At 36.6% G+C, this 60,830-nt stretch overlaps 1 protein-coding gene across 1 annotated transcript; it reads right to left on the bottom strand.

The window, feature by feature from the left end:
- Nucleotides 1–10,366: 10,366 nt before the first annotated feature.
- opn4.L (opsin 4 L homeolog) lies at nt 10,367–37,425 on the bottom strand. The gene is made up of 11 exons (XM_041568912.1): nt 37,161–37,425; nt 32,103–32,245; nt 29,390–29,523; nt 25,848–26,051; nt 24,013–24,184; nt 22,529–22,690; nt 21,264–21,371; nt 15,697–15,886; nt 14,251–14,394; nt 13,664–13,732; nt 10,367–10,854 (listed from the first exon to the last, which is right to left on the bottom strand). The coding sequence occupies exons 1-11, from the start codon at nt 37,302–37,304 to the stop codon at nt 10,552–10,554; spliced, it is 1,773 nt and encodes a 590-aa protein (XP_041424846.1). The 5' UTR covers nt 37,305–37,425; the 3' UTR covers nt 10,367–10,551.
- Nucleotides 37,426–60,830: the final 23,405 nt, after the last annotated feature.

The following is a 60,830-nucleotide window of genomic DNA, read 5'->3' as shown; positions in this document are numbered from 1 at the left end:
GAGGCATATGGATGACCCCCTCCTGCCCCCTACTGTCCTGTAACTTACAAGTCAGATGCAAGTTCGGAAGCAGCAGGAGGCGCAGACTGCAATAGGCGCTCTATACTTAATGCCTGCCCAGTGGCAGCTGGTAAGGACAGGGCTCGTCTGCACCTCCTGACACTGTGCTCTGCTCCTGCCATCAGATTTTCAATTCTTCGAGAGGAGCAAAATACAGTGTTTTCCTGTGCACAAGGGCTTGTTAGATGAACTACAATCTAAAGGGGCACAGAAGGCAAAATCTTATTCAAAAAGTGTTAAACGTGTTTAAATTGAGCCATGTCATAGAAGGCACATAGTTTGTTACTGGTCTAGTCATCCATAGCAACCATGAGTTATGCAACTGCAATTACTGATACCTGGTGGGATGAAATGTGTCTGAATTTAGATGGCTATACACTGTTTAGGAGGGACAGAGGAATTAAAAAGGAGGTAAAAAATGTTCAAAGGACCAAGGCCGGCTGGAAATCTGTATAGTTTGGCATTTGAAAATTGTGCCCATGCCCAATTGAGTACTGTGGTGGTCTGCACCAATTCTCCTAATCCCAGCGTGGGTTACCATTCTGGAGAATACACAAAGAGCCTGTGACACTTATTCAACAAGTACTTGTACGTCATAGACTATGGATGCCATACATACTGATCCTGTGCCCCAGCATGACCAGAGTGCACATGGGGATGCATTTTTCAACTTTAAAGGGATACTGTCATGGGAAAACATGTTTTTTTTCAAAACAAATAGTGCTGCTTCAGCAGACTTCTGCACTGAAATAAATTTTTTAAAAGAGCAAACAGTTTTCTTTATATTTAATTTTGACATGCCACTCGCCTGCACATGCACTTAATGGGGGAATTAGCGTTTGGTAGGCAGGTAAGTAAAGGATTTTGAGCTTAGAGGGACACCAAGGCTTCGGACAAAACAGTTTTATTAAGCACTGGGCATTCCCAACAAAGGGCTACAGAAAATGTTCAGGGTACCTGCTAATCAGTGCTTTATTGTGAGTCCACTGGCACACTTGAAAAAGGGCCTTTTGCTGCCCGAAACATGTCGTGTGGACGCACAATAAAGACCTGATTAGCAGGTATTCTGCTGTTTGCCTTTGATTTCCATATCCCATGATTGAATTATTCAGGGGGTTTCCCTCCCTGTGGGCTCTCACCGTCAAGGGAAACTCTCACCCTCTGGAACTTCAGAGTATTCACTCAACCCTGCTGGCTTCCCCTCCTGAGGCTCAGGCTCACTAGCCTCTGCCAGTTCTTTCTCCCCTTCAGGGATTTAGGCTCACCAGCCTCTGCAAGACCCCTCCTGCCTGGCACTGTCTCTCCCAGCAGCACCCACTTCCCTCCATTCTAGGAGGTATCCAGAGAGCTCTGAGGTGTGGAAACACAGACATTTTACCTTTCATAGGTAGCTCCTCTCTCAGCTACCACTTGATAACCTGGCTGAGAGGCAAAATTAACCCTACCTGTGCTGAGTATCACTCTGCAACCCATAGCATGCAACTTAAATCTTTTTAGGGCACTTTCCTGCAAGACAGTGGTGTTTCCCAGACACCCTGTCACTATATATATATATATATATATATATATATATATATATATATATATATATATATATATATATATATATATATATATATATATATATATATATATAAAATAAAGCTATATATATATATAGTAGTTATATATTTAAAATAAACTACTCCTATGGGACTTGGCCATGCATTATCAGCTTACATGTCTGGTATATCAACAACATCATGGTATAATTTTTCTGGACATAGTGACTGTACATATCATTATATAATGATAATGATGATGATGATGTATACTCACAAGAATAGACTAGAGTAGACACAGAACCTCAGTTCATATTTCTCATTTCAAGGGAAAGTAAATCAAATCTGTTTATAATAGCAATTTATAATAATGATGTGAGTACCTTTATTAGGGCTCTTACTCACGCGCGTTTTTACCTGCGCTCCCCTGCGTTCCGTTTTTCAGCGTTCAGCCGCAAGGGAGCGCAGGAATAGACGCATTTCATTATTTCAAATGGGGCTGTACTCACACAGGCGCGTGTAGGCGCCGAACGCAGGAAAAATGCAGCATCTTGCGTCGCCGAAAAATGGAACGCAGGGGAGCGCAGGTAAAAGCGCGCGTGAGTAAGAGCCCTTAATGTTGTGTTGCTACCAGGGGAATTGACCAGAATATCACTGTATTTAAATATTTTGGGCTGCTAATTTAAGAAAACTGAATTTAGAATGTTTAGTAGATTAATGCAGGGCTGTTATGCAACTGTATACTTGAGTCCTCCTATAACTAGTGAAGAGGACACTTTGTAATTACCACTGGAGCCCAAATATAAGCCTGGGAGATAAGGTAGAGGGCACAGGAAATCCTGCCTAAAAATTACAGAAGCCTTTAAGTATGTGGCCCCTTTACATAGCCATTGTTTTTCGATGGGTTCAGTGTCCCACATCTACTGGAAAGAGTCAGAATATGAAGGTAAATAATTAAAAAACTAAATAAATAATGAAGACCAATTGAAATGTTGCTTAGAATTAGCCATTCATTACATACTAAACATTTAATTAAAAGTAAACCACTTCTTTAAGTGCAATGTCTTACATCCTGGTTGAACTGCAAAATAGCCTATTTTTACTATGTTTAGCTTTAGAGGGCCACAACATATTCAGGATTAAACAATACAAATCATTGATGCAATGGCAAGAATGACTGGCAATGAAACAAGGGAAAGTTAGAATCTACCAAGAAAGAAACTCCTTAATAGTTTTTCCCATTATATAAAATAATAATTTCAGTTGACCTGACAAGTGTAGCTGGGACTCCACAAAACAATAGGATAGTTGATCAAATAAAAATGGAAGCATATGGGCAGTTAAATGTGTGGCTAATATTCTACCAGATATAGAAAGCTACTAGCCCAGGCAATAGGTATCCCAAAAGACTGAATGGCAGCATTCAATTTTAGTTCTTATGGTTATTATGTATTACATTTTTTGTCCAATAACCAATAGAGATGTCTTCCCACTGTGCTTTATACATTAGTGTGTAAATCAGGGTGTTAGATATAAAAAGTTAACTATTTTATCAGGTCATGTTCTGTGAAAATACCATGAGATTTCATTATATTTGTTGTATGTTGCATGAAGGTAATTAGAGACAATCTGCGCCTCTGACATTCTTAATTATTTTTTAAACCAGTCAACCAAAAACATCTGTGAAGGATTTAATGCACTACTTACATTGGTATTCCCAGGTTTCATTTCCTTCCAAAACTACGGTTCTAAATATGGTATTCTGTACAGAATATACAACACTTTCACTCAGTAATAGAGCAAAAGTATTTGTTCATAGTGGACCAATACTGTGTATCATTAACATTCAGAATTACATTTTTACTGTCAACTACATACAGTTAACACAGCAAATCGGAAGAGTCTTGCTTTCCTACTGACCAGTTAATTTTGAGTATGACTCAAATGTGGTTCGATAAAAAACAACAAAGTTAATACTAGAGGAAAAATCTAAAAAACATTTTTTTTTCTTTTTGAAAATTGAATTGTTGTGGAAAAGATTTTACACATTTGTAAAGTTGCCCCATAGACTTCCACTTCTTTGAAGGTGTTATTTTATTCTTACCAACTTTACAAATATGTTTCCTGGTAGAATGTTAGGTCAATTTTCATAAATGAACAGAATGATTAAAGGAAAACTATACCCCCAAAATGAATACTTAAGCAACAGATAGTTTATATCAAATTGAATGACATATTAAAGAATCTTACCAAACTGGAATATATATTTACATAAATATTGCCCTTTTACATCTCTTGCCTTGAACCACCATTTCGTGACTCTATCTGTGCTGCCTCAGAGATAACCTGACCAGAAATACTACAACACTAACTGTAACAGGAAGAAGTGAGGAAGCAAAAGGCAGAACTCTGTCTGTTAATTGGCTCATGTGACCTTACATGTGGTTTGTATGTGTGCACAGTGAATCTTACGATCTCAGGGGGCGGCCCTTATTTTTTAAAATGGCAATTTTCTATTTATGATTACCCAATGGCACATACTACTAAAAAAGTATATTATTATGATAATGGTTCATTTACATGAAGCAGGGTTTTACACATGAGCTGTTTTACTCAGTATCTTTTAATAGAGACCTACATTGTTTGGGGGGTATAGTTTTCCTTTAACATAGTATTGTACAGCGCAGATATATAAATTTATTTATGCATTTGCACTGTTTATATTCGCAGCATAGTAGACCAGGATAAACCAGACTACAGTTCAGCAGCACCCTATGGAAAGCGATATATAGAACGCCATACACTGATCATTCAATCAGAATGGTAGACCATTGTAGGAGGAGATCCAATTTGAACAAAGCAGTCATCGACCTCCTTTCTCTTTAATAATAAAACATTACTTTGTACTTAAGCCTTATTGGAAGCAAACCCAACCTATTGGGTTTATTGATTAAATGATTTTCTAGTAGAATTACAGTATGGGGATCCAAATTACAGAAAGATTTGTTATTCGGAAAACACCTGAGCATTTTTGATAAGGATTTCCCATACCTGGATCTAAAAAGTGTTGTTGCACTACAGGTGAATATATGGGAGGTTGTTTTGATTGAGGTTGAGATAACCATGAAGTAGCTTCAGTGTAATACCTTATACAACTGAAATTATTTGACTAATTGGAGTCACTCCTTGTCATGTAAGGTAGAGTAAAAGGACAAAAACAAAATTATATCGTATTGCACTTCATTGAGGTAGTGCTGCGCAATAGTATAGATATAATGCACTATTATGTATTTAATTGTGTCAATCAGTGTGATAGGGCCTATTTAACAAAACCAAATGCCCATTTTCAGAGCAGAGTTAACATTTTTCCTTATATGAATACATTTCTGAGCTTTTATATGGTTATGCACAGCATGGCTCACCTTATCTATCATAGTGGCTAGACATATTTAAGACATTGTAAACTTTATTATAACCAGAGCTTACAATAATAAAACCCCTAGAAAATATTGAGGCTTTTGAAGATGAAGTATAAGCCATTTCAGCTGTTCTTGGAAAAGCCTTCCTCATTAAGCTAAGCCGGTTTTCAAACAGAAGGGCTTTTCCATTTGTATATTAAACTAGTTCTTTGTATTCTGCTCCTTTTCTTCATGCCACACAGCGAGTCAGTCATTTGCTTTGCCTGGAATTAATTGTTTTACTGGACATATGGGCACTTAGAGGATTTAAAAAGATGTATTTGCATTCAGAAACAGATAGCTATGACATGAGTGAGTATATTGATAGGTCTGTATTTGTCTGTGCATATTTAATCACTGGGGAGACATTTGGAGGGTCTGAACTTTATGAACTTCTGTCGTTTATCAACCCAAATTAACTATATAAGTATAGCAGATGTTGACATGGGGTGTAAAATAAGTCATAAAAACAGAGAGCGAAGTGGAGAAGGCATTATGCACATCATCTTAAGCATTTTATTTAAATAGGTAACTTTCAGAAATGTTTACAACTTTGAGTTGTTATTTTCTCAGTTCTGTGGGAAGTAATGAAATGCACTGCCATTACACTGCAGTGAATAAACTGCAGTGAATAAACTGCTCTTACACAAGGGCATTTGTGCGCAGGGGAGCGCAGGAGTAGACACACTGAATTATTGTCAATGAGGCTTTACTCATACAGACGCATGTAAGTGCCAAACGCAGCATAAGACACAGCATGTTGCATTTTACCTGCATCTGAATGGAAGAAAGCACAATGCAGGGGAGTGCACAAACAACCGCCTGTGTATAAGAGCCCTTAAAGTTTAAAATCAACCTGATTTTACATTAAAGAGACAGTATTGTATGAACATAACATTCCTGCTCTACTTATAAGTACAGGTATGGGACCTGTTATCCAGAATGCTCGGGACCTGGGGTTTTCCGGATAATGGATCTTTACTAATTTGGCTCTTCATACCTTAAATCTACTAGAAAATCATGTGAACATTAAATAAGCCCAATAGGCTGGTTTTGCTTCCAATTAGGATTAATTAGATCTTAGTTGGGATCAAGTACAAGCTACTGTTTTATTATTACAGAGAAAAAGGAAATCATTTTTAAAATTTTAGATTATATGGACAAAATAGAGTCTATGGAAGACAGCCTGTCTGTAATTTGGAGCATTCTGGATAACGGGTTTCCGAATAACGGATCCCATACCTGTACTTGCTACTATGCAGTTGAATGAGTGCTTGACAGGACCATTGTCCATACACGAACCCTAACTTGTAAGTAGATGGAAACTTCCACTGATAAGCTAGGCAAAACTAGAGAAAGAAAGTAACATGCTAAATAATTCTCTTATACCATAAATGAAAAATATGTCATTAGAAAAAAAAGCAAACTCCATAATAAGCAAATCCAACTCAAGACACTCCATGGTCATTTAATCCAATTTGACCCATTTTTATTTCCCAATTTACATTGGCCATTTTTATTAACGTGAGTCCTACACTGGCTACTGTCTAAATGTTGAAGAGCAAAAGCATTTGAAAACATTAAACCCCTACCAACAATGTGCATTATAAGTGTAGAACAAGTTTAATGAAAAAAATAAAAATAAACAACACAAGTCCTTTAAGAACAACAATATATAATAGGAATACTAATAATATTATGTGTTATTGTTATACACACATATATAAATGTTCCACATGATAATGATAATATTAATTATTATAAATGATTATTAACAAATTAATAATAATTGTTTTGAATTGCCTGAGAGCTTTAGATAATTGGTTCCCAACCTTTGGTCCGTGGCATAAATATACGTGTAGCAGAGTCACTGTTAAATGTAGATACTAGTTAAATATAAACAATGTCATGCAGTCTTTGGGGGGAATGTAATAAAAGTCACAAAGAGCAAACCAATTTGCACCAATAAGAATAAAAATCCACATCTCGCAATGTAATATTGTTCCTTAAACTGTTACTGCATTGCAAATTTTATTTGCACATTGCAAATTTTAATTGCGCACTCTCAAGAAGTGCTTAAAGGTGTTGGTGCAAGGCATAAAATTCCACTGTCGGAAGTGGTCGCTAAACAGTTTCCGGGTTCGCAAAAGCTATATTAAATTTGCGCAAAGCAAAATTTGTTTGCGCAAAGGCATAACTATTCTCATTGCGTATAGTTTTTCCATTACTGACTTTTATTACATTCCCCTGTTTATACCTTAAAGGAGAACTAAACCCCCTAATGTGAAACTACCACTACCCTCCCTGTAGTCCCTGAATCTCACGTATCCTTGCAGAGTAGCGCAGCAGAGCTCAAGAGCACCATCTTCTGCTTCTTTGGTTTTATTCGGATCCACTTCCTTCCCTTCTGCCATTTGCCAAATATCTCAGGTGGTCCCTTCCTTCCGCTGCGCTACTCTGCCCAGATGCATGAGATTCACAATTAGGGACATGTTTTTCACTAACAAACTAGGTGGGGAGGAAGCAGGGAGGGGGCACTATGGAGGGTAGTGGACACGGCTTTTCACATTAGTGGGGTTTAGGTCTCCTTTAATGTATAAAACTATGCATATATAGTTTTCATTTTTGTTTCTACTATTGTTTTAATTATGTCAGTGGTACTACTACATGGTTGCAAGTAAAACAAATATTTTTTTTTTATATTTTTGAGGTCTGATAAGGGGTCCCAAACACGCCAATGAACAACTGCAATCCCCTTCCTTACATTTTCATTTAGGAAGAGAGGAAAGTTATCGCTTCTTTAAAAATGCTTACATTTAGTTCAGTACAGAACAGAAAAACACAATGTGGGACATTCACTAAGAATCGTAGTTGCGCTGGCGTCCGCTTCGCCGCGCTTCGCCGCACTTCTCCTCGATTCGCCGCACTTCGCCAGGCGTATTTTCGCCAGAGCTCTGCAAATTCACTAAAATCCGAAGTTGCACTCAGGGGTAGCGTAAGGTTGCGAAGTTGCGCTAGCGTTGATTCGCTAAGCAAAGCGAAGTTAAGCTAGCGATGGTTAATTTGCATACATCGCCAAATTCAAATTTCAATGGAAGTATTCGTAGCAGCACTACACAAGCTTGGGAAACCTACAAAACATCAAATAACATTTTTATTTTGCCCTACACATGTGCCCACTGTATAGTTAAGTTACCATGAGTTAGGAAATGTAGGGGGGAAGGAGGGGAGCCCCGAAAAAAAAATTCGATCTTTTTCAGCCTATCACCCATAATAAAGAAAAAACGCCAGCGTTTTTTGGGACTTAGAAAAAATTGTAACTTTTTTTGAAGCAATCCCTATCTACTCTATTGCGCTTCGCCTGGTCTGAGGTAGCGAAGGAAGTCTGGCGTAAAAGGTAGCGTTCAGAACAATGCGTGCGCTGCGCAACTTCGCCAGGCGTAATGGTGCGAAGCAACACTAGCGAAGTTACACCAGCGTCCGTTAGTGAATTTGCGAAGTAACGAAAATGCCCAACGCTAGCGAATTCACGCTAGCGTTAGGCGCTTCGGCGCTTAGTGAATTTGTCCCAATGTGTTTAGGTTGTTTTGGCACTTTCAGAGGCCCATTTATTCAAGGTTGCATTTTAGTGGTATTAGAGCTTTTTAAACCACAATTAAAATAATTTTCTCTAAAACCACAAATGCCATGAAAGTTATTAAAAGATCCAGATATAAAAGGTATGAACAGAAATGTCCAGTATGATCAGCATAGCTGAGAAGTTTTGTATTATTGTATAAGTTTTGTGTGGTTTTTACACTGAGAGGCAGATTTATCAAGGGTCTTTAATTCGAAAAAGTTTGTAGAAGGTCCCCATAGCAATTCGGCAGGTTTAATTTGGCGAAGTATTGAAGTCAAAGTTTTTTTAAAGAGACAGTACTTCGATTATTGAATGGTTGAATATTCAAACTATTTTTACTTTGAATCGAATTCGAAGTAAATTCGAAGTCGTAGTATCCTATTCGATGGTCGAAGCATCCAAAAAATTACTTCGAATTTCGAACTTTTTAACTTTGAAAATTCCCTCGAATTCACTTCGACCCTTGATAAATCTGCCCCTTAATAAATCTCAAAATATCTGCGTTTTAGAGAAATAAAAAATACAATTCGTGAAAAAAAAGGGAATCTGAAAGTTAGTAAAACCTCTACATATTTTTATGTTATATGCAGTTAGGGTTAGTTACTGTAATAAGTAGCCCATCACAATGTTTAAGAGCCAAAAATATTGGAAGTCTTAGGGCCCACCAGAGAATCTGACAGTTTGGGCACACTCTCACAAATAGATGTGTCAAATTCTATAGGTTTTCATACAATATACATATAATCCTATTGTGCTTAACTGGAAGGCTTTTGGTAGGCCAAGCAGACCCTGGAAATACAGCAGTGATAAGCAAGTTTTTAGGGTTGCAACTTGCTCCCTCTGATGTTTCCTTGCAACATCATTTTATAGAAAAAAACACATCAGCACCAGAATATTGCAAAAGCTTTCTCAAGTGATGCACAATGCCAAAGAGTCATGGAAGATGCTTGAGGAAAACTGCTGTATAGCGCAAAACCCATGTTCCAAATTGTGGCAAGATTTAACCTGTAAAGCTTTTTTCAGTTCAGTTGTTTTCAGATTGTTAATGTGTTATGGGTTTTTTTGACTGTTTTTCCAAAACTGAAGTTTAAAGTTTAATGTTCTCATCTCCGGTGTTTCAGTCTGGCAGCTCGGTAATTCAGGTGCAGATTCTGAACTGTTACAATTTGCTACATTAGTTGATACATTTCTCAGCAGCAGCATATGTGGAATATTACCAACTATTGTATCAATTCTAAAAGCTGCCTTAAATGAAACTCAGGCATTATGCTCAGCATCAGAAGGGCCAAAGATAAGTAATTTATCAACTAATGTACTCATTTAGAGCAGTTGGCAGAGTCAGTGATCACCCCTCCCAGTGGTGCTTTAGAAAGACATAAGAAGGTGAAAAATTAAGCTTTAATTAAACTTAAATTATAGAAATAGGAATTAATTGAAAACAATTCTTTATTTCTGGTGAAAACAACTGAACTGAAAAGAAGTATAGGAAGGTGAACAACTCCTTTAAAACCTGCTGTTTTTTGGTTAGGTTCTTTTCCATAAGCCGTTTTGATGCATTTTATGAATATTTCTATAAATAAAGTCATATTTTTCAAGCACAATTTCCTGTGCATCTCTAAAACTCTCTGCACTCATTTATCTTTCACTATCCAGTCAAACACTTTATAAAATATCATAGTTATTGGTGCAAAGGTTACAGTATATAATCACATTGATTTTCCACTTGACAATACAATAGGCATTTTTAACATTTATGTAACAATAGCTTCAATGTGGAGTGCAATAGCAATCAGAACAACTGAGAACACAGTTAAAGGATAAGGCAATTAAAACAAAAAACAATATGGAATTAACTCCCTTTCGGTAGACTTTCTCAGGATGTATTCGCAGGTAATAATGCATTTGGAAAACCTCCTGTGCTGTTTTCTGTTTCGGAAGTGATAGTCACAATGGGCACATACTGCTTGACTCTCTCTATTTGCCTTTTGACTTCCTTCTCTCGGTCTTGATTGTTGCTGACTTTAATACCAGGCAAGGCTGAGTTGTGCCTCAGTGAGGCTGGGCTCCCTTGGTGATTGCTGTGCGTCACAACAATACTTGGAATGCGTGATGATGGGGATCGTCTTGTGAAAGAGTCACCCTTTCTTTGCCCCAGACCATTTAAATGTTTGTTTGCCTTTAGAGTACAAAAAAAGAAAAGATAACAGCTATAAACTGTTGATATATTTAACAAATTCTAATTCACAGCATCCTGATTCATTATATCTGGCATACAGAATTATCAACTTAATCATAGCAATTCAACAAATGAACCCACATTTTAGCTCTCTACTGACTACAATATAGATACCTACAATTGTAACACGCCACATATCCTATGTACTAAAAGCTGTAGGTACACCACAGATTTCTGAACCTACAATAACCATGGCCTACTTCAGATATGGCTGCCAACAGGACCGCAATTAGATAGCACGGGGCCCCATACAACAAAATTTTCGGGACCCCCTGGGCTCCGCCCACCATAGCCCCCATGCCCCACCCAGATGCTGCCCACATCACAGTTAAAAGACCACACAGACATCAGCGCAAAAAATACTAAACGCCCCCACACAAGTTAAACAAAGCCATTGATGGTCAGGGCACCCTTATAAGTTAAAGAAACCGTGGCGTCAGGGCCGCCCATAAAAGTTTGTTTAAAAAATTGGTGGTCAGGCCCCACCTACAAGTTAAAAAAAATAATTGGCGCCAGGGCCCCCCATAAAAGTTTTTTTAAAAAAACATTGGTGCCAGGTAGCCCATTACAAGTTGAAAAAAAAGATTGGGGGCCCCAGAGAATATTTTTTAAAAAAATATAGGTGTCAGGGCCCACGGCCTATGGAGGATTAAAATAATACATTGGTAGCTAGGGGTTTAAAAAAAAAACACACATTGGTGTTCAGTAGAACTGAACTTGTGGCTTCAGGACTTCAACTTCCGCTATTTTCGTGGCTTCAGGTCTTTTTGCCGATTCAGGACTTTAACTTTGGCTTTTTTCATGGCTTCGGGTCTTTTCGCCGATTCCAGACTTCAACTGGGGTTTGGGACTTTGGCGGCACGGCTTCGTGCTGTCAAGGGGGGCCTGGCTGTTTTGAAAATCGCTGCACAGTCGGGCCTCCCTTAAGGCCCGTGCCTGGTACAGGAGTACCCACTGTGCCCTGATGGTGGCCCTGGCTGCCAATAGAAACTCACTTTTTTAAAGGGTCCAATAAAACTGCAACTTATTTTGCCCCCTGTATCACACATAACAATAATAAAATATTGTTTTTTCAGAGCCCCAACAATGACAGTAACACCTGTACCGACGAATGTAAGTTTCTTTTCACAATATTTTTTTTCTCAACTACTTGCATTTGCTAAAAAAAAACCTTGATCACATTAAAGGGGTTGAATGAATACTATATTCTAAGACAATTTCAAATTGGTTTTAAATTTTTATTTGTCTTTTTTTGTGTTTTTTAGTTTTTAGTTTTTTATTCAATGACTCTCAAGATTTATTTTAGTACTCTGATTGCTAGGGTCCAAGGCAAATCATTAAAAAAAACTACAAAAAAGACCAATTAAAATGTTGTTTAGAATTGGCCCTTCTATAACATACTTAAAGTTAACTGAAAGGTTAACCACCCCTTTAATTTGAAGAAAAGTTAAATCGCTATTGTGAAAAATGTTTAACCAATTTGCCCCTATAGAGTACAGCAGATGTCATGGGTGATGTGGGGATATTGTGTGATGAGGGGGTCATTCTGTACCGATAGTTTTTTAAATGATGTCAGAATTCCTTTTAACTGGACCAAGTTAGGACAATACAGGACTCATACTACAAATAAGGCAAAGCAGAAAGCAGAGGGTGGAAACCCATATATTGGAATATATACATTTTTCAAAACTTTTTGTCAAAAGTTTATATTTGTGCTTGTTTTTCTTTATGTTTCATAATCCTTCAAAACTTGATGGTAGTCAAGATATATCCAACTAAATATTATTTAATTACTCTTGTATCTATAATTGAGGTATTTTTTTTACAAACAATACAGTGGATCACAGCAGAAGCACAGTGTTTTATTGGACATTTTTAATGAAACATCTGACATCATATCCTTTAAGCTCTTATTAATAGATAACAATTTAAAGGAAAACTATGCCCGCAAAATGAATACTTAAGCAACAGTTTATATCATACTAAGTGGCATATTGAATAATCTTATGAAACTAGAATATATGCTTGAGTAAATATTACCCTTTTACATCATTTCCCTTTTAGCCACCATTTTGTAATGGTCTGTGTGCTGCCTCAGAGATCACCAGACCAGAAATATTGCAGTGCTAACTGTAACAGGAAGAAGTTTAGGAGTAAGTGGCAGAACTTTGTCTAGTTTTTGGCTCATGTGATCTACATGTTGTTGTACACTGTTGTTTTTGCTCCCGTTCCATATTGCCTGATGAAGCAGGAAATGCCTGCGAAACGCATTGCAATACTGTTTTGTGAATAAACTATTATTGAAAATTACCACTTTCGTTGGTGTCTGCTTGGAGGAGGTAAGTTCATTACTACCTCCTCTGAATTACCCATTGGGTTTTTAAGTGCTTTTAGCTATTTTTATCCTTTTGGCGCCTCTGTTTTGTCTTACTACCAACGTGTTCCCTTGTTTGTTTGTGTGCACTGTAAAACACAGGATCCCAGGGAGTGGCCCTTAGTTCTTAAAATGGCAATTTACTATTTGGGATTACCAAATAGTACATACTACTAAAAAGTATTATTATGAAAATGGTTTATTTAGATGAAGCAGGGTTTTACATATGAGCTGTTTTATGCAATATATTTTTATAGCTACCTACATTGTGCTGTGGTATTGTTTTCCATTAAGACATTGGATTGAACTATATCGACATCATATGAATTTCATGATGCTAATTATGCAGTTCATTATGCAGTTGCATGTTCTTACCATAATGGGAGAACTTCGATCAACAGCCCCAAGTTCCACCAAGGAAATATCATCTGCATCCATTGATGTCTACAAGACAAAGAAAAAAAATGTGTATATATATATATATATATATATATATATATATATATATATATACAGGTATATATATATATATATATATATATATATATATATATATATATATATATATATATATAAAATGGCAGTCATTGAAAGTGGTATATATTGATGTTATAAATTGCACACAGGTTGCACAATATAGCTAAGGTATACTCTTTCCTACATGACAATAGACAGTACAAAAGGGAGAAAAATCGGGAAAAAAAACTTTGGGAAGGTACATTAAATCTAGAAGCAAATAAAATGATGTAAGCTTTACTAAACCGCAACAACCATTAAGAAATGATAAATAAAAGGATTGAAATGGGCTGCACCATGTACTTATACTGTATATATAAAATGGATGAGATAACTGCTGAGAGCCAACATTTACAATGCTATAGTTAGAGCCTGTATCTTGTGAGAGCATAACACATCTGTCAGTAATAAACACAACTGAATTCTTTTGCAAACTGCTGAATTACCTTCTCAAAAATTCCAGAATCATGACTTTTCAGCTTAGCTTTTAAATCATTATTCTCAGTGGTGTCTTTGCCCATTTCATAGGAAACCTGCCTACTGGCTGGTCTGGAGTTCACACTACTATCAGCTTCAGTATCAGTCCAGCCCTGTAATGAATATATCAGAGTGAGTCACTACTGGCAGCTGGACAACAATGGTTGCTTATGTGGAAAACGTTTACCTGACAGGGAAAACAGGGAACAGAAGATGCAGTGAAAAGGAATGGGCTGCAATTATTCACCTATGTTTTACTGACAACATATATAACTGCTAAAGGTAAGTTAAGCATTTTCTAAGTGAGATTTTAAAAACTTAAATAACTCACAATGTATAAATAAATGATTCTTACTATTATATTCATTTATTCACATCCATATTCACCATGATTCAAATACATTTCCTTTATTTCCCTCACATAGTTGAGAAATTATCATTCAGTCACTGGTTCTAGTGATCTCTCACCCACTCAATTCTGATCTTGCCCACTCCCACACCTTGTGTCTTATCCCCTTCCCTTTAGATTGTAAGCTCCTTTGCACAGGGCCTTCCTCACCTTTTGTATCAGTATTGGTTGTGATGTATGTAACTCCATATGTTCTATGTATGTAATTAATATTGATTTAGTTGTATAAATACATTTACTCTACAGCGCTGCGATATATGCTGGTGCTATATAAATAAATGTTAATAATAATAAAATAATAATAATATCTTTATGATGTTGGCTAAGATAACCACCATCATAAATGAGCAAACACATTGCTGCGGTAGCCATAATGACAATATTATATAAACAGGCCCCATTTGCTAGTGTCATTTAGCAATAACTAGCTGGTTTAACAGCCTATAAACAGAAATGCAAATGCATATTAAATAATTGTCATAATATGGATCACCATTCAAATGCCAAAGATTAATGCTGGTCCTTAATATCTATAGGGCTCATTTGCAATGCCCCAGGTAATTTGCATTTGTCCCCTGAGTGGGGCATTGTGCCCCCTGAGTGGGGCATTTCGTTTCAAATTCTTGATTTGTTCTGATGAATGACAATCATCAGTAAGGCCTAACGTAAGCAAAATTAAATTAGTGAACTTTAAAATTACTCATATTGCTCCATACACCCCATGAGTAATACCACCTGGAAGCACCTAAAGCATGTGCAATTAATTTCAACGTTTTTTAATCCCTATACACGCATGTACCAGTCTCATGTCTTTGGCTAAACTGTGCAAATGACACAGGCCACAAAGTTCTCTAGAAGCAGAGCTACCAAACTAATGAGGCCACAATATGTTTTACTGACAGTAGTAATTCCTGGATAAGTTCACTATTAGAATATTTCTTACCAAGAAAAACAAACTTCAGAAACGTTTAACACAAACTCATGTTTTTGTAAACTGTTTACTTACAGATTCACTGTCTGAGACACTTGGCAAACGATTTTTCAGCTTGGGGTGCCCACCCACATCAGAAGACTGGCTACAATGGCTGGTAACAGTGGAACGCCGAGAAGAAGGGTAACTGCTGAAGGATCTGGAGTCTCTGCGTTTTACTCTCAGCAATGATCCCAGGCAAGGAATATATTTTGCAATTGCCATCCTTAGAAAAAGACCACTTTTATTAAAGAATGGCATTGTGATTATTCAATAAAAAAGGTAATGATGAACATTTTAATTACAGTTATATAAATAGACAATGGTCTATAAGGTTAAAATGCTTATGGATTTTCACTGGAAGATCTTGATGTAAAGGCTAGTACACTAATATATCTTCTGATGTTGTAAATAGTAAACAAAAAATAGTAAAAATAGTTTAGTTATCAATGTGTAATGGTTAGCATTTGAATCTTTAGATACTAAGGAAATGCATAGTTAATGGAAATCAATGACTAGATAGATCTCTGAATTAATTAACAGAACTGCATCTTGGAAGACATTGTGTGTGGGGCTCTATAAGCTTCTTTATTATTGAGAAAGAAGAGACATATATGTAACAAGAGGTGCATTGCCCTATCCAATTCAAGGTGGACTATACATTGTTTCAAATCATATGACCTATTAAACTGTTGAATTCAACTGAAAAATAGTTTAACATTTAGGGTGTATTTTCTAAGACTTGAGTTTATCTCTGTTTTTATTAAAACAAAGTCAACTCCCATCCACGAACTGAATTAATTTATTAATAATTTAAGTCAGACCAAAATAATGTCGCAACAAAATCAAGCTTTCAATTCAAATCGTACAATTGACGCTCCAAAAACTCGACTTTATCAAATTGTTGTTGTGAAAACTCGACTTTATCGGATTATTGGATACAAAACTTAACTTTATTGGATTATCCAGTGCAGATCACAATGTCAAGAAACAACTTCAGGGACATCTGCCATTGACTTCTACATGATCTTGACAGGTTTGAGATGAAGTATTTTCAGATTCAGATTTTTAGCAGCTTTGGGGGTATGGTAAATCTCTAAAATATTCAAGTTTTAATTTGTGCTGGCATGATGTCAGTTGCACTAGCATAACATTTTGATGCCCATCAGTATTGGCTATTAATACAACCTGCTACGGATTACCAGCAGGTTCAGACTTGCATCAGAGATTTTATTGTAACATTTGGACTTACTGAGAAGCCATTAAAAAGACAGTTTGATAGTTGAAGTTAGGATGACTTTGTAATTGCCCATGCATGATGACTCACAGCACATGCCATGTCAATGAGAAGTGCAGAGATGTGTTATTCAATAAAATGAGAGAATTTGTTGAGGTTCTGAATAGATTTGCAAGGTATTGTATCTATCACAGTATAATATGTAGCATATGACATATGCTCTAGTTATTTTAAGCAGAGTGTGGTTGAAGGAGAACTAAAGCTAAACTAAAGAAGTAGGCAGAAATGTTGTGTAGGGACCCAGAGGTTTAAGCTGCTGTGTAGCAATGGGGGCAGCCATTCAAAGGAGAAAAGGCTCAGGTTACACAGCAGATAGCAAATAAGCTCTGTCTGTCTAATGGTGTTATCTTTTATCCATTACCGTATATACTCGAGTATAAGCCAGTTTTTCAGCATCCAAAATGTGTCTACCTCTGCTTATACTTGGGTCAGCGGGCAGTAGCTGAGATTGCAGTCACTTTTAATCATTCCTATACCAACAGTTCACTTGGGGAGAGACTGCAATATCCCACAATGCTCTGTTAGTTATATGAAAGAATAACAGTGCGCCCTCTGTTGGTTATATGAAAGATTAACAGTGACTGCAATATCACACAGCGCCCTCTGTTGGTTATATTAAAGAATAGCAGTGACTGCAATATCACACAGCACCCTCTGTTGGTTATATGAAAGAATAACAGTGCGCCCTCTGTTGGTTATATGAAAGATTAACAGTGACTGCAATATCACGCAGCGCCCTCTGTTGGTTATATTAAAGAATAACAGTGACTGCAATATCACACAGCACCCTCTGTTGGTTATATGAAAGAATAACAGTGCGCCCTCTGTTGGTTATATGAAAGAATAACAGTGACTGCAATATCACACAGCGCCCTCTGTTGGTTATACGAAAGATTAACAGTAATGGCAATATCACACAGCACCCTCTGCACATGGTAGTGGGACAGTGGGACAATGCACACAGTAATCCGTTTGGCAATTCTCTGTCACCATTGCAAAGAAGTCCGGTTGATCGCTGGGGGGGTCGCTTTGGCAGAATGTGCGCTGCTAGGAGACAGGGCTGTAGTTGTGTCTAGGCTTATACTAGAGTCAATAAGTTTTCCCAGTTTTCGTAGGTAAAATTAGGTACCTCGGTTTATACTCGGGTCGGCTTATACTCAAGTATATACGGTAGTTAACCTGTGCCATATAGCCGGTTTTCAGTTTCCGCCATTGCTTCACAGCAGCTTGTTTACATGAACTATAGTAGTGTTTCTGAAGTAAACAGAACAGTTTTACCAGTGCAGGGCAATACTACATGATATTTTCATTACTTTAAAACACTTACATTTTTTGGTATTACTGTTCCTTTAATTAACCCAGGCAGCTATGTCCCTTTTTCTGGATCCAGATTGTTTAAGGTTTGACCAAAAGGTTTGACCAAAGGTTTTTCCTGGGACCTCACCTCTCTGTGAGGTGTTACAGGCCCAGGTCTGCAGTTTGGTAAAAGTTAGAAAGAGTTATGTGTATCTCTCTCTCTCTCTCTCTCTCTCTCTCTCTCTCTCTCTCTCTCTCTCTCTCTCTCTCTCTCTCTCTCTCTCTCTCTCTCTCTCTCTCTCTCTCTCTCTCTCTCTCTCTCTCTCTCTCTCTCTCTATATATATATATCTCTATATATACATCTCTCTCTATATATATATATATATATATATATATATATATATATATATATATATATATATATATATATATAGTAAGATTTGTCATAGTTTCTCTAGGAACAAAAAGAAGGCTCAGGGAAGTTAATGAGCAGCTTTCGCTCCAACGAGGAGAAGTAGCGGGGTTAAGACACCGTGGTGAGTCCACCACTAGTGCAGGGACTTCAGTGGGTGAGTTGCGGACCGGTGAGGGTGCCAAGATACAGCCCCAGGTTGAGTATCCCTGTGTACAAAGCTCTACTTTATGGGAGGATTTGCTCCAGGAGTGTGGTAACCTTTATCTTGCCTATTTTACTTCTGAAAGGGGATTCTGCTATTATTATTCTGCTTGACATCAAAATGCCTATAAATTACTTTTTACATTACATTGTAACTGTTCACTGTAATTAAACCAGTTATTTTGCTGCAAGAAATCATCTCTGTGAGTGGATCACTTGCTGCACGGAACTACACAAGGTACTGGGAGTTGCAGGGAGTTGCACAGGTACATGTGGATCATTGGCACAGTGCAAGCAGCAGTAGTCCTGTTCACACATTACAATAAACACAGCGTAAGTGCACTTAATGGTATGCTACAGTTGTACATTATGTTTTGGGCTTCTATACCAGCAAATTAAACCATAGCCCTTTAGCAGGGAAGATATGTGCCTCCAAACTTGGCCCAGTAGCTCCCCGTCTTCTTTTCTGCTGATTCACTGTACAAGTTCTGTGCTGCTGTCACTTACAGAACTTAGGGACCAACTCACAATATACTGTACATACAGAATATAATGTTCACAATATAAGTCTGATTAGTACTTAATACCGAGCATGTTAGTGGCCCAGACACTTTCCAAGATCGTGACCCCCTGTAACAAGTTTGAAATCCTGTATCATTGCTGTTATAGGCTGGTACAAAGTTCAGTATGTAAAATATGGCATTTTTAACCATATTATTTTTTAGGTTTTAGTTCTCCTTTAACTATGAAGTAACTAATGCAACTTTTTTTTTTTTTTAAAAAAAGATATGTTTCAAGTAAACGATATGATAAAAAGAATTTTCCCTAAGAAGGTAACAAATAAACTGCAATTCAATTTACTTAATAGTTATGCTTTCATCTTTAAATCTCATGAATGTGAAAAACATTCTTTTTAACTCTATATATGGTGCCAAGAGACATCAAGAGAATGAACTCACATTTTAAAAGGAGTCCTGCTGAGAGTGTTATGTAAAATGTGGTTAAACTCGTTGTGGCTAAAAATGAAGTCGCTCATTGCACACTTGATGAATTACTCCATCATTAATAGGGGAATCATTTTTTTTACCTTTAATTCCACACTGCCAAAAACTCTGTACAATTGTTTAGTATGTAAATGGCTTTAAAACAGTGTTTTGGAGTCAAGTGTCCTTTGATGTCAACCATCTGGCTAGTACCCTCTTACCAAATTAGATATTTAAAAATATAGGCAATCTTGCTGTAGTTAAAGGGGAAGCAAGAACAGAAAATATACATTTATCTCAAAAAATACACTTCAGCTTTCAGGCCGGGATTTTAAGAATGCATAGGACACCAAATACCATGCCCATTCATTCTGTATATAACCTGGGTTCTGGCTGGGCTCTCATGTTTGGGCCTTATGGAGACAGGCTCACAGACTGGAAATACCACATTTATAGTTATTTTCACACTCTCTTTATATTACTTATTTTTTTTGCTGTTTTTTTGATACAGGTATGAGACCAGTTATCCAGAATGCTCGGGACCTGGGGTTTTCCGGATAAAGGATTTTTCTGTAATTTGGATCTTAATACCTTAAGTCTACTTGAAAATCGTGTAAACATTAAGAAACCCAATAGGCTGGTGTTGCTTCGAATAGGTATTAATTATATCTTAGTTTGGATAAAGTACAAGCTATTGGTTTATTATTACAGAGAAAAAGGAAATCCGTTTTAAAGATTTGGATAATTCGGATAAAATGGAGTCTATGGGAGACGGCCACACCGTAATTCTGAACTTTCTGGATAACGAGTTTCAGGATTACAGATCCCATACCAGAGGCCTATGGAGGGACCCTGGAACAGGTGGAGCGGAGTAAGGCATGATTTAGGGGACAAATAGGAAATTAAGGGGAGGTCTGATAAGACATTTGCAGGCAGATTACTTTTATTGTAAGAATTGGTTTAGCATTATTTCTAGAAAAGGGATAGTGTTGAGCAAATAGGTCAATAGGGTTACCACCTGGCCGGTATTTTACCGGCCTAGCCGGTAAAACACCTGCCAAGGCCGGGGCCGGTATTACAAATTTACCGGCAATGTAGTTGCCGGTAATTTGTAATATCCTTTAAAAAAAGCCCTCGGCCTGCCCCCATTTGCGCAGAACTTACCTTTTTTGTAGTCTTCTTCGCATCGCCACGATGTTGCTCCGCCCCTTTTTGTCGGGCACTGTGTAGCCCCGCCCCTTTTGTGTCATGGCCCGCCTCCTTTTTTACCCGCCCCCCACTGGCCAGTTATTTTTTTCATTAAAGGTGGCAACCCTATAGGTCAATGTTGTTGGATTGTAGCTGAACAAGAAAGCCAATATAACTGAAGCACATTCTCCCCGATACAGAAAAATATAGATATAGACATACCGATATTTGGGATGTGTAATAGCATATATGATAGGATTGTGAATGGCAGAAGCTTTTGCAATCACAGCAGGCACAGAGTTCATGTATGGTGTTAAGATGCTTGCATATCTAGAATCAAAACATAAGAAACAGAGAAATACTAGTTATGCAAATAGTATCTGTCATGTCTGGCATTTATTAATCTAGAAGGAAAAGGTTTTACATTATGTTTTTCAGATGGCTACAGGAAGCAGTTTTACTTTGCCTATTAAGCTTCCTTGTTAAAGGACTTTAGTAAGAAATACTAAATGTATTTAGAGAACAGTCCCGATACTCGTCTGATCTGATGAGAAGCATATGCAGTATCTATAAATATGGGCATTGAAGCTGTAATGTTTAGCGCTGATCTGAAATACCACAATACTCCCCTTAAACGTTTCATCTGTATAAAAAATGCATATTTGATAAAGATGCATATTTATTAAAGGGTGAGCACTTACTTTCACTCAATATTTATGCCTCTAAAATTCTGCTGTGGCTAGCTCTGTTTCACCTTTTAGTTAATCTAGCCCTAAGAGTAATTATCTGGAAATAAGTTAAAAAACAGATCTTAAATGTATTTTATAATTAAACAGATATGAGAATCTGACTATTTACACTGTCTGGTGTTATAGTTAACCAGTCCCTAATCCCTATCCTTTGCCACTGCCAAAACCCTTTCTCCTTCATAATATTTTATTTCAAAATATTAATCTACATGAAAAGTTACCTATAGGTCATGTTGATGGTTTTTCGCTGATAGTTCTGCTTTTGTACGTCATTGTTAATTGAAGTTCCTAAACCTGACTTTTGCCAACCTGACTGTCCCTTCTCAACTTGTCAGTCTTGGCGCGTAAGTGCCCAAATCTTGCAGTTTTGCCCTCTTATTTGTAGTTGTATATGATCTGTATATGTTCCACTCACTTAATCTTTGTGGGGAAGGGTCCTCCTCTTTACTGGGTCTCCTACCACATGGAATTTGATCTCTGTATAGTTATATTTATTTATTCTAATGCTTGTCCTCCCTGTATGTACTTTTCTACATTGCGAAATGTTTAACACTATATATATATATATATATATATATATATATATATATATATATATATATAATAAAATGATACACACATACATATTAGTGTTACAAACTGTGATAACTACCATTACTAACTCATTTCATAAAAAGGTGTGTGCAGTATTTCCAGTCTCTTACAAATTCGTACTGTTTTGATTATTATACTAATTACCCTGCAAAGGCCAGTAGGGCCACTGTAGAATATGGTGACCATGAAACAACATAAAGGAGGATAACAATCAAAGCAATTTTGGCCATTTTCCATTCATTCTTCATTTTCTGATACTGTTTGTGAGATTCCTTGTTGTTATCTGTACCTATTTTCTGAACTGCCCTGTTAAGATAAAAGCAAAATAATACAACTATTTAATGTGACATACAACGTAGGAATATTTATATAAATATATATTTGGTTTGGAAGTTCTAATTTTGTTTGTTTTTGTTTGTTGTTGAGCATAACATTCAATACATCTATTTGATTTACAGGTTTTAAAGGGGTGGTTCACCTTTAAGTTAACTTTTAGTATGTTATAGAGTGGCCAATTCTAAGCAATTTTTCAATTAGTCTTTCTTTTATAGTTTTTACATTTTTGCCTTTTTCTTCTGACTCTTTTGCAGCTTTTCAAATGGGGGTCACTGACACCATCTAAAAAACAAATGCTCTGTAAGACTACAAATGTATTGTTATTCCTACAGGCCCTCTCCTATTCACATTACAGTCTCTTATTCAAATCAGTGCATGGTTGCTAGGCTAATTTGAACCCTAGCAACCAGATTGCTGAAACTGAAAACGGGAGAGCTGCTGAATAAAAAGGTAAATAACTAAAAAAACACAAATAATAAAAAAATCAAAATTGTCTCAGAATAGCAATCTCTACACCATACTAAAAGTTAAATTAAGTCAAAGGTGAACAACCCCTTTAATGAGTCAGGTGATGTTAGAAACATTAAAGGGATACTGCCATGGGGAAAAAAACATATCAGTTAATAGTGCTGCTCCTGCAGAATTCTGCACTGAAATCCATTTCTCAAAAGAGCAAACAGATATGTTTGTATTTAATATTAAAATATGACAAGAGGCTAGACATATTGTCAGTTTCCAAGCTGCCCCCCAGTTGGAGTGATATCAACCCCTCCCTCCCCCCAGCAACCCATCACCAGAACAATGGGAAGGTAACCAAATAACAGCTCCATAACACAAGAGAACAGCTGCCTGGTAGATATAAGAATAGCACTCAAAAAAAAAAGCCAGGTCCCACTGAGACACATTCAGTTACATTGAGTAGGAGAAACAGCAGCCTGCCGAAAAGCAGTTCCATCCAAGTGCTGGCTCTTTCTGAAAGCACATGACCAGGCAAAATGACCTGAGATGGCTGCCTACATACCAATATTATAACTAAAAATTAAATTTTATATTGTAGAGTGAATTATTTGCAGTGTAAACAGTGTAATTTAGAAATAAAAACAACATCATAACATCATGACAGAATCCCTTTTAGCAGTCTTAGGTGACATTACTGAGCACAGTTTATAATATTTTACGGGATATTCATGGCTCTATATATATATATATATATATATATATATATATATATATATATATATATATATATATATATATATATATATATATATATATATATATAACAATTATACCTGTTTGTATTCTTGATGGCCTTGAAGATAAAGATGTAGCAGTATATAATGATAAAAAGTGGAATGAAGAAAACAAAACAGAAGAGAAGCATGGTATATGCTCGAACAGATGGAGTAAAGGTCATATAATCCCAGGTGCAGGATGTCAGAAGACCCTCGGGTACATATGCACCTTGAAAAGACAAAAGCAATAAGGTTTTGATTTACTCTCTTTATTACTCATTTCAGTGATCAAATATTACATCAATATGTTATGCCCAACAGTTTAGGATCTAGATAACCAAGGTGTTATTTTCATATTTTTTAAAGGGATAAAAACAGTAAAATATGCTAAGATAGAAAACATAATTTAGTAATTAAGTGCTTTCCCTATAGGCTTATATACTGTGTGTCAAGTCAGAAACATATAGGTGCCACAAAGAAGGTTCAGTCTGTCTTGCCATACAAGGGCCAATGAAGCAGACTACTAATAAGAGGAACTGAACTCTACTCTGCAGGCCATCTCCTCTGGCTGTGTACTTTTCAAACACATATTTATAAAGTAACAGCTAAGACTGATTGTTGTGCCTGAGTGAGAAATACATCTAAGTTATTATATTGAGGTCTAATTCTAAGGTCTAATTGGATTCCTGTCTTTCTTTTGAATAGGCATATCAAGTCTGTAAAAATTTATTTTGAAGGCTTAGGGCAATGGCACATAAGGCCAATATAAAATGTCCCCTAGCAAATTAGCAGCTTTATGAGTGAATTCAAACATGATCACAATAACCCCACCAAATATGTATTTGTATGGCAAGCACCTCCAAGTGCACATACTTATCAGGCAGGTGCCACTCAGAAGCCTGACAGGCAGTTTATTAGTGAAATTCTTACCTGTGATTGTGTAGGTGTTGGATGCAGTTTCATTTATAATTTGTATTAATTTCTTAGAAGCAGGCATTGAAAATAACAGAAAAATTGATTCAACTCAAGTGGCCTTTTTAAAGCACTTCTAATGCATAATTTTGTATACACAGAACAGTTCTTATTTGAAAAGACTAAAAGTAGGCTAGAAATGTTGTGCATTATGTTTTGAGCTGATTTGTTGATCCCTAAGCTTAAAAGCTGCCCAGAGCACACTGAGCATGTGTATGTCACTGACACTCCAAACAAAGTTCAAACTGCTAACTCCTTGTGCACAAGGTCTGGATGATTTCTTTTACAGAGATTCTGAAACTTTAGACTGGTGCACTATATGAAATATGACATTTCTATCCCATTTTGTTTTTAGGGTTTAGTGTTCCTTCAAAGAACTGGCAAGAGCACAGGGAAGGGAGACTTATATTGTATTGTAAAATGTCTGGTTTTTACTTTATATAAATACATAAATGAGTCATGCCAAAAACTGTCTTTAATTTATAAATGGAGTCAACATCAGACAAAAACAGGTGAGAACCATAAAGCTGTGGAATGCACTACCTAAAAAGTTCATATATGCAGATACAGACTCATTAAAGAAAGGGAATGTTACATTATTAGAAATACAACTTACAACTCATAAAACCAAATTAATTTAGGATTTTGCTTAGTGCTGTATTTGTTATGTTCTTGATTTAATACGTTTTTCTTTTGGTTTCCTCACAGGCAAAGGTCATTTATCAATTTTCCATTCCAGTGAAGTAAAAAGTCTAATCTTCATAGTTTAAATGGCTAAAAATTAATTACAAGCCAATAATCTCTACTTCAGAGCAATTACATAGCATTAAAATCTCATCAGTGCAAGACAGACCACTGTCTGATTCTTTATTCATGGTATTGTCAAACACACCTCATAATTGGTCAGACATGCAACTTACTCCAACCAAAGAATGGAGGAAGACTCCATGCCAGAGAATACAGCCAAACACCTGAAAGGATTAGCACTGCCCTTTTCTTGGACATAACACCAATGGAGGTGAGTGGTCGTGTGATCACAAAATATCTATCCACAGCAATCACCATCAGTGTGATCATGGAAGTAATTCCAAAAAGGGCTCCGCAAAAAGCGTATAACTCGCAACCTATAAAAAAATAGAAACCATCTGTAATCTTGGTCTGCAAAGAATATAATTTGCACAGCTCATATGTGATGTAATTTCAGAGATTTGTAAAAGTTATAAGTGCTTCCTTAATGTGTGCACCCGTATACATTCTTATTGTGGCATTCCTAAAGTACAGAATCAGAGGTCTGACCTATGAGAAAACTTTATCAATAGGAACATCAATTAAAGGAACAGTAACAACAAAACATGTAAAAGTAATGAAAATATAATGTATTATTGTGCTGCACTGGTAAAACTGGTGTGTTTGCTTCAGAAACACAACGATACTTAAAGGGATCCTGTCATCGAAAAACATATTTTTTTTCAAAACGCATCAGTTAATAGTGCTGCTCCAGCAGAATTCTGCACTGAAATCCATTTCTCAAAAAAGAGCAAACATTTTCAATTTCAATTTTGAAATCTGACATAGGGCTAGACATTTTGTCAGTTTCCCAGCTGCCCCAGGTCATGTGAATTGTGCCTGCACTTTGAGAAATGCTTTCTGGCAGGCTGCTCTTTTTCCTTCTCAATGTAACTCAATGTGTCTCAGCGGGACATGGGTTTTTATGATTGAGTGATGTTCTTAGATCTACCAGGCAGCTGTTATCTAGTGTTAGGGAGCTGTTATCTGGTTACCTTTCCATTGTTAGGTTGTTGGGGGGGGGAGGGAGGGGGTGATATCACTCCAGCTTGCAGTACAGCAGTAAAGAGTGATTGAAGTTTATCAGAGCACAAGTCACATGACTTGGGGCAACTGGGAAATTAACAATATGTCTAGCCCCATGTCAGATTTCAAAATTGAATATAAAAAAATCTGTTTGCTTTTTTGAGAAATGGATTTCAGTGCAGATTTCTGCTGGAGCAGCACTCTTAACTGATTCAATTTGAAAAAAATATTTTTCCCATGACAGTATCCCTTTAATATAAACAAGCTACTGTATAGCCATGGGGGCAGCTATTCAAAGCTGAAAAAGGAGAAACGACACAGGATGCACAGCAGATAACAGATAAGCTCTGTTGTATACATATAAGCTCTGTTGTGTACAATAGGATTCTTCAGAACTTATCTGTTATCTACTGAGTATCCTGTGCTTAAATGAAAAATTCTAGCAGAAATTGTATGTTGTTTACTTTAGTAGTGTTATCCATATTACTTCTCATTCAGTTTCTATATTTAATTTCAATAAATTCTATCTACGCTGCCAACTGCACCTTTTGCTATCCTTTCCTGATGCTCATATACCCAGATTTCCCATTTCTATGGTGATTTTTGTTATTCATTTTTTGACTGTTCCTGCTTGGCCAATACTATAATATATTCTGTATCCATTGAAACAACCTTTGCTTGTCATTCATACATACAGTATTTAATACAGGTATAGGACCTGTTATCCAGAATGCTCAGGACCTGGGGTTTTCCAGATAAGGGATCTTCATACATTAAAGGGATACTGTCATGGGAAAGAATATTTTTTTCAAAATGAATCAGTTAATAGTGCTACTCCTGCAGAATTCTGCACTGAAATCCATTTCTCAAAAGAGCAAACAGATTTTTTTATATTCAATTTTGAAATCTGACATGGGGCTAGACATTTTGTCAATTTCCCAGCTGCCCCTGGTCATGTGACTTGTGCCTGCACTTCAGGAGAGAAATGCTTTCTGGCAGGCTGCTGTTTTTCCTTCTCAATGTAACTGAATGTGTCTCAGTGAGACATGGGTTTTTACTATTGAGTGTTGTTCTTAGATCTACCAGGCAGCTGTTATCTTGTGTTAGGGAGCTGTTATCTGGTTACTTTCCCATTGTTCTTTTGTTTGGCTGCTGGGGGGGAAAAGGGAGGGGGTGATATCACTCCAACTTGCAGTACAGCAGTAAAGAGTGATTGAAGTTTATCAGAGCACAAGTCACATGACTTGGGGCAGCTGGGAAATTGACAATATGTCTAGCCCCATGTCAGATTTCAAAATTGAATATAAAAAAAATCTGTTTGCTCTTTTGAGAAATGGATTTCAGTGCAGAATTCTGCTGGAGCAGCACTATTAACTGATTCATTTTGAAAAATTATTTTTTCCCCATGACAGTATCCCTTTAAGACATTAAGCCCCAAATGTAATAAAAGGAACTAAGTTTGCCCAGGAACAGTAACCCATAGCAACCAATAAGATGGTTGCTTTTAAACAGGTGACCAGTAAATGCTACCTGCTGATTGGTTGCTATGGGTTACTGCCCATGGGCAAATTTAGTGCCTTTTATTACATAACCCCCTTAGTCTACTAGAAGATCATGTAAACAATAAATAAACCCAATAGACTGGTTTTGCTTCAAATAAGGATTAATTATATCTGGATCAAGAACAAGGTCCTGTTTTATTATTACAGAGAAAAAGGAAATAGTTTATAAAAATTTGGATTATTTGTATAAAATGGAGTCTATGGGAGGTGGTCTTTCTGTAACTTGGAGCTTTCTGGATAATGGATCCTATACCTGTATACACTATATATCCATAGTATATGGAACATTGTTGGTGTGATTTGCTCTTATTTGCGTGACGTCTGGCATCAGCACTGGCACGCAGCAATATTTCACCTTATCTCATAGGTGTTCAGTTGTGTTGAAGTCAGGGATCTGTGTCAGTGAATTTCTTCTACTCTCATCTGTATGGACCTTTCTTTGTGAATGGGGAAACAGGAAGCATCTTTCCCCAAACTTTTGTCACAAAATAAGAAACACAGAATTGTTAAAAATGTTAGAATTTGTGGATTCTGACAAATGCGAGAGTGGCTGCTGTAAGATGCCCTATACAGTCACTATTTAGTGGGCTGGTGGGGGCTGTTTGGCCCTCTCTGTACTTGGAATTCCAGGGCGTATTTTGACTCTCAGTCCAGACCTGATGTAGTGGAACCTATCTATGATGTATGATCATATGAGAATATGAGAGTGATCTTCTTTCTCAACTAGTGAGCAGGGGCAATCCTGGGGCTGCTGTGCCTGCCATCTCCCACTCCACGCTTAAAGCTTCAGCATCGGAGCAGATAAAATGCTCTCTGCACTAGCTGAAACGAATTTCCAGGTTAAAAATCAGGAATTTGGCTCTTAAAGTTACAAGAGGCAGCTTTTTGCTGCCCCTTGTAACTGGCCCCTTACTGCCGCCTAAAGCAAGGTTCTCACATTGCCTCATGGCTGGAGCCGTCCTGATAGTAGGGTAAATACTGCTGCAATTTTATTAAATCTGCTATGAAGTATTTGGCTGGAAAAACATGTTAAAACTTTTAGAAATACATTTTGAAAATTTCTAATGAATTTCATTCATAAAACATACCTTTTTCTCCAAAGATCCATCTTTTATGCAGACTAGTTGCAAAAAATACTGGTGCCTGAGTTACCGACATTAAGAAATCAGTGATAGCAAGGTTGATGATGAACATATTTGCAGGAGATCGGAGACTCCTACTTCTAAAATTAAGATATATAGAAAAATGCTAAGTTTCAGAGATGCAGTTGTTTCACAAAACAATGACCATATAGCCCAGCCACAACATTGTACTGCAGAAATTGAATTGGGTTTAGATTAGCTAGCAACTTCCACATTCATTAATTATCTAGCATGGTTTTAGCTACTGCCCTATTGCACCAGTTTTTCATGCTCAGCAGGATATTAACTCTGATCTACTCTATTGATTTTTTGGAATTAGGTCACATCTAGCTTGGTGGGTAGAGGCATTTTCTACAGTTGATGAGATTAACTTCGATTTACAAATATGGAGATTACATAAACTGATTTAATTGCATCGGTTATTTTCATTAATAAGAGTACAGAAGAGTTTTAAAGAAAAATCACACACATTAAAATAAAAGATGCCATATTTGTAATCTTACAGTCCTGTACATGCCATAAAAGAAAATTACATATTTTTACATTTAACATGTGTATTTTTTAATGCAGCACCTATAATGGAAAAAATCCAATTTTATACAAAAAAAAACATACTGCAAATTCCAATGTCATGTATTGCAAGTTGGCTACAAGCAGTGTTAATAATCATAATAATTTTTTTTACTATAAAATCTGATAAAAATTAAGCATCTCAGACCTACCGAGGTTGTATATTAGTCAATGGAAGAGGTTCCTATCCTATTTGGAAGTTTCTGTGGTCTGTGCTGAAATTAGCCCGAAAATCCGACTATTTCGGACTTTTTGGGTAGTGATGGACGAATCTGTCCCATTTCACTTCGCCGAAAACTCGAAAACATTTGCAAAATTTCAAAAAAGTTGTGAAAAGCATTGAAGTCGATGGGTGTCAAAATAATTTCGAGGCACGACAAATTTTATGAGTGCGACAAATTTTACACGCGCAACTCTTTTGTCCAAATTCATTAAAGTCAATGGGCGTCAAAATGGGGTGTGTTAAAATGTTTACAATTTTTACACCCGCAATTTTTTTGACACTGCAAACTCTTACAGCAAAGAATTTTTTCAGCGGTTTCTTGAAAACATTTTCAGATTGGCGAAATGCAGAATCCATGCCTGCCGAATAAATTCTCCCATCACTATTTTCGTGCAAATATGCAAAAATTCAGGCTTTTCAGGAAAAATCACAGAATTCGGATTTTCGCTCAATTTGATCAAGTTTATCCCTGATCTGATTAAATCAGGCTTTTTTAATAATAAATAAGGTCACGTTGTGCATTCTAGTATGGTTGGACCTTTTTATTTTAAAAAATCAGAAAAAAAATGGATTTGGATAAATAACCCCAGTTATGTTGGTTAGTAGTGTTACACTTTTTTTATATACTGTATTACTTATGATCACCAGTTTTGTTTTAGATACTGTTGGTGATCCACAGTACTGCTACATAATCTTTTCCAGAACTTTTTGTAAGTGGGTGAACTTTGCTCAGTGTACCAAGTCACATTTTTGCCATAGTTGCTTGTATTATGTATTTTTATATACTTTGAACTAAACTTGCTTCCAGGTAAAATAGTTATTAATGCAATCATAGCTATAAAATGTATACTTAAGCCCTATAAATTACTTATTAACAAGACCCAGTAAATCCCAGTAGATCCAAAATTGTCTAGTTATAGTTTGTAACTGGTAATTGTCAAAAAAATATTGAAAAATATATCAATGTATAAAAATGTATATATTTGACAAGCATAAATCCAATTTTCATGACAAAAAGACCAGGCTGACAATCAATACTGTACTAAATTGGACATGGAAAGTGTTTCACAATAGATCTTATTCATTTAGGCTGATTGTTCCTAATGCAAATGGATATGGTAGCCACTGGGGCCTGGTGATCTTGTTCCCTGATTGAAGCTTATGTATAGATTTTGAGTGAAATGGAACAGTAAAATTAACAAACAAAATATGTTTCACAGAATGAAACTTGCAGAAGCTGCTACTACTTCGCCTACTGCTACTTTCTACTTTTAAAGGATAATTTGGCCCTGGGAAATGTTAACACACTTCAGAACTTCTTCTGGGTTCAACTGGTACATAGTAAATCGCCCCTAGATCCTAATTACAAAATGAGAAATGCAAAGAAAATAATTTGTTACAGATTTTATTACAGATATGAGATAATTTGTTATATAAGAGCATTTTATTGTGTTGATGGTCAAAAGATTACATTTATTTTTTATGTATGATGAAATTTTGCTGTATTATGGGGAATCGATTTGTCTAACCTTGTAGCTTAAGATGACATGGATTTTAGGTGCAAGGCAGGCACAAGCCCTACCAGACAAATGTCAGGCCTACCAAAAGCTTGTGTGTTGGCTACTGTCAGACGAAATGGGGTAAAATTGGCCTTTGGAGGAACCTTTATTCACAAAGTATCAACATTACTGATACATTTAGTGTGGTGGAAGCATCTATTTTTGCCTTAGGGAACTGCTGTAAACAGCACATCAACCCAATATTTAGGACCTAAATAAGTAAAGTATGACTGATATAGAATTTTAGACATATTAACTATTCTTAGCAATCTCAGAAATATGTATGAATATTTACATAATATAGTACCTGCAGAAAGCATAGATGACTAGAAAATTTCCCAGCATGCCTGTGATTCCTACTGCAAGGATAACAGCACCAACTACATAATGCACATGGTCTGGAACATCAACTGTTGGATAGACATGGTGGATCTCATACTGAGGTGGTTCCTGAATAAGGCAGATCACATTAAAATCAATTGACATGGCTACATATAATGCATATTTTAACAAGAAACTTGTAAATATATTTATACTCTTGTTTTTAGAACATAGGAGTCAATGTGATTTGGTGGTAAATGAAGCAGGTGACAGCAGCAGACAGACAAATTGAAAACATTTGGCCTCAACATCGAGGATTCCATTACAGAGACATGCCCTAAAAATAAAGTTGCAACTGATTCCTTGGTCATGCTCAGATCATCCAGTGGGGCAGCAGAAGAATAAATCTTTTTTTTTAATTGTTTTATTGTATTAGTCGCTGCACTAACAATGAATATCAAAATGAACTAGGATTTGTCAGCATCTGAATAGTCATTAGTGGCCTTAAGGATTCTTTAAGCTACATGGGCCATGAAGGATGAGAATATTGCATGGGTACAGGAAACAAAACTCCTAACTTACTCCTAATAATTGCACTAGGGCGGGTCTAGCATTACTGGCATGTGTACACAACTGTGCCAGCTGTGGTGGTTATATGCCTTCTACCTCGCTGGAAATGAATGCTCATATCAATTAAAACCAGAATATAGGGTAAAAAATAAGGTCATTATGTTTAGCACCCCTCAAAACAAATTCTTGCCACTAATGTTCCTCTAGCTGTAAAATATAGAGTTTAAAATAGAGGCTATGGAAAAAGGAAGATGCTGGAATGATGGGAGAAAGAGAATGATGAATATAAAAAAAAACACACTGACATTAGATTTGTCAATAGTCATATTATTCAGACATTTTCTGGCATGTTTTATATCCCCTTCCACTTCTCAAAGGAAATTAGAACAACTTGTAACCATCTGGCAGTGTGATTATCTTATGATATGTGCTCCCTCCTTACTCACCCATTTACTTAAGTCAAATCTTCCTTGAATAAATAGAACATTGACTTGAGATTTTGAGTTTTAACACTGTTAAAAAAGGATGCATTCAGAAACAAAACAATAGTCTTTTATTCAATTTATGGCCATTTAATAAGGAATCACAATTATGAGAAAATAGAAAGGATGCATAGGTCTTCTTTCAGTGATTCCAATGAATTCAATGTTATTAAGCATATACTATAAATCACAATAGTCTGTTTAAATATTTTTCAAGGCAAAGTAACATGATTATATGTTCATTTCATATAAAAGTAAAATAATAAAATAAAGGAATACTGTCCCTTTAAGACATGCTGGAAACAATTAGACAAAATATATCCAAATATATACCAAATTATCTGATCAAGTTCAAATGCAATATATATATTGCATTTTCAAGGCTAAATGTCCCCATGTGTGTAATTTTTTATGTTTATTACTATCTTTTGTTGGTGGGGTGTTTCATGTTTCATTTTTCATTAGTTAGTTAAGATGTGTGAATCAGCTTCCTTTCTAATTACATGATCAGGAGTTAAGTTTGATTAGATATGTTGTCCATTCCTATATTATTCAGTTCATGCTGATAAATTACCAGGTTTTTATTTCAAGTTCATTCACTTCAAGTTAGGATTTCCATGGCATTACATTTTCCCTCCCAGTTGTTTTTCTTTTGCTGAAGATCTAATTTTATCTTTTTTTTTCACTAAATAGTAAAAGCTTGTTTTGCAGATTAAAATCCCACTGAACCCAATCTGGTTTAATGCCATTTCAATCAGTTCCAGTGTAACCATTGAAGCAACATGCATCTCTTAACCATAGACATACAAAATGTATATGTTAGCCCATTACAAATTACAATGCTACAAGTCTACAACTTAAATTATAGGTATAGGATCTATTATACACAATGCTTGGAACCTGGAGCTTTCCAGATAAGGCATCTTTATTAATTTGTAATCTTTATGTTATTGATCACCATACCTTACACCCAGCATTAAATGAACCTAATAGAATTAGTTTGACACCACCAAAATCAGGATTATTTGCTTAAAACAGTCTATGGGAGATGGCCTTCCCATAATTCAGAGCTTTCTGGATAACAGATTTTAGGATAAGGGATCCTATACATGTATAATGTCTATCTAGCTCTCATTTGTAACATTGCCATACATGAACAGAATGTTCTGATGAACATGTCATGCATGTATTATAAGCAATAGCAGTAGCCCATCCCTTGAGCATGTAAAGTGTTTTTGTGACATCAAGGAAACCCCCACTCATATCAAAAAAATATAACATTACTTGAGACCATTCTACACAATCTGGGATATGTGAGCTAGTTTTGGACTTGACAAGGTTTTTTAATAACCTCTATTAGGCTAACCAATTCCCTTAAGATCATTTTGGTGTAAATTATGCAGTTGTAATTTTAGATTTAAAGTTTCTGAATATTCCATAGTATTCTCTTATTGTGAAGCCTAACTATTTTTTTTCTTAACTTGACTTACTTGTTGTGAAGGGAACAGTTGATTAAAGACCAATTTAAGGCTTTGTACAGAAGATTGAATAAATGTGACAGCTGTAATTTAATATCAGTTGCTCTGGGAAACAATTAGCATGTGGAACATTTAACTGTACAAATTTTAGTCACGGAGATAAAAGGCGAGGCCAATTTAATCACATTCGATGTATAGGAAACATGGCATTTACAATGTACATACAGAAGTAACTGATTTAGACTGCAGGTGTCTAATTTGCATCCCTTAATTTGTTGGAAAACTCCCAGTATCTTTAAATTCAAAAAGTTTGTCAAGATCATTGGGACTTGAAGTTCTTGAGCAGATGGATTAATGCAGGTTGGACAACAGTCATTCAGATTAAATACATTTTTGTTTACTGGACCTGCAGCAAAGGTTTTTTTAAGTAGAATGCTCCAACTCTGTTCAACTGTTATGTTATTATGTTTGCAAGGCAACAACACTCACTGTATGTTATCATAGACCTTTATCTCACAACTGTACTATTTTCTTGTGAGCATAGTGTAACTAATCAGCTCTATTTGATTATCCCATTAAGAGTTATCTAGCACTGACTGGATATTCTGCTGCTTGTTGCTTGATTTAATAAGACTTACACTATTAAAGCATACTTCTGTAAAAATAGAAGTCCTTAAGGGTCAGGGCACACAGTCAGATTTGGGGAGATTAGTCGCCTGGTGACAAAACAGATGTTTGGAAATCTTTCCAAAAAATCTCAAAACCAGTTTCAGTGATGCAGAAGACTGCAATGGATTCAATCAAGCGGGATAAATAATAACCTGTAATAGAATTAGCTGCAATATCATTATATGTGTTGGCATATTTCTCAGTGGCATCTGAAAAACCTAAAGAATGGGCCTAAGCCTAATGTCTCAGTAGAGGGCCAATTTAAAATAGCAACAGACAATAACTGACCTTAGGTTGATCTTCACTTAAATTACAAAATTACAAAAATTACAAAAATTGGTAAAATAAGTAACCTTTTTGTAAAACAGCATCCACGCTAAAGCCATGTAACATATCTGTCAGTACATCGACTTTAAAGAGAGAATTCTACAAATTCACAGCACTCATTATAAATTCCTTTCCATAACTTAAGGTAAAACCTTCTATCTTCTAGTTCATGTCCTCTAGGAAAATCAACTGGTGACTAAGGTATCAGATGGTTTAGCACATGTTTCCTATATATTATTTATACAAAGTGGTCATATCCCCAATGGTCTCTAAGCTTAGAAAACTGACAACAGTACAGACCACATGCTGTGAAACAGAAGAAAACAAGATGGACAACTACTTTGAGTATCTTTGTACACATATATTGTCACTAATGAGGGTCTGTTGTAGCCTTGGGCTGTCAAAGAAGCCTAAAACATAAGCTATAGCTAGGGTTTCCACCTGGCCAGTATTTCACCGGCCTTGGCGGTAAAAATGATGGTTGATCCCAATGTTAAGAAAAAAGATAAATATATAGGAAGGCCGGTATTTTTTTCCAGAAAAGGTGGCAACCCTAGCTATAGCATTTCTGTTCTAATTATTTGTTGAGCTTTAGTTGTTTTTTATACAACTGCCTTTCTTTATAAATTAGATTTTTAGTACTCTTTATTAGTTAGTTGCTCTTCTCTGGACTCTATAGTCCAATATTATATTTGACATCCTAAAAAGCAAGTGTGTTTGTTTGACATTTATTTTTCATAAAGCCATTCTGTTTACTTAAATATTGAATTAAATCAGCTTTCTTCAAGTACATTGGCACCATACCAGATAAGAAGGAGTGAAAAAAATGAAATATAATGGCCTAGCTAAAATTAAACTAAGTTCATACAGAACTACTGTATATAGTGTTATAATATAAAAATTAAATACATGAAATAAAAACTGCAAGTACAGTACAATAAAACTGCTTACTGTACATACAAATGTATAGATAGAACTCACTGTTTGTGTGTATATATACACAAACATATGTATATTTATAAAACATAGATATATAGATATAGATACTATTTCAGTAAACATGGATTTATATCTGCATAATGGTGTCACACAGTGAGTTATGCATGAATCTAACAAAGTACTTTTTAACTCGAGCCATATGAAAACAAGGTTATATAAGATCATACAATATTATAACAAGATTAGACAGCTCAAACAAATATACCACTGTAAGCCTTGCCAGTTCTACTGCTAACTGTCTCTAAGTGACTGCATCAGTGTTTACATATTGTATATTTACATATACAAGCAAAGTGGTATATACATTGGCAGAACATAACACGAGCCAGCACTTACTCTTACTTTTCTATTATAATTCCAATTATTCTTACATAGTGTAGCATTAGTTTTAGAAATGAGGAGTCCTCTGATATTATTGTATTCATGTTAAGGAGATAACATCATTATCTTCCACAATATGCATAGATGTCCAAATGAACAGATTTCCCACAAGAAAACATAACACAAATTGAAACTTACCGTAGTAACAATTGGTGGCAGTTCCACTAGTTTATAAGAATTAACTTCCGAGTTATTCCAAGAGTTTAAAGATTCCAGTATCCTGGTGCAATTGGCATCTTGCGGAGGACAGGTGATGCCTTTTCGTCCTGACTGATTATTCATTTTTTTTCTTCTATTAACTAGAACAAAATTGAATGGCTAGCTGGATCACTGCTTTGCTTTCATTAATGAGTGCCTTTTGCAGAGATGTGAAGTGCTTCTCTGTGTAGCTGCAGAAAGCTGCTTTCATGTGCAGCTGATGGTAAATGTGAGTCAAGCCTCCCTTTAAATATGAAGAGCATGTTCCCTTTGCACATGCTCTGTGACGAACTTGTACCATTCAAACTTTAATAACATTATACTGCACTGCTGACCACTAGACCTGTAGTCTACTTACAAAATGAAAAGTGGTATTACAATGTATTATGCTAATATGCTCTGAAAGATACTGCACATGTTGATCTTCTTATGATTCATATTTTTTATTTCTCATTTTGATTAAATGGTTTTACTTGCACTGCAGTTAGGTAACCATGCTTAAGGTTATCTAGAAAAAAAAGTTAAGCCAATCAGACTTCTTAACAAAGATGTTTTCAGTGATGTCTATATTGCTAATTTTTATGTAAGGCAGACGTATGATTTATATGACATAGAAGAAGACACAGCAGGTTGGCTTCTGTTGATAAAGTATCTTACTTTTATCCTAGTTTCTTCATTTATTATAAGAGAATTATGCCATAACAATTTCTTTAGTTTATGTTAATTGTTTTGATTCAGATTTAATTAATTGTAGGTTCATAAATTAATAGAAAGTTGTGTCTGAGGTGGTTTGCCCAGTTAAAGAATTTGTGATGATAAAATGAAAAGTGGCATATCTGTGCTGCAAAGATCATTCTATCTATTTTAATGATCGATGCATACAATGGAAACCTAGAGATGTGTGTTACTAATCACTGCACTGAAAAGCACTGACCTTCACACTAGTAGCACATCTACTGTTACTCAAGCCTACTGTTAGGTTCCAGATAAATCAGAGGGACGGTAAAAAGCTTCTATTTGTTTTCAAAAGGAAGATGAATAAATAAGGCTATGAAAAACAATAGAAGTAATGCCAGACAGATATAGAAAGGTATGCACTGTTTGCTTATGAAGGCACGATCAAGTTTTTTAAGGGCTAATAACAGCATAATTAATTTTTATTCTGCACTTGTAAAAACATTGTTTCTCTGTTTACAAAGTTCTCATGTGTGTTTTTCATATAAGCTATTAGTAAATGTGGAAGCTGCCATGTAGAGGTCGATTTTCATACTAATAACTAATTTAATAACTGATACAGCAGTTACAATGTTATTGTTTTATCGAAGAATGTGTGAGATTACTTTCGTACCAGTTTAGGCTTCCTTTCAATTGCCGGCTTACAGTCTTTTTATAATCTCAATCACAGCTGTCTTTCCTCCTTCATGATGGGCTAAGGGTCACACTCTGGAAAACTCTTTGTATCTGCTAATATCTGTAGCCAGCCTATTCGATTTTCACATTAACCCCTAGCCTAGCAGGCATTTCCAGAGGGCTTAGGATTAGGTTGTTATCAAACTTAATATCATCTAATGCACATCATCTAATGCACAAAGTAGATGGAACCTTTGATTATGGAACCTCTTTCTTGCAGTATACTATCACCTAGATAACATCACCTAGATCAGTGCTGTCCAACTGGCGGCCTGCGGGCCACATACGGCCGTGACCCCCTCTTGTTTGGCCCCCACATGAAAGCCTGCCTGCTGTGGCTGTTTACCTTGTATAAGCTTTAAAAGGTATCAGTACTGAGATGAACTGATTCCTGTGCCCTTCTTTGCTTGCCCTATGCTCCATGTGCCTGCCCTACACTAACTGTGGGACCTGAGCCTGGTAGGGTTTGTTCTGGGGATTTGTTTAACATTTGGAAATTGTTGTTAGGGCCTCTAAAGTGTTTAATCGTGTGGTGGGTGTGAGGGGCATTGTTTTTCTTAGGGGAGAAGGAGGCACATGGATTTAAGGGTATGTTTTAATTTGAATTAAAATTTTCCCATATGAGTGATATCCTTGCAACCATTTCTTTTTTGGTGTGCTACCACCATTAATATTGATATGGTCTTAAAAGTTTGTGTGGTAAGATGGGTGTGGTTTAAAGTGGGTGTGGTTTAAAAACAGGGAGTGGTCAACACTGGCTTCCATTATTGGCCCTTCACCACTTAGGCCAGAAAAATTATGGCCCTTGGTACCACAGAAGTTGGACAGCAACGATGATGCGAAAATCACACTTCTTAAGACATATAGACTATTTTACTTTTCTAGAGGAAACAAGCTTTCAGCCCTGTCCCTTGGACTGTTAAAACAGCAAAGCATAGCAACCCAATTGCAAGATGCTAATCAGTTACATAGTTACATAGTTAAATTGGGTTGAAAAAAGTTTAGTATCACAATAGCCTTTGATATTATGTCTGTCCAAAAAATAATCCAAGCCATTCTTAAAGGCATTAACTGAATCAGCCATCACAACATCACCTAGCAGTGCATTCCACAACCTCACTGTCCTGACTGTGAAGAACCCCCTACGTTGCTTCAAATGAAAGTTCTTTTCTTCTAGTCTGAAGAGGTGACCTCTGGTACGGTGATCCTCTTTATGGGTAAAAAGGTCCCCTGCTATTTGTCTATAATGCCCTTGTAAAGTGTAATCATGTCCCCTCGCAAGCGCCATTTTTCCAGAGAAAACAACCCCAACCTTGACAGTCTACCCTCATAATTGAAGTCTTCCACACCTCTAACCAGTTTAGTTGCATGTCTCTGCCAGTTGCGCTGGTTCACTAATGATACCCAGATAGCTTAGTTCATTATCAAAATCAATGCCTTGTGCTTAAGTGAATGCCTGGTAATTAAGTTAAAACTATGCGCAATGATGAACCTTGGTCTGTGTTAGTAAAGCATGGAAGGAGTCGTGTGGACGTGAAATTTACCTTTTGGAAAACATAACATTATAGGCTTATATTATAAGTGTCATGTCCACCAAACATATAAGGTCAGGGGCTCAAGGGCATGTGCATCCGGACCCAATGCAATTATAGGTACATACAAAGGGCATTTAAAGGTAGTTACACACTGGCCGTTAAAATCTGCCAATGAAGTGGGGTCCTCCTCCGATCGAATATACGGGGTCTTCCGACAGGCTTAACCGATAATATCTGGCCAAAAGTCCTCAAACTAGTTTGGCGAACTCTCAGTGTATGGCCACCTTTAGATAGTACAGAAGGTACAGTTCCAAATAAATGTATAACATTATAAATGTTATAAATTTTAATCTTACAGATTTATGTAGAAAAAAGTTAAAGGGATACTGTCATGGGAAAAAATTTTTTTTCCAAAATGAATCAGTTAATAGTGCTGCTCCAGCAGAATTCTGCACTGAAATCCATTACTCAAAAGAACAAACAAATTTTTTTTACATTCAATTTTGAAATCTGACATGGGGCTAGACATATTGTCAATTTCCCAGCTGCCCCAAGTCATGTGACTTGTGCTCTGATAAACTTCAATCACTCTTTACTGCTGTAATGCAAGTTGGAGTGATATCAACCCCTCCCTTTTTCCCCCCAGCAGCCAAACAAAAGAACAATGGGAAGGTAACCAGATAGCAGCTCCCTAACACAAGATAACAGCTGCCTGGTAAATCTAAGAACAACACTCAATAGTAAAAACCCATGTCCCACTGAGACACATTCAGTAACATTGAGAAGGAAAAACAGCAGCCTGCCAGAAAGCATTTCTCTCCTAAAGTGCAGGCACAAGTCACATGACTGGTGGCTGCTGGGAAATTGACAAAATGTCTTGCCCCATGTCAGATTTCAAAATTGAATATAAAAAAACCTGTTTGCTCTTTTGAGAAATGGATTTCAGTGCAGAATTCTGCTGGAGTAGCACTATTAGCTGATGCGTTTTGATAAAAACATGTTTTCTGATGACAGGATCCCTTTAATGAACTAACTGTAATGAAAAATAACTGTTAGCAGAAAAGTCTGATTGTGAGAATTAATATATGGGTTTTATGGTATTTACTCACATTTCCAAGTTACTTTCGTAAAATTACTGATGGTTCATATACAGTTCAAATGATTTTTTTTCTTCTTAAAAGTCAATGAAGCACCAGTGATTTTCCCCCATATGAGAATGCCTGTGATATGATTGGCAGGATGATCAAATACAGGAGTAATCCGCAGAGGTCATCCAAAAAAAACTGGACATCATGTGTCTCCTTGCCTCATTAACAAAAGCTTTGCTGTGCGATTTCAGTCCATTCCAGACTGATAATTTTCAGTGTTGGATGTTCATAGGCACAGGATATGAGAATAAGATCAAACTTGCAATCAGAAAGACACAGCTCAAGAAAGCATATGTGTCATGAAACATCATACTACTCAGAGTGTAACAAGGTAACATTCAGAAATGATCGTGTTTAGGTCATTATCCCTTACATAAGATTTGGGTGAGAAGCTCTTATGCTGTATACACCTGTCTAATGTGAACTGAGCAGGACATCAAGTACAATTGACTAAAGACTGGAATCAAACTGGATTTTCAGATTGAGAACAATAATACCTGAGGGAATGAATAGTCATTTTGAATTCAAATAATTTCTTCATCATTATGGAATTAAAGATACTGTTTTAAAATATTTTACAATCTACTGAAATACTTGGGGTTTACATACGATTTTAGTGTACATTTATGAGATATGTTGCACTCTAGCACTTTGTTGTATAGGGTATTATGTACAAGGAGTTATTCGTGAAATTTATGGCACTTAAAGAGATTCTATCATGATTTTTATGATGTTTTTATTTGTAAATGAAACTGTTTACGCTGCAGATAATTCACTCTACAAGATAAAACTTAATTCCTGAACCAGCAAGTGTATTCTTTTAAATTGTAATATTGGCATGTAGGCAGCCATCTCAGGTAATTTTGGCTGGTCATATGCTTTCAGAAAGAGTCAGCACTTTAGGATAGAACTGCTTTCTGGCAGGCTATTGTTTCTCCTACCCAATGTAACTGAATAGGTTCCAGTGGGACCTGGATTTTTCTATTAAGTGATGTTCTAAAATCTACCAGGCAGCTGTTATGGTATGTTAGAGAGCTGCTTTCTGCTTACCTACCCATTGTTCTGTTGTTAGGCTGCTGTGGGGGAAAGGGTGGGGGATGATATCACTTCAACTTGCAGTACAGCAGTAAAGAGTGACTGAAGTTTATCAAAGTCACATGACTGGGGGCAGCCGGGAAACTGGCACTATGTCTAGTCCCATGTCAGATTTCAAAATTAAATATTAAAAAAATCTGTTTGTTCTTTTGAGAAATGGATTTCAGTGCAGAATTCTGCTGGAGCAGCACTTTCAACTGATGTCTTTTGAAAAAAATTAACAATTGACAAATTAATTAATGTGATTTATATTATTATGCATAAATTGCACAAATAAATGTTTTAAGTGAGACACTCTGCATGTCTTAAATGTATATGTAACATGTGGTGGTGGACCCGTGCACAGCTCTCACTATAAGATAGCATATACCCCAAAGATAATTTGTTTCTATCAGTTGTGCTGCAGCACTCTCTGTATTTTTAGGTGTGTTAAATGATTTAGCAGCAACAGATATACAGTATATATACAGTCCCTGATGGCCCAGTAAAAGCTCAACTGCAGCTCAAAAATTTGTATTTGCAATTGACTTCTCAAAGACAAATGGTCTCAGTGGACTGGATACAACTTCTGTCAATTGACTCCTATTTGTTTTAGCCCAACTGAATACACTTTCAGTCTATGGTTGAATATTTCAGGTTTATTTGTTCCGAGACTGTCACTGGCTTAGGGGGTTAATACCTGACCCAATAACAGTAAGGCTTCAAATGCAGACAGCCTGTATGTCCAGTGTGCATGTATCTACATAACATATCTGACATCCAATCACAATTTTTTATGTAAAGGGACCCATAGAAGCAGTCATTAAGTGCTGATCTTCATTGGGTCCCTGTGTAATAAGATTTTTTATGTGTGTCCAAAATGAGACGCTGGTGCCGTTTCACAAATTCTTCGCCATTTCGCGAATTTCGCCAACTTTTTAGGCGAAGCAAACAGCGCAAATTTGCCCATCACTACTTATTTGCCTATTGTTTTAATTGTGAAAAATCTATACTTTTTGCCATTTCTTGAGTGAAACAGAGAAAACAGAAAAACTGATGCTACTCTATGGGGCAAATTTAATAAAGGGTGAATTTTCGCCAGTGACTGCTTCGCCACACTCCACGCCACTTCGCCAGGTGCAAATTCGTTACCACTACGGTAATTCACTAAAATGCAAAGTTGCGTCTCAGCAGCCGAACACTGCCAAATTTTCCATAGAGTTACTTCGGCTGGGCGAGCATTTCACAGCAAATTTTCGGTAGCATTCATTTCTGCCTTTGCTAGCACTCTTACGCTTAGGTTAATTTGAATGGAGCGGGTACCTAAAAGTCTGATGGACATCTTTATTAGTAATGTTGGTGCAAATACGTGAAGTGGCCACTTTTTCAAACACAAGTCCAATGAGCCATAATAAAGACAGAAGAGATCCTAAAATGCCCTAGACATGAGCCCACCCTTGAACAAATGTGGTTTGCCCCTCAAATTAGTTAAACAAATTGTTCACACATAAATCATTTAACTTTAATGCATTTCCAGCATACCGGATATGATGTCACTGACGTAAGATTGCAGAAACTGAGGTGGAGAGCTTAAGACCTTGAACACATACCTTTGCGGTACCAGGTGCTGTACTGAAGGACCCACGCCTGTTACTGAGCCAAATGTAGTTTTGTTTTATCAGTTTGCCTGGTCTGAGGTGGTGAAGCGGTAACGTACAGTAAAATTTGCATCTTAGTGAATTTGCAGAATAAAGGCCGTCAACGAAGTTGCCTGGTGATAGGGTGCGAACAAATGTTAGCAATGGTCTTGTTCACTAGCGAATTGTCCTCTACGCCTGTTAGTGATTTGGCGATGTCCCTGTGGATTGGATTTCTGGCGAATTGTCTCTAGCGTCGGCCACTTTACACTTTAGTGAATCTGCTCCTATGTCTGGTCATTGTGAGGACCTTATATTTGTTATAGGGTTACTCAGACCATTACAAAAACTATGGAATGCTAAAAGGCACAAAACATACTTTATAAAATACTGATCCTCACTATCCCACTAACCCCATTCTAATCTCCTTAATGCACAAGGTCAGTTTAGGATATAAAAGGAAATAAAGCTTACTAGAAATTAATATTATGGATAGTAAATATGAAATTAACTGGTCTGGCTTCTAATAAAGTTTCTACAAAATAGAAAAAAACATGCTAAAGAAGTTATCAGCATTAGGCTATAAATGGGTATTTTAGAGAGAGAACAGTAAAATTACAGCATTTATAAAGGCAGATGCAATACATAATTGCTAAAGTAATAACAAATACAAAGTTTGCTCCAGATCCAGTAACCCTTAGCAACCAGTTAGGTGACTGACTGAAAATGGAAAAACTCGTAAATTTTATCTGTTGTATGGATTACTAGAACTAGTACAAATACTGGAACTGTCACATGTACGGTATCAATTGGAAACCCATTATCCAGAAAGTTTAGAATTATGGAAAATCCATCCTTTATAGACTCCCATTTTAATAAAATAATTACAGTTTTTAGAAATGATTTATTTTTTTGGAGATTTTAGATTTTATGAGGTATTCTTTAATCAGATTTGTTCCCATTTGGTGTAGGTCTCCTTATAATAATAAAACAGTACAGTGTACTTGATCCCAACTAAGATATAAATAATCCTTATTGGAAGCAAAACAATCCTATTGGGATTATTTAGGGGCAAATTTAAATATGGTCGAATATCGAGGGTTACCCTCGATATTTGACTCTCGAAGCTAAATCCTTCGACTTAGAATAAATCTAATAAATCGAATAAATCGAACGATTAAATCCTTCGAATCGTTTGATTCAAAAGGATTTTAATCGATCGATTAAGCTATTACCTTCCCCATAGGCTAACACTGACTTCGGTAGGTTTTAGGTGGCGAACTAGGGGGTCGAAGTTTTTTTTATAAAGAGAAAGTACTTCGACTATCTAATGGTCTAATAGTCGAACCATTTTTACTTCGAATCATCGTTTCGAAGTCGTAGTCGAAGGTCGAAGTAGACCATTCGATGGTCGAAGTAGCCAAAAAAAACATTCGAAATTCTAAGGTTTTTTTATTCTATTCCTTCACTCAGCTAAGTAAATGGGCCCCTTAATGTTTAAATTATTTTTTAGTATACTTAAGGTATGGAGATCTAAATTATGGAAAGACCCCTTATCTGGGGAACCCCCAGTCCCAAGCATTCTGGATAACAGATCCCTATACCATTACATAACCCCCATTGGCTTTAGGCTCACCATCTGACTAATATGTACTGCAAATTTATTTTTATCTTGTGTCATTTTCACTTTCCTTTCTAATTTTACCTGCCGTGTATCTAAGTATATTTATATATTTAACTATATTTTACATTGCCCTCAAGCAATTATACCACCTGTTCTCCAATGCAATTAGTTGTAGAGTAATTTTATGTCCTGTATTAGTTAACTGTATTTGCACCATCCTTTTATGTTTCCCTCTATTAGAGCAGCACATTAAATTTAATGTCTACTTTAAAATAACCCTATAGCACTGGTTGCCTTTAAAATTGTACATTGAAATGCAAACATTTAAGCAGCAGAGAACAAAGAGCACTGGCCTTGCACAATGGTCCTTTAGATTATTCACTTTATGGCACTTAAAGATTTAAAGAAAAAAAATAATCTTTAAAGTGTTTGTATGTATTCACTTTTATACAGACATTACAAGGAAATGTAACTCTATTAAGCAAGGATAACCTATTAACTGGAATCTAGCTCTAGTTATTAAAGGAGAAGTAAAGGCAATAATCACTGGCATGTGCCAAGAGTTAGATACCCCAAGGCTGGTGCTCCTATCAGCAGAAAACTACCCCGGCACGGAGTTCTTTCAGAGAGCACCACGGAGTGATAAAGGTCGGAATGCACAGTGATTGAGAATAAACGTTTTTTCATAATACGGGTTTTCCATGTAACATGACGTATCATGCTTGCAGAGTTTATCACAATGGGATATATTATGTATGCAGCGGTCTGTGTGCTTATTATGAAGGTAATGTTTTGTGTGCTTAATGCACACTGCATAGACATATTTATTGTAATCATGTGTTTATTAGGACCCTTAGTAAGCCAAGTATATCATGTTACAGACTAAAGAAACCTGGTAAAATGAGAGAACCTGCTATCTGAACTTTTCTATTCTCTGGACTGGTGCTTCTAACTATTAAAAACACTATTTCAGAATCCAGTTTATTAATAGACTTGTCTTGGCTGGTGGAGAACTGACTTCTGCTACAATGTCAGAGTCACGAGTGCAAAAAGGGGCAATCTAATGCTTTGTTAACAAATAAAAGACAAACACGGGGGACCCTGGGGGCAGTTTTATAAATTTTTCAGTTCAACACAGAAATACTGTAGATTACGGCCAATGTTCTCTCTAAGCTGTGCACTTGTGCGCGCAAACACAAATTTTGAAGCTAGCGCACGCAACAAATTATGGTGTGCACAAATAATTTTGTGTGAAAACACAAAATTTTGCATATATTCTGATCTGAGCACACACTTTTTAAGAAATGTGCACGCAACTTTAAAATGTGCACACAAAATAATTTTTTTGCTCACATAACCGAGAAAGAATTAGAGGGAGTGTAAATTGCAGGCAAACCACACTTATTTTTCTTCAGCAAATTGTGTTTTTGATTCTTGAGCACTAGGATATTTAAGTAAAAACAAAATAAAGATTTTTAACTTACAGGAACAATGTGACAGAATAGTCGTGGTCACGTTGTTCCTGGAAGCTAAAAATCGAACTTTAATGAACTCAGAAACAAAATGCTTGAAATCTTCAAAGACAATTCCCACTGACTTCTATAGAAACTCAGCAAATGTACACACTATTTTTCTTTAATTAAACATGACTATTGGTTATTGTGCCATTAAGAAAGTCAAGCTAGCAGGATAATCTGTATGGTTGCATCATGTTTCGCTTGCTCCAGCATTTCCTCAGGAGACTACATTAATATATTGACATATTCATGCAGAGTAGCGCAGTGGAGCTCATGGACACCATCTTCGATATCTTTGATGCTGAGCTTTTTCGTGCATGTGCAGTTGGAGCCAGTCTGGTATTTGTGAGTACTGCACATGTGTGGAAAGCTACGTAAATTACCAAAGGGTAGAAGAGGATCCGAAGATGGCGCCCATGAGCTCCACTGTGCTACTCTGCATGGATAGGTAAGTGTGACATTCAGGGACACTTTTAATAATGGACTATGTGGAGAGGAAGCAGGGAAGGGGGAAAATGGAGGGTAGTGGATGGGGACTTTCTTTTTGTGGGGTAGTACTCCTTTAAAACATTATTTTTCTGTTCAATTGGCAAAAATAAATTTTTGGAGTTTACAACCCCATCAAAGCAAGATTACAGCATCCTGATCAATGGACCTGTCAAAGCATAAAGGAATTTAGCAGTGCCTAGGTAAAATGAGGAAAACAAGGAAAATATTTCTACATTGAACATTAAATATATATTAATACATTTTTTATAAACGTTTTATGTATAAAATTGTTGAATCTTCCCAGGCTACAGTGAAACTGTCAAATGGAAGATCAATGCTCTTTACCAGGGTTTAGTTCTAAATTGCATTTTATTTTTCAAAGTTTTAACTATACAAATTTTAATGGAAAAAAAGAGAATGTCCACAGTGGGAAAGCAATACAAATAAAGACAGAACTAAAGGTACCTTTCATCAGATAACTACTAGAAGTGTGGAGATGGCATTACTGCTGAAACAATATTATTGATTATAAAGTGTTCCTAGGTAGATCACCACTCCATTTATAAGAAAATAAATCTATCAAGGTAAATGTAGGGAATAAGCCATCTTCCCAGAAAAGTCTTTTGTCTACAGAATGCTTGTATTCTAGAGGTGCATGCAGGCAAGCTTATACGTAATCAATGCGCAAAAATACATTCTTCTGCCTACGCAATAAATAACTGATGGTTCTCCACATTTCATTAAAATGGCATATTCTTACCTTTACACCCACAATGATTGGGATCAAGGTCTTATAATAGGCTGTCCTTTTCACCTAGACAAGAGGTAGAAACTGTCACATACTGCGTGGCTGTAAACTAGTTGGAATGTTCTATACAATGATTACATGAGCAGAGACATTAGTCATTTATTATACATCTGTGACATAGCAACCATAGTTTAATTCATTTTTAATATACAACAGGACAATTAAAACAAATTAGCTTGTATACCCAAATTACTGAACAATGAAGCACAACAATTTACTTATTATTAAAATAAATCACATGAAATAAAAGCTTGGTATGGGACCTGTTATCTAGAATGATCAGGAGTTTTCCGGATAAGGGATCTTTCTGTAATTTTGATCTCCATACATTAAGTCTACTAAAAAAAAATAATATAAACATTAATTAATTAAGCCCAATTGGATTGTTTTGCATCCAATTAAGATATTATAACTTAGTTGGGATCAAGTGAAAGGGCAACAGGAAATCATTTTAAAAACATTGAATTACTTGATTATAATGGAGTCCATGGGAGAAGGCTTTTTCCTTAAAGGACCTGTAACACCAAATGATTTTAATACTTATTTCCCCCCAAAATAGCTATAATGATAAGTTAGGCTTACTTCCCCTTGGCTTTTTTCAAATTTTCAGCTTGAATTTGACATACAATGTATTCCATAGAAGAAAGCTGAAAAGGCTTAATTCCAGCTTGAATTCCAATGTGCTTTGAACCAGAAGTCAGATTTGTACTGATAACCTGAAGCACCTAAGCTTTTTCAATGTCTGCAGCTTAAATGTATGTTTCTATTCTTTCGGACAGCTTGGGGGAGGGGTAATGATGTGAGTATATATGTAAGCTGCAGACACAGCTTCCCCAAAAGGCAGGTGTTAAGTACAGGGTTCATTTGTGCTCCTAGCACTTTGCACTATGTCTCAGTCACAATAATAGGTGCTAAGGCATAAAATTAATGTGCTATAATATTGCTGCTAATGCTTTCTGTATGTTGATTTTACAGATGTAAATCTGCATTGAATTAATTTATTTAAATGAGGCCCTTTATCAGCCTTAAGAATTCAAAAACATACAAATTGCTGGTCCCAGCTTATAATTTCAAACGTGGTATCGCTGTAGATTCCTAGGAGCCTGTGCCACACTCCCAACGGTATATGATAAAGTCAGATTATTGGAATAAACAGCTTCAAAGCAGTATTTTCAAACTGCATGTGTTTTTATTAGCAGTGCAACACACTACATGTTTCGGGTAAAACCCTTTTTCAAAAAAGGGTTCAAAGGGTTTGAAAAAGGGTTTTACTCGAAACATGTAGTGTGTTGCACTGCTAATAAAAACACATGCAGTTTGAAAATACTGCTTTGAAGCTGTTTATTCCAATAATCTGACTTTATCAGCCTTAAGAATTACCTTTGGTTACATAGTTTCAGTTCTTTTAATATGGCCCACTAAAAAAAAATACAAAATACATTGTATCCATATAGTCTAACAGTATTGTGCACAGATGACAATGCCTCTCAAAATGCATGTGAGTAGCTAACACTATTGATTTGGGAAAAGGTAGCATTGGATCTAGCTTGGGATCTGAGGTTTTCCAGATAAGGGATCTTTCTGTAATTTGGATCACCATACCTTAAGTCTGCTAAAAAAAAAAATCCACATTAAATAAACCCTAAAGGGATTGTTTTACCATCAATATGGATCCATGCAGCTTAGTTACCATCAAGTACTGTTTTATTATTACAGAGGAAACTATTTTTTTTTAAATAAATTGGAATTATTATATTAAAATGGACTCAATTGGAGAGAGCCTTCCCCTAATTCTGAGCTTTCTGGATGGCGGATCCCACAAACATAAACTAAATTAATTTAGAGCAGTGATCCCCAACCAGTGGCTCATGAGCAACATGTTGCTCAACAACCCCTTGGATGTTGCTTTTAGTGGCCTTAAAGCAGGTGCTTATTTTTGAATTCCTGGCTTGGATGCAAGTTTTGGTTGCATAAAAGGTATACTGCCAAACAGAGCCTTTTATAGACTGCCAGTTCACATAGGGGATACCAAATTGCCAATCACAGCACTATTTTGCACCACCGGGGACATGTTTCATGCTTGTGTTGCTCCCCAACTCTATTTACATCTGAATGGGAAAGTAAAATTTAGAGACCACAATGACTCACAATGATACTGGATCCTGGCTAAGAAGTAGAAGTCCTTATGGGTCATCCAATTAAATAACCCCATTGACTAGAAATAGATGCAAGCAAATCTAGATTAAATGTTGATTTGTTCTCTATCTCAGCGCATAGGTACACAGAGAAAAGGGAAACACAGCATCTACACTCCATTAAAATCCTTGTTTGCAGTGACAGTATTATCAGAGATTCAAACTTGAACCCCTAATTCAATGACCACTTCCTTTAGGGTACTCTGAGCCAGTGGCATAACTATAGAGGAAGCAGAAACTGCGGCTGCAGGAAGGCCCAGGAGGTATAGGAACCCCATGAGGCCCTAATTCATATACAATTGCAATAAATATTGGTAAAACAGGTCAATCTCTAGACATTTTGGGGGGCCTGAAAAATAATTTGCTGTGGGCCCCAGTAATATCTAGTTACGTCACTGCTCTGAGCCTCCTCTTATTTCTGAGTGCATCACCACTAGGTGTTGGTATTTAATGCTCATGCACACTAGTATTCTGCACCCTGGGCGAAAACACTGCTTTTGTCCCAGACTTATAGGTAAAGGATATCCTGATAATCATAGCCAAACTATTGACATTTTGACATATGGTACATATGGGTTACACTGCAACAAGCTAGATAATGGCAGCTCTTACTTCTTTGTGACTAAAGAGTGTTGTTGGAAGCTTACAGTTTACTGTTGCCCACATTTAACTTTCAAGGTACCTTTCCAAGTAAATTCCTCCTTCATCATTAGTTGTTCATGTGCCATGTGAAAAAAACAGACACAAATCCCCACTCAATTTGCCCAGGAGCAGTAACCCATAGCAACCAATCACATGGTTGCTTTCCACCCACCGTTTGATTTTCCTATAATGGGTTTGCACACGAAAAAAATACAGTCAAGGTGGCATTGCATACATTTTTTTTATATAAAAGAATAATTAGTAAATGCTTAATTCAGACAATACATGTCAAATCCATCAACAATATAATACAAATACATAACATACAAAAAGCATACAAAAAAGTGGATACACTGGCCAGTGCCAGCACCCAGCTTGGCAAACTTGGTATCTTTTATACATAACTCCAAAAGAGTGCCCTATTTGCACTTTCACTGATTCATTTGTTTTTTAATTCAGCACAACCATCGCATCCAGGCAATAGTATAGCATGATCCCTAGATTCTATTAAGGCATAACAATTTGAATATGTAATACGGCCATATTATATATAGCATGTCTACAGATATTGGATTTTTGTTTGTCTCTGGAATAATGTTTCTCTGCAAAAATGAGGCTTAAAGGAAAACTATACCCACTGAACAATGTAGGTCTCTATAAAAAGATATTGACTGAAACAGCTCATGTGTAAAACCATGCTTCGTTTAAATAAACCATTTCCATTATAAAATACTTTTTAAGTAATCGGTGCCGTTGGTTAATCATAAATAGAAAATTGCCATTTTAAAAAATAAGGCCCGCCCCCTGGGATCGTAGGATTCACGGTGCACACAAACAAACCAAACAAACTATACGTTAGGTCACATGAGCCAATTAACAGACAGAGTTCTGTCTTTTACTTCCTACTCTTCTTCCTGTTACAGTTGAGGTATTTCTGGTCATGTGATCTCTGAGGCAGCACACAGACCATTACAAAATGGTGGTTCAAGGCAAGAGATGTAAAAAAAACAATATTTTCTTAACAGTTTGGTAAGATGTTGTTAATATGCCATTTAATTTGAAATAAACTGTTATACTCTGTTATAATCTGTTGCTTAAATATAAATTTTGGAGCTATAGTTTTCCTTTAAGAACAGCTATACTGTAGGTGACTTTATAAACTCAATGCTGTTCTATTCTACTTTAAGAGGTACAGTATATACTGAAAGTTATTGTAGAGGTAGGGCTGCAGATGGCAGCAGTGCTTCACATGACAATCAGGTCCCTACGGGTTACTCTTTCCATTTCGCTAGGTAAATGGAGTGGACATGGCCCTTTTATGTGTCTCAGTAGCATGGAGTTTTATACTAATGGTTATTGTAACTTGTAGCTGATGAAGGAAATAAGATTATAGACACGTTTTAATAATTAAAGGTTAATTAATGAAAGGAACACATAGTTTTTCTTTGCATATTGCCTACGCAAATAAAACCAGAGAAGAAAACAGCTATGATTTGACAAACAATTGTTCGTATTCCGTGGCTAGAAAATAAAGGGAAGCCGTTGAAACTGAATGAGTTAAATTCTTAGCAGAAAACTGCATAACAAATGCTAAGATCTGAGACGAGAGGAATGAAAAAAATACATATTTCGAAGGAAATAATTTTAGCAAAACTAATACTGCAAATCTCCCTTCAATGATACATAAGATAAACCCCAAGATAGCGTCATGGACATAAATGGAATCTAGATCGCTACAACAGAGCTCAGCAATGAGGTTGCATTTTATTTGCAGTTTTTAATGAAAGAACAGCAAATAGACAAATAAGAACTGTGAACTAAATTCTGAAGATGTTTTAAAAGCACGTTGGAGAAACAAATAGGCTAGCTTTAATCCATGTATGCTGCAGGCAACCATCTTCACCCTACAGTATATTCACATTCCATTCCTCATAAAATCTATAGCAGCAGCCATTTGCCAACGAAATGCAGCACACCCACATTGATTAGCATGTAAGGAAATGTTTTCTACATTAGATATGTACAGCAATTAATGAAACAAGTTAACTTTCTTTTGCTATGCAGTGAATTTTCATATATTCTGGTGAATGCCATCTGACTCCCAGCTCCTCTTTCACCGTTCTATATTTTACCCATGAGCCATTTTACCGCCTTCCTGCTCTTGCCTTCTCCACCACTCATGTGTCATCTTTTATTACACCATTTGCCCTTCTCTAACATAATAGCCAAAAGACTCCTTCTTGCTTTGCAGCTCTCTCTTTCTCGCTCACTTGAGTTATAAAGTTGCAAAGCATGAAGTTGTGTTGTATTGTGACATCCACTCACTCCAGACTCTATAGATTCAATAGATGAAGAGACATCTATAAATGACTATAGCCAGAATAAAGACATACTGCACTTACAAAACACATTACATGCTGTGATTTATAACTGATAATCTTTTTTCATAGTTTTCTATAAGCCATGTACCAGCTTGCTTATGAAAATCTATTTATATGAGACTGATACATAATGAACGTGAACTTCTCCAGCACACACACACACAAAATCAATGCATAGCTACCATAGAATAGATTCTAGAACTAGGTCTGTTTACAGCTAAGCATCTTTGTATTTGACATTGTGCTATTTATATTTAGTGCAACCAAATCAATCAGTTGCATGTTTAATGAACTAACTGTACAGTGAGGGGGTTATTTATCAAAGGTTGAATAATTAGAGTAATGTGAATTGTTTTAAACTCTAATAAATTAGATTTTATTAACAATTTGAATGGTATGTTATTTATGGAAAAAATTAGAACATCTAAAATTTGATGGAATAGTTCTGACCCGAAAACTCAAATCAAATTCGGATTGAGTTTTCCTCTGAAAAAAATGCAACTTTTGCTTGTCAATTTTTTTGATAAACGTCAAAACATAAGCCACTTTTTTTTCTCCCATTGGAGTCTATGGGGCATTATTTTTGCAGCGAAACTTGGTAAAAATTTGGCTCATCGCTATTATTAACATCTTCAAATAGTTCAAGGGACCTCTGCCATTAACTCGGCAGGTTTTAGGTGGAGATTAGTCAAATGCAAATTTCTGAAGGGTTTGACTGTAATAAATCTCACATTCGAGTTCTAACCTTAGTTAATCTGCCCCTGAATTTTTTATATAGTATATCTGGGGGATATAATAAAAGGTACACAATTTGCAGCAGGTTAGGTAACATGTCAGTAGTCGTTACTGATCACCTGTTTTAAAGCAAATATCTGATTAGCTGTTAGGGATAGACCACATTTAACAATTATTTCTGGAATAATTAAATTCAGAACAGAAAACATTTGTTTGAATTTTTTATACCAGCTTGCAATCTGTATGCGGAGGTGTATTACTATATAAAATGTCATTCCTGAACCAATAAGTGTATTTCTTTTTAGTTGTAATATTTGTGTTGAGGCAGCCATCTCAGGGAAAATTTTATCTACCAGGGAACTGTTATCTTGTGTCAGGGAGCTATCTGGTTACCTTCCCATTGTTCTGTTGCTAGGCTGTTGGAGGGAAGGGAGGGGATGATATCACTCAAATCTGCAGTATAGCAGTAAAGAGTGACTGAAGTTTATCAGAGCACAAGTCACATGACTGGGGGCTCCTGGGAAAATGTATAGCCCAATGTCTGATTTCAAAATTAAATATAAAAAAATCAGTTTGCTCTTTTGAAAAATTGATTTTGCTGCAAAAGCATGCTGGGGCAGCACCATTAACTGATGCATTTTGAAAAAAACTTTTCCCGTGACAGAATCCCTTTAAGTGCTAGGTTTCTCCAGTATCAGGTAGCTCTCACCAATGTGCACAGGGATCCCATATGTGCCATGCCAATCTCCTCCTGTGTCTTGATAAAGACCCTCGTGTGGACAGAATTTGGATGCACAAGTACTTAGAACTTATATATATTGTATAATGACCCAGTACCCCCAAGGGGATAAGGCTGGTTTAAATATAGGGGAAACGATTCAACCGATCAGAGATAGTCAACATAAATCTACCATCAGGAAGGAAGTGGTTAAATTACCAGTTCCTGTTCACTTTAATTTGGCAAAGACATACTGCTGTATCTCTCAGGCTTCTTGTGTTGGAGTCTGTTGCCCCCCCTACAACTCCAAAAGAGGGAGAAATTTTGGATACATAGTTTACAAATGTTACATCCCAAAGGGCTTAATAGGGAGTACGATCTTTATGCTTTTGTATAAATAATAACTATCTGAATAACCTTGTGCTTAGGAGTAGGCTGGATAACTGTACTAGATAGGACACACCTTGTTTTGTGATAATCGCTTTGTGATGTTACGTGATATGTTAAATAGAATGTGATGTCATCGTGAGTGATAATTCTTGACAAAAGGGGCGGAGGATCTGAAACATTTCATGTTTGCATGATCATCTTGATTCTGGTAAAATTTCACTTTATTGCACCTTGAATTGGTCTGGACTTTTTTGTTTTTTACATAATTTGTTCATGAATGTGGACTAAGTCTCGGACGGGTTGAGTGCTCCACTCCGATTTGTATATTTATTTATTTATTTATTTAGAGAGAAATTGTTCCAATGGACAGCACACTCTCAGAAAGGTAATAGTATATAGAGATAAATAGAAGGAAGACAAGCAACATCGGGACTTTGGTTTGCATCTGTTTATTCAGGGCCACTTCATCCATAGGGCCAATGGGGCATCTGCCCAGGGCCCAATGCCACTGATGCCTCTCTTGTCTTGCACCCACTGCCTGCTGCTCCTCTGTTTTTCACCAAGCCCGTGTGTTCCATTGTGGAACGAACAGCCATCTTGGATTTCTCAGCAACGTACAGCAGGCATGTGGGCAGACAGACAGACAGAGATAGAGCGCATGCCAAACAGCTGTGGGACCACATGGGAAGAAAACTTCACTGCTGGTATTCTGCTTGCGCAAGTATAAGGTAATTCTTTCAATCTATCCACTGATCTTGATCTTGAGTGCTTATTGGACTTTTTCAGTGGTCTTACTGGCTTGTCTGGGATTGATGGATTGTGTATTGGCCATTACTACAGTGATTATACTGGCACAGCTGGGGTTAATATACTGATTAGCCATTTGTAGCAATTGTGCTTGCACATCTGGGGTAATTATTTTCTGTGGTATTTATGCTGCCATGCCTGGGGTTAATAGGCCCGTTACCCATTTTACTTAGGGATTAAATTGGCACATCTGGGGTTAATATCCTACCACTGGGTTGTTTTGGTAGTAAAATAGGTTTTGTATTTAGGAGTGTGGCCGGAAGTGGGCTTGGTTTCAAAAATAAAAAATTTACTGTGCTGCATGCAGCAAAGTAGTTTGGCCCACCACGTACCTTTTTGCCCAGGGCGAACCAAGGCTTAAAAAAGGCCCTGTGTGTATTAAAGGTGTATGTGCAAACATCAGTTTATGCACTGTCACAGAAATTCCATTAATCTCTAATCAGACCTACTTAACCGATGCCTCAAGCCTAATATGTTTTTTGTCTCTCGGCTGCCATAATTGCAAATATAGCCTTTAGGAAAAGAATCCACCCCAGCATATTTTCCCTCTTTAAAATGCTTTACATTGCTGCTATATGATACACATATTCCTTAATTTTCCCTTTGAGATGGCTTTATTTCCTTCAGGTTTTTGCACTTCAGGTCTGACAAAGTCACACCAGATAATAAAATCTATATATAAGATGATAGTTGAACGTACAAAATCTATGAACTGCTTCAATCAACATGAATATTTTAGATAGAAATGTGAGCCTCTCCGGGTACTTTAAAATCCATTGCATGCAATCAATGGGACATTAGAAGCAATATGGGCTTTAAAAGTATAGAGTAGTAGATAGATGGTACTCTTGTTTCAGGTAATACTTTCTTGCTAAATGCTCTAGAACAGTGCTTTCAAACTTCTGTAGTACCGATCAAATTTGTCTGGCCTACGTGGTGGAGAGCTGATAATGGAAGCCAGTGTTGACCACTCCCTGTTTTTAAACCACATCCACTTTAAAACCACAATCATTTTACCATGAGAACTTTTAAGACCATGCCCACAAAAACCAAATGGTTAGTGCTTACTGCAGGAATTTCATTCATCACTGATATATGAAAATGTAAGTCATATTAAAACATACCCTTAAATCCATATGCCTCCTCCTCCTCCTCGCTAGAGCTGAAGACAGAGCTATGGGTCAAAGAGTGAAGCCAAACCTCTGGAAGAGCACATCACCAGCACTATAATATATAAGATAAAATATATTTTCTCTTTATTCCAAGTTTTGATACTATTTGCCCCATCTACTTATTTGTTAAGTGATACTGCATTCTTGGCATAATTGATCTATTTTTATATTTTACCTTTTTTCCACTTAAGAATTTAATATAGACTACATAAATGAAGTGAAACCAAATGTATTTTAAAACCTTTTAAAAAAAATCTTCCTTATTTAAGACACATTTAACTGATATAAAGACTTTCTTTGTAAGCTACATGCAGTAGTGACCTTTATCTGTACACGTGGTCCACATGCAGACCAATCTGTTCTAATAAATCTAAAATTCAGTTCTATAAATCAAGCAAATAGGCAGATAAACTAATACATCCTTCATACGGCTATCTCATGTCAAATAGCACATTGTTTCTCTCTTAAAACTTAGTAAGCTGCCAAGAGAAATTAACTGCTTACTGTAATTTCTCGGTTTCCATGGAAATAAAATATCAGATTCAAGATATACATAAGGTCTTAAAAGCTGATGCTGCAGTGAGTGTGTACTGTAAAACTATACCTCCCTAAAACAAAATATTATAATAAACGGCAGCATGGCTGTGCAAACCATATCTATATATTCAGACATGCATAGAAGGAATGCTCTGTGTTCATAATAATGAATGACCTCAGTGGCAAAAACTGAGTATATGATTTTGATATCTAGCACTAGCAAGGTGCAGAGCACAGGCTGCATTGCCCCCCCCCCCTGGCGTAAGTGCTCTGTAACTGAAGATAAAGTTGTGATTTTGTGTGTTCCACTTCAATAGCACTTGCATCAAGTAAGTTAATAAATTACAAAAATAATTATCAGCTGAGTTGTTCAAGGAAACATGGTTAACTGGGAATGAAAGCAAGTTATCAAAAGCTTTTTCTAATTTATTTCAACTTTTATGTTAACACATTTCTTGGACTTACATTTTATAACAGATATAACATACATAATGAAAATTTCCATACCATTATATCATAATTTCCACTTCTTTTAGTCCCGTCATGTCAGTACAGATGGGCAGTTATACCACTCCCAGACTAGGAAGTAGAACCCATATGGATATATGAAGGTATGTGAAAACCTCATTTTGTTCTGTGTCCCTTCCATGTCAGTACAAATGGGCAGCACTGCCTCTCTTAAGGTGGCCATACACGGGCCGATAAAAGCTGCCGACAGACCAAGTCGGCAGCTTATTGGCCCGTGTATGGGGGCCCCCGACGGGCTTCCCCGATCGAGATCTGGCCGAAAGTCGGCCAGATCTCGATCGGATGGGGTTAAAAATCCCGTCGGATCGCGGCCGCATCTGTTCGTTGATGCGGTCCCGCGATCCGACCGCCCGTTTGGCGAACGCTAGGATCCGATCGTTGGGCCCTAGGGCCCACGATCGGATCAGCCCGATATTGCCCACCTCAAGGTGGGCATATCGGAGGGAGATCCGCTCGTTTGGCGACATCGCCAAACGAGCGGATCTATCCGTGTATGGCCACCTTTAGACTATGAGGTATGACTTAGAACATAGCTAATTAAACTTTATCATGACCTATAAGACCACATAACATCCTCCTCCTCACCACTTTATGGGGCAAATTCACAAAAATGCGGAGTTGCTCTAGTGCAGCCTTCGCCGCACTTCGCCAGGCAAAGTTTCGCCACGGCGCCACTAATTCACTAAAATCCGAAGTTCCACTCAGGGAGGCGAAAGGTAGCGAAGTTGAGCTAGCGTTAATTCGTCAAGCAAAGCGAAATTATGCTAGCGATACCTAATTTGCATACGGCGCCAAGTTAAAGTACAATGCACGTATATGTAACAGCAAATACATTACACTACACAAGCCTGGGAAAGCTTCATAAAATAGAGTTGTTATTTTGCCCTATACATGTGCCCACTGTATAGTTAAGGTGCCATATGTTAGGAAATGTAGGGGGGAAGGAGGGTACCCCCAAAAAAATTACGATCTTTTTCAGCCTATCACCCTTAAAAAAGTAAAAGATGCCAGCGTTTTTGGGACTTAGAAAAAATTTAAACTTTTTTTGAAGCAAGCCCTATCTACTCTATTGAATTTGCGCTAGCATTAGACACTTCACGCTTAAGTGAATTTTCCCCTAATACTTTTCCATACTTGGAATACTTTGCCAGCTTGGAGTGGAAAACCCAGTACTGACATGTTGGGAATGAATGTTAGTGAAATTTTCAAACGCTATAAGCTTATAGAGGTGTTGAAGTAGTCCAAAAATATAGTAAATTAATTGAAAAGATGAGTAAATGATAAGTAGAAGGAGAAAACTACTTGGGGTCCAAATTGAGGCCCCAGTTAAAGGACAAAAGCACAATTACAAACAAAATTGTGGAGGCCCCAAGCAAAAGTATTACAGACGAATGCTGATCTATATTTTCTATTATGGTATGCATAGTGCATATTTGTGTTATGTTTTAGTATTAGTTTAAAGAAACTGCCTTAATACTTCAGTATATTAACACTGTCACAGAATATCCATTCAATATTTCTACTAATCCTTTTTTTCTTGGATATCCATATTACAAAACAGGAAAAGGTTCAATTTATGGGATGTTACTGGAACATTACATTGTGTATCATAATCAGTGAAACACTCCTGGGTAGGGGGTGCCTGGTGGATCTTATGGGTGAGTGTTTGAGGTATTTTGATCCTCACAATCCTTGCAGGGAGAACAGTGGGGATCTCAAAATTCCTGAAATTGCAGACAGGCCCTTCTCATTCTATTATTATCATGTTTTTTTATCATGTTTTTTCAGGAGATTGCTGCACATCTCCTGAAAAGATCAAGGAGATCAAACTTATACATGCTCCATTGTCTTAATTTGCTTTACTGTTTGTGGACATTTCATCAGATAAACAATTTCAGGGTCATTACAATTTTTTTTGGTTTAAGATTGTTTTAATTAGTAACTGGAGGCAGTAGTCCTGCATTTTTGCACCGATTGAGGCGTTACAGTCCATATTTTTGATATGTTCTGTAAGCTACATGGTACAAACACTTCAGAGTCAGCTTGTCTATTTCCCCCAATCTTAAGGAACAGATGCACGTACCATCAGTGGTCCATCCTCCACCAGGAACAGCGTAATAGAAAAGTTTCTGTACAGCACCTTGTAGAATAAAAATGCCTTTATTCAATTTTTTATGGCAGTATCTGGTTAGCAACGTTTCAGGCATACATGCAGCCTTTTCTCAAGCTGTAAGCTACATGGCACTAAAGATAAACCATTCTG

The sequence above is a fragment of the Xenopus laevis genome, chromosome 7L, assembly GCF_017654675.1.
Source record: "Xenopus laevis strain J_2021 chromosome 7L, Xenopus_laevis_v10.1, whole genome shotgun sequence".
Taxonomy (NCBI): Eukaryota; Metazoa; Chordata; class Amphibia; order Anura; family Pipidae; genus Xenopus; species Xenopus laevis.
The sequence above is the reverse complement of the archived record's forward strand: the minus strand, read 5'-3'. Positions and strand labels throughout refer to the sequence as shown.

Bases quoted from the DNA above. Each gene is read 5' to 3' on its own strand.
- opn4.L (XM_041568912.1), bottom strand. From the start codon at position 37,304: ATGAATAATCAGTCAGGACGAAAAGGCATCACCTGTCCTCCGCAAGAT. The intron at 26,052-29,389 runs GTATGTTTTATG...ATTTTTTTATAG, and splicing joins ATGGATCTTTGGAGAAAAAG to GTTGCGAGTTATACGCTTTT. The intron at 14,395-15,696 runs GTAAGTAAACAG...TATTCATTACAG, and splicing joins GTGTCTCAGACAGTGAATCT to GGCTGGACTGATACTGAAGC.